The sequence below is a fragment of the Salarias fasciatus genome, assembly GCF_902148845.1.
Source record: "Salarias fasciatus chromosome 23 unlocalized genomic scaffold, fSalaFa1.1 super_scaffold_20, whole genome shotgun sequence".
Classification (NCBI taxonomy): Eukaryota; Metazoa; Chordata; class Actinopteri; order Blenniiformes; family Blenniidae; genus Salarias; species Salarias fasciatus.
In genome coordinates, this window is record NW_021941230.1 from 11,574,748 (window position 1) to 11,625,857 (window position 51,110).

Here is a 51,110-nt window from a genome sequence, read left to right on the forward strand (position 1 = left end):
CTGGGACACCTGGTCCGGATCCGCTGGTGATCTGCGTTGTTTACGCAGGATCCCTGTCCACGAACCCGGTGTGGACGCGGCCCTCGCGCCACCGGCATCTTGCTCCCCGCTTCTGTGGCTGCAGACTAATCGTACCTTTCCAGCTCAACCCGCCCGGCACCCGCTCCTGCACCGGTGTGAGCGAGTCCTGCGGGCAGTCACTGTGGAGGATACCGCCCGGGTTGCCTCAAAGAGCCGTGCGGGTCTGCGCACATCTCCAGCTAAGCGCGAGCAGCCGATACGCTTTGCTCTCCTAAACGCACGCTCCATTGCGAACAAGACGCACTTTCTGAGTGATTTATTCTCAGACAAAGACCTGGATTTCATGGCCCTGACTGAGACTTGGCAGAAAGAGCGGGAATTTGCCTATTTGAATGAAGTTTGTCCTCCAAACTGCTCCGTGTTTGGGACTCCGCGGATTGCTCGGCGAGGAGGCGGTCTTGCGCTGATCCACAAGGATTACTTTCCGTGCAGGCAAATGAAGCCGGGGATTTACAATTCGTTCGAGCTTCAGTTGACAAAGGTTGGTCATTTAAATTGTTTTTATTGTGTTGTAATTTACAGACCCCCTGGTCCTGCACATGAGTTTCTAAATGAATTTTCAGATTTTTTATCCTCGTTAATCAAATTTGACAGAGTGCTGATTCTGGGGGATTTTAATCTCCATGTAAATGACTCCTGCTGTCCTGTTGCATCGGAGTTCTTAGCACTCACTGACTCTTTTCATTTTAAGCAACATGTTCTTGGTCAAACGCATAACAAAGGCCACACGTTGGATCTAGTGTTCTCCTTTGGTTTGGACATTGACTGTCTGAATGTGGTGGATGTTCTTGTGTCTGACCATTTTTGTGTCTATTTCAATCTTTCCATTAATGTGGAGTTGTGCACCCGAGAGAGGGTTTGTCAAAAGCGCTGCATAAACCAATCTGTTGTTAATCGATTTTCTGAAATGTTTCAGCCTTGTTTTGATGATGTGTGTAATGATGCAGAATCTTACATGAATTGTTTTAATGTCCACTGTGAATCAGTGCTGGACATGGTTGCGCCGGTAAAGCGCAAAATTGTGTCTTCAAAAAATTCCCAGCCATGGCTAAATGAGGAGATAGCTTGATTCAGGAGATCTTGTCGAAAGGCAGAACGGCTGTTTAAAGCCACAAATCTTGAGGTTCACAGATTACACTTAAAAGAGATGATTTTATCACTAAATGAAATGATTAAACAAGCTAGGTCTACCTATTTCGCTAACCTTGTGAATTCGAATAAGAGAAACCCCAAGGTTGTTTTTGATACAATTCAGAAAATTGTATCACCTTCATCTCCAACTGTGCCTATTTCCACCACTGATGACTGCAACAAGTTTCTGAAATACTTTGTGGCAAAAGTGAAAGACATCAGACAAAATGTGAGTCCGTCAAATGTGAACATGACTTCTATGTCTTCTATCACTTGCTCCTGGTCCTTGTTTCCCGGTGTGTCAATGGAAGATTTCATGGAAATTCTGAGGAAAATGAAGCCCTCCTCCTGCCCTTTTGATGTGTTACCGACATCTTTGCTTTACAAAGTTATTGACGTTGTTGCTCCACATGTTGTGAACCTCATAAATGTCTCCCTTTCTACTGGTTTGGTTCCAAACTTTTTAAAACAGGCTGCGATAAGTCCTACTTTAAAGAAACCAAATTTGGATCCAGTAGAGCCTGGAAATTACCGGCCTATATCAAAATTGCCCTTTCTCTCCAAAGTTTTAGAGAAAGTTGTTGCAGAGCAACTCATTGCTTATCTGGATCTAAATGAAATGTTGGACAAATTTCAGTCTGGTTTTCGCAAGATGCACTCCACTGAGACTGCTCTGCTAAAAGTGTCCAGTGATATTCAGATGGCTGCAGACTCTGGTCAGTATTCAGTTCTGGTTCTACTGGATTTATCTGCAGCTTTTGACACAGTGGACCATAAACTCCTGTTACAAAGGCTGAACACTGACTTTGGAATCTCTGGAATGGTTCTCGAGTGGTTCTCTTCGTACCTGACCAATCGGACATTCTCAGTGTGTGCCAATAACATTTTGTCTGAAGCCACTCCTTTGGTGTATGGTGTTCCTCAGGGGTCAGTCTTGGGTCCAATTCTGTTTTTATTGTACATCAGCCCCATTGGCAAAATCATTCGCCATTTTAAACATGTGTCTTATCATCTCTATCAATCAATCAATCAATCAATTTATTTTTGTATAGCCCAGTATCACAACAACAGTTGCCTCAGAGGGCTTCAGGATGTTACATTTGTCGGTAAAAGTAAAAACAGTGAATAAGCATAATGGTAATATGTCAATATTTACAGTAACGAGACAGAACGAAGCAACCACCGCCTTCGACCCTCACATCCGGCAAGAAAAAACTCCAAAAACCCAGTGGGAAAAGAAGAAATCTTGGGGAGAACCACAGTATGGAGGGATCCCTCTCCCAGGGACGGACAGCTTTGGCAACAGCTAGCATGAGACAATAAGAAGTAAAGCCTAGGACTATGTTGAGGACAGTCCGTTGGACGGTCCAGCACAAGAACCACGGATCCCAGCAGTAGAACCGAAGCCAGTCCACGGGCAGGACCGACAGGGGTGTCCTCCCGGTCCGGACGGAGCTTGTTCATAGGCCTTCGTAATAGTGGAGTCAGCAACTGAAACTGGAGAAGACTCCCCCTCGAAGGGGGGGACAACAGGTGAAAAGCAATGAACGGACTAAAGGGAAGAACATTCAGACATTAGAGGAGGACAGGGCTCAGTGCACCGTACTTCCCACAGCATTCTAGCTCCTGGGGCAGCTTTGTGGATACTTAACTGTTTAAACTAGTATTTAGTTAGTATAGTTTAGTTTAGTTTAATTTAGTTTGGTTTAGTTTAATTTTGTTTAGTGTAATTTGGTTTGGTTTGGTTTAGTTTAATTTAATTTAATTTAATTTAGTTTAGTTTAGTTTAGTTTAGTTTAGTTTAGTTTGGTTTACTGTAGTTTGGTTTGGTTTACTTTAGTTTGGTTTGGTTTGTTTTAGTTTAGTTTAGTTTAGTTTAGTTTAGTTTAGTTTAGTTTAGTTTACTGTAGTTTGGTTTGGTTTGTTTTAGTTTAGTTTAGTTTAGTTTGGTTTACTTTAGTTTGGTTTGGTTTGTTTTAGTTTAGTTTAGTTTAGTTTAGTTTAGTTTAGTTTAGAATCCCTAGCTGACCTGATCATAGGCTGCATCGAAGAGAAACGTCTTGAGCCTAACCTTAAATGTGGAGACTGTGTCTGCCTCTTTGACACCACTTGGAAGCTGGTTCCATAAAAATGGTGCCTGATAGCTAAAGGCTCTTCCACCTAGTGTCCATTTAGAGACTCTCGGAGTCACCAGTAACCCTCTATGCTGATGACATTCAATTGTACATTTCTTTTAAAGAGAGTGAGTTGCACAAATTGTCTGAGTTAATGGACTGTATCTCAAGTATAAAGACTTGGCTTTCTGAAAACTGTCTCCAGTTAAACTCGGAAAAGACTGAATCTTTGATAATTGCCCCTGAGCAGAAAATCCCTTTTATTAAGAGTCACCTTGGTTCTCTGGGCCCCTCTGTCCAGTCGAGCATCAGAAACCTCGGTGTCTGGTTTGACCAGTCCCTGTCTCTGGACAACCATTCAAGACTTTTGGTCAAAAATTGCTTCTATCATTTGAGAAATATTGCAAAGCTGAAGCCAGTTTTATCCGGCACCGATCTGGAGTTGGTGATTCATGCTTTTATTTCTTCTCGTTTAGATTATTGCAACTCTCTCTTCTCATGTTTTAACAAAAATGTTCTTAACCGTCTTCAGCTGGTTCAAAATGCCGCAGCAAGACTTTTAACGGGGTCCAGCAGATGGTCACACATTACGCCAGTCCTGTCTTCTCTTCACTGGCTCCCTATTAAATTTCGGATCGATTTTAAAATCCTAGTATTGACTTTCAGAGCCTTGCATGATCAGGCTCCTAAGTATCTTTGTGATCTGCTTCAAACGTACTCACCTGGCCGCTCGCTCCGCTCCTCAGACCAGAACCTCCTCATGGTACCAAAAACGCGTTTTAAAACTAGAGGAGATGTGTCCTTTCAGGCCGTGGCTCCAAAACTATGGAACGCCCTGCCTCTGTCCCTCCGTGTGGCTGATACAATTGACTCCTTTAAAAAGCAGCTGAAGACGCTTTTATTTAATCGGGCTTTTAGTTGACTGGACGTTTCTGATGCGATTGATTGGCTGTCTGTTCTTATCACGTTTATTTTGATATTGTTTTTATTTTTGTTTTTTGCACTGTGAAGCACTTTGTGATTTTATCTGCGAAAGGTGCTATACAAATAAAGTTTATTATTATTATTATTATTATTATTATTATTATTGTCTAGATTGGGGTTTGGGATTGTTCTTGGTTGCGTGTGGTGCGTCGACAACACTGTTTTGTATTGTGAATTTGTACATAAGTTGTGCCCCCACCCCCCTTCCCCTTCTCTTTATCTTTCTCTCTTTCTGTATCTCGCTCTCTGAGCGTTTCCGTCCCGGTCCTGTCTGGCAGCCATGCCGGATGCCAATTTTAAATAAAGGCAGCAGCAGGAGGAGATTCAGTCTCGTCCTGCTGCTAACATTAAAATCTGTTCCGATGGTAAAAGGCTACAATCATACAACATTTCACGCCCCAGCTGCTGAACAGGACAAGGGAGATTTAAAAAAAAAAAAAAGTGATTACCTGCTGAGATCGGTGCTCAGCCTCAGTTGCTACCAGCAGCGGTTGTTGCTGTGGTCACTGTGGAAAAGTGTCAAGGAGGCAGTCCCTGAAGGAGGAGCTGTGCTCCATACAGGTGAACTGTACAGGAGCTTGATCAGCTGGAAGCAGGCTGCTCTTCATACATTCACGACTGGGCTTCTTTGGTTTCCTGCGCCACATGGTGGGCACAAGGAAGAACAGTCAGTTCAAATGCAGGATGGACCAAGAGTCCACTCTTCATCAGTGTTGGGCAAAAGACTTTTAAAAAGTAATTATTTATAGTTACTAGTTCCTCATTCAACAAAGTAACTGAGTTATAATATTTCTAATTACTAGGCAAAATCACTGTTCTGTTACTGTCGCAAGAAAAAAATCGTTGAAATACTTCAAAGAATCTGAATCCCTCTGAATGGAACTTTAAAGGTGCATTAAGGAGTTAAAGAGTTTTACAACCTTACAAATACTGATTTTCCACCATAAACATGTTACACATTTTTAATGATGTGTACAATGTGCCCTGACATATTCATTACAAGTACCTCTAACAGCGCTAAATTGTCACTTGAAAGTTGCATTGCCGGTCCGGCACCAGCATTTTTTTTGGGGAGAATTTGAAAGGAATGACGTAATGCGCGCTCCCACTGACCTGATTTCCTTAAGTTTCGTTTTGTCCGCCATTACTCCGCCAGATGCTTAGTGAGCAACAACTGAGCAGGATCTTCCAGAAAGTAAGAAAAGACCGGCTTCTAGCACTGCCACAGCTCCAGCACAGACTCCACCAGGTAAAAGAAACTTAAATTTTACTTGAGCGCTTCTAAACGAGCGAGGAAGGAGTTCCCTTCTTCCGTGCATGGGAGCCACAGGGACGAGTTTTTCACTAAGCTGCATTACGCCCAAGGCCTGCAGGGGGCGCTGTTTCACATAAAACGTGCAAACTCCTTAAGGCACCTTTAAGATGCATGTTCAGTTGTTTATCATAAAACTGAACATTTGATTAATGAAACAAACGGACACTTGACTGACTGAATTACAAACAGGAAGAACTGCATTAATCTAAATGATTCAAATGTTATTGTGTGATGATATGAGACACCAGTCAAATCTGATTTGTCACTGGAGATCGCATTTTAATGGCTACTGACATGGATATATGTCAGTAGAGGTCTGTACTTCCATTGAGTTTTAAAGCTGTTTTTTGAATGATCAGCGCTGTCCCTAGATCGTTAATATAATGGATAGAGCTTACGTGACGTCACCCATAGCGTTCCCAAATGCCATTCTGCAGACTTCAGCGAGTCCAGCAGGACGTCTCCATATTGAACATTTCAAACCGAATGTAAATGTGATTTGTCCAGCCCGTCACGTGACCGCATCACAGGGACAGAGAAGACACTGTGAAAGGGCGATTTATGCAAAACTTTAACTCGTAATATAAAATCAACAGATGATTTATCTGAAAATCAGAATCTGGTGAAGCAGCACGGTTGTAGAAACTAGTGATAAAGACCAAAACATGCTCTGAAACCGGGTGCTTTATATGTTTATTTTCACTCTGAAAATCGGCATTTTTGAATGGGTTCCAATGAGACCGGGGCTCTTTTTGAAACCAGCATCATCGCCCCCTGCTGAAATTTCCCCAGAATTACAGCTTTTTTGCACTTATGCATTATCTTCATGTTTTATGAGCGGAGGTTGGCGCTTGGTGCTCTCTGTGGCTGTATCTCTGTTACGTCACGTGACGCACTTTGGACCAATCAAGTTCCTTCTTTCTGTGAGCACTGAGGAGCACTTCTCCTCCACTGGACTGTGGAGGAGGAAAAACCAGCTGAAAGGGTGAATTATAGGAACAGAAACACTGAGTTTCATTGTCCGTAATGTCCGGTGTAACGCTGGGAAAATTCATTAGTTAGATTGCTTGTGACTAAAAATAGTAATCAGGTTTATTTTAATGCAGCTCCTCCCATCACTGCTCTTTATATATCTATGGTAGTGTCATGGTTTGTGCTGTAAAGTTTGGACAGCTCATATGTGTGGAATATTCAATCTGATTTTCAAATGTAATCCCACTCAATAATCCATGTTTTTTTTTTTAATCAGATATACCTGTAATGAGATTACAAATGTTTTATGTACAGTAAAGGATTACAGTTACACTTCTTTTGTATCCTATTAACGTAACTGTGTCACATGTACTCCGTTCCTCCCCAACCCTGGTGTTCAGACTCGGTGCGGCTGCTGAATGGGTCCAGTCATTGTTCAGGCAGACTGCAGGTGAAGACTGACCCGTCTGACCAGACCTGGTCCTCAGTGTGTGAAGCAGACCTGGACCTGCAGGATGCACAGGTGGTGTGTCGGGAGCTGGGCTGTGGGGCTCCTTCAGTCCTGCAGGGGGCGCTGTATGGAGACGTGCAGACTCCCAGGTGGAGCCCAGAGTTCCAGTGTGGAGGCCATGAGTCTGCTCTGCTGGACTGTAGAAGCTCAGGCTCAGCGGGAAGCAGCTGCTCACCTGGTAAAGCTGCTGGACTCACCTGCTCAGGTAGAAGAGGAGCTGCAGCTTCCACTCCTCTTCTCTTCACACTCACTCCATCCTCTCCCTCTTCTCTTCATTCAGGGTTTCCTGAAACCAGGTTGGTGGGAGAAAACAGTCGCTGTGCAGGTTCTCTGCAGATCAGAAGTTTTGGAGTTTGGAGACCAGCATTTATCTATCCGTGGTCTTTGGAGGAAGCAGCTGTTTTTTGTTCACTTCTTCACTGTGGCTCTGCCGTGTCTGCAGATGATACACATTCAGTCAACTCCACACTTACAGTGATGATCGTGGACGGCTGCTTTCATTCTGGATCTGATTTCATGAAGTGTTCATATTTCTATGAATATTACACCAGCAATAATCTCTCCTGCTCAGGTAAGCTCATCAGTGTTGTGTTCCTCAGTCGGCACAGTCAGAATTAAAGTTCTGTGAATGACCTGTGTACCTGTGTGTGTGTGTGTGTGTGTGTGTGTGTGTGTGTGTGTGTGTGTGTGTTCTCCAGACCTGCTGCTTCATCCAGTCATCTCCGTGTCCTCCTCCTCCTCCATCCTCGGGGTCTCTGAGGCCCAGCAGCAGGGGCTCCAGGTGATCTGGGGCTCCACCTTCACCATCAGCTGTTCCATCCAGCCACAGTACCCAGGAGGCTCCTTCCAGCTCGCCTTCACCTCCTCCAACACCTCCTACAACTCCACCCAGCCGGCTGTCAATCACTCTGCACACTTCCTGTTTCCTGCCGCAGAGCCCGCCCACCGGGGAAACTACAGCTGTGTTTATCACCTCCATGTTTTTGGACACAACTTCTCCTCAGAGAGCCGCCCAGTGTCTCTGTCTGTGTCCGGTAAGAAGAAGCTGATTCCTTCTTTACTCCACCCTTCAAGAGAACATGTGTCGGTTTTCCCACCTTTAGAGGTTCAGCAGGCAGGTCCCACTGGGAGGAGGCCCCGAGGGGGGTCCAGGACTCTCTGGTTTGGTCTGGGAGAGACTTGGAGTCCAACCAGAAGAGCTGGAGGAAGATGAAAGGGGCAGTCATGTCTGGAGGGGTTTGGTCTCTGTAGCGCCACCCAGAACTGATCCAGACCAAGAGGGATCCCAGATGGATGGACTCTGATGGTCTCACTACCAGCAGTCCTCAGACAGATGGCTGATTGTTCTCTGTGTGTTCAGATCCAACAGGTGTGATCGTCAGATGGGTGGTGGTGCCGCTGTCTCTCCTGCTGCTGCAGGGGGCGCTGTGGCTTTACTGTAAGGTACTGTTCACCTCTCTGCTGATGCTCTGAAGCTCTGGGTGGAGCCAGACTCTCCATCACTCCTGTGTGTCGTCATGTCTCTGCAGGCCAGCAGGGGGCAGACCAGCAGACCGGGCGGACGCTGAGCGGAGTGCAGTGGAAGGATGAAGTCGGTCCTCTGAACCTTCCTACTGTGGAAGACAAGATGGTTTTTATGAGCTTTTTCCAAAAATGCTGAATCTCATCTCATTCCCACAGACAGTGGAGCAAGGTTCCTTTTCCTTTTGTGGACCATGGTGAAAAAAAGAGCTTTGTTTTGCCGTATACTGGACCACGATGGATGTCCTTTTTTTAATCTCCATTTTTATCCTTTTTTACTTGTTTTTCATTGATGTTTTTAAGTCATATCATGTCTGAGAGAATAAACTATATCGCCCTTAAAATTTGGTGTTTTTCATTTAAATTCTCTTTGCCAGTCCTTGTAAACTTCCAAAATTGTATTGACAGTATTGTCACAAAGGAATCTCAATACATTGATCCTGACATGCATGAAATGTTCGCAGTTCATCATTATTGTACTAAAAACCGTTATTTGACAAATTCATGGAAAATTCAGTTAAATTGACAGTGTGAAATTAAGAAAATTTTTGGAGGATTTGTCGAGGTGAAAATCTTCTGCCCGTCTCGATGGGCGATTTAATTTATACCGTGATCGGAATTTTAGTTCATACTGCCAGCCTTATGTGAAATGTGCGCACACACACACACACACACACACACAACGATACACTTCGACTGTGTGAAAGACACACACACACACACGAACAAACATGCACATGCACAGAGTTTGCATGGTGCTGTCCATGGTGCTGACTGGTCAACTGAATACAGTTACAAGGTACATTCAGGGCCGGCGATTAGGCTGGGCATCCGGGGCACTTGCCCAGGGCGCCGAGCCGACCATAGGGGGGCGTGCCGACCACGGTGAGCCGCTGTGATGGCCCGTTTGAGCAGCGCACTGCTCGGCTTTGCTTGCTCGCATTCCCCCCCCCCCGCTCAACAACTTTAGGTGATACTCGGCGGACACGCCTTCCATGACCAAATGCAGGGCGTTAAAAGGAGCCCAATTTAGCAATCAAAACTAATAAACACACAAAACAATACAAAATATAATCATATACCTTTTAACAAAATCCTATATTTTTCTCAACAACGTAATTCTTCTAATCAAATGTGCATTTGTAAATGACTCCAACACTGAGAGAGCACCCAGCCACCCTACGGAGGAAGCTCATTTCAGCCACTTGTACCCAGGATCTTGTCCTTTCCAAAGCTCATGACCATAGGTGAGGGTGGGGATGTAGATTGACCGGTAAATCGAGAGCTTCGCCTTTCGGCTCAGCTACCTTCTTCACCACAACGAATCAATACGACTGCATCACTGCAGACGCTGCACCGATCCACCTGTCAAGCTCACGCTCATCCGTCCCCGACTAGTGAACAAGACCCCAAGATACTTAAACTCCTCCACTTGATCCAGAGTCTCTCCACCGACCTGGAGATGACAGGTCACCTTCTTCCGGTCGAGAACCATGGCCTCGGACTTAGAGGTGCTGATCCTCATCCCTATTGCTTCACACTCAGCTGCGAACCGCCCCAGTGCATACTGCAGGTCCAGGTTCAATGAAGCCAACAGGACAACATCATCTGCAAAAAGCAGAGATGAAATCCTGTGGTCCCTAAACTGGACCCCCTCTGGCCCCTGGCTGCACCTAGAAATTCTGTCCATAAAGGATTTTGAACAGAACCAGTTCACCCATTAATAGGGAACGTGAGGTGGGATTAGACCATCATGAGACAGGTTAGTTTTACCTTACTGATGATGTGTTGTTGCAATAGTAATCCTGCTTTTATGTGCCAATAAATTATATGAAAAATACATTTTTCTTTCATGATAAAACCTATTAAATGTGACTGAAAATATATATTTATTTTGTCATTTTCACCTCAGTCCACTTATTTATTTTGTGATTTTTTTAAAATTTCTTTCCTCCTTAATTTTGATGCTTGTATTTATTTCTGTATTGTTTTACTTCAACACTTTTTTTCCAAATTATATGTCTATTTTATTTTTATCAGACATTTAATTTATTTATTGACACATTTTTATTCACGGTCACATTTATTTTTGTCATTTTTTCCAATCTTGGATTTTCCTACTCAGTTTTTTTTTTTCTACACGTATTTATTTCTGTATTTCTGAGTCAATATTTAATGAGGGGGCAGGGTGCCTTGGGGTCAGCTCTTCACCTATTGGTAGAGGAGGGTAGGGAGGTGGAAACAGGCCAGTTGTCTCTCATTTCAGGCTGTCTGATTGCTGTTCTCCGTCCTGATGCGCTTCACCTGTGTCTCATTAGTCATTGTAGTCACCTGGTGCTCTGGGTTTATAAGGCGCTTTTGTCTGTGTTCAGGTTGTGGGATCGTCTTGTTTTCTTGCTCTGTGAGTTGATGTGTTCAATTTTGTTCTAATCATGATAATAATAAAAAAATCTTAGGATAGTTTCTGCATTTCTCTGTAAATTCTGTAAATTAAATTTTTAAGGGTGAATCCAAACTGAATGGAGTTTCAGCTAAGATCAGTCTGATTTATATTTGGAGGTTCATCAATCTGGACTGTTGTTGTAATTTTGACATCTGTCTACAAGAGGGCGTAAAGACAGGAGGAGCTCTCTCTGTCTCTCTGTCTCTCTCTCTCTCTCTCTCTCTCTCTCTCCCTGATTGTTGTCTGTGAAAATGTATCCTCTTTTTGAAAACTTCAAAACGAATCCTCCTGATTTGATCTTTTCAAAGTGTTTTAATCCTGTTTTTAATCCTGGGACTGAAAGACTGTTGACTCTGTCTCCATCTTGAGGCAGGATTGTGTCACTGCATTTATTGACCCTTTTCCAGAACATCCTGATGACAGAAATGTACTAATAGTTTCCTTTGTTTCCTCCAGAGCAGCAGGTGGAAGAGGCGGAGGAGCGGAGACAGAAGACGACGGTCCAGAGACTCTTTTCGCTCCACGTCTCTCAACTTGCTCTTTCTCAGGCAGCAGCTGGTCACAACATCCGCCTCAACTCATTTCCAGTTCAAATGCTGCAACAAGAGAAAGTCCAGGTTGAGAGACGTGGAATGAGTTCAGTTTTGTTTTTAAAGGTCATTTTCAAGGTCAGATGTCATTTTCAAGGTAATGTGGGACAAAAAATTGGCTGTAACATGCACTTGTATAGAGATGTTATTTATTGATGATGTTTTAGATACCAGTCCAGTTCTTGCGCATCCTGCTGTCCCTGTTCACCAAGAATAATGTGAAATTGGCCTTACAAAATATACAAGATGTAGCTGTTCATAAGTTAGGATACCAGGTTATATGTACTCTTGGAGACTTTGTAACAATTATAACAATTATAATATTTTTACAATACAAAATGACAGATTTACTGAAGTTTGAAATTTTATTTCTGCAATACAAAACTGATTATCTGGCAATTAATATTGTGAACTTAAACTGAAATGATCCAAATTATATGTTTCATACTAACACATGTGCCTTAATATTCAGAGAGTAAAATATACATTGATTAAAAGAGGAATATGATTCAGCTATACATATGTCATCTTTAGAACTAATCAGGTTGCCACATCATTGTTTTTGCAGCCTCCTTCACACTTGCACAGTGGCCTACAGCGAATTTAAGCTTGATTGCACTTTCAGTTGCCCTTGCATGCAACCAAGCACCCACAGTGGAGTAGCAGTGTACATCCATGGCTGGCATCTGGTAGACTGGTCCAATATGGCATCCATGTCTTGGTTCGAGCATTCCATTCCCAACCCCATTCACTTGCCTTTGGGATGTGGGGAGCTTTGTACAGAGACTGCTTCCAGATGAAAGCTGCAACAAGCAGTGCATGTTTTGTATGCTGGAATAAGGCATGCTGGGTAGGCGGGATACATTCAAGTGCTCTGAAGCCATGAGTGAACATCAGCTTCCTTGCTTCATTGACAGAGTTTGCATTGCACATTTTACTGTGCATCAACACGGTCAATTGCTCCAGACGGCGCATGTGCAGTGAGTCAAGTTTGAGGCTGGTTGGGTCCTGTGTGATGGCTACGAAGGTTTCTGTGACCTCAGGCAAATTGGCCCATGCATTCCAAGCTGTTTTTTTGCCTATTCCAAACATTGCCGATGTTACATCACATCCTGTGTATGCATGGAAGAAGAGCAGTGCCTGGCAGCGTTGAGATCCCAGTTGTTGACAGATGTGGTGGATTGGGATTTCTTTAAATGTTTTGCCAGATCCAAATCCGACCCATACCTCAGTCAGACCTAGCTCACCGAAGTGGTAGACAGCTGACCACATCAGTGTCCACTGTCCTGAGTTATGCCTTAGTATGTCCCTGCTCCGCAGCATGGCACAAATGAAGCATCATTCGTGTGTCAGCTTCTTCTTGGTGCCATGGAGACAGAGCTGTTAGATTAGTTGGTTGGTTGCTGAGTACAAGTTCAGCCTTTGTGGTGAGGAGATGATAGCTTGCACCAGTGGTTTCTTGAGCCAGTTGGTCACTGAGGAACTGAAACAGCTCATCTTTGTTGTTAGATTCTTTTAAGAAGTTTTGCCAGTTGATACAGAGATCTTGGCTGAGACTCTAGTTCGGTGACCTAGAGTTTCTCCTTATCTGGCGCGAGTCTGTGATTTGAGACTTGCATCCTGAGAGACAGCATCTACTTGCGTAGTGTTTTTGGTCAGCTGGCTCTGCAGGAATGGTATCAAGTGCTTCTGCGTGTACTGTCCAAAAACATTGGCACGATGGGGTTTGACCATATGAATGACGGCTGACATATCAAACACAACAACAGAGGCCTCTTTGGCTGCTGGATCAGGTCCAGGATCAGCACGCCAGGTAGACAGCTAAGAAGGGATGACTTCTTACCAGACATCAGTTTTCCCTGATCAGATAAGGCAGGGGGCTCGCGCATATTTTCATGTCTGAAGAAGTCATCTATGTCAGCATCTGACCGTACTTGAAGGGATAGGAAAAGCTTGGTGATGAGTGCTGTATTTGCCTTTGCTGATCGGAATTTGTTTGCACCCTTCTTCAAATCAGGCAGTGAACTGTGCACAATCCAAATTTCAGCTCAAATCGTGAAAAATTTACTGAGATATGGCCACTTCTGTGTTTTTGTCTCAAATGACCTTGTGACCATATTGGATTTTGTAAAAGCAGCCTCTAGGGGGCGATCTCAACTTGCTTGTGATGGTTTTTGAAAACCTTGTGTCCATACCTATCACCATGCAAAATTTCATAAACCATCATGAAATCCATCTGAACTTTCCCTCTGAGGTAACTCAATGTCACACCAGTCAATCAACAGCTCTGACTTTATTCACACATTGGTCAATATTTCTGAGGGAAAGTTCAGATTTTAAGAAGTGAATTTCTGGAGGAGGTGTCTGGGGACAGGGAAGTCTGGGCATCCCTGCTTCTGAGACCCAGTCCTGGATATAAACCGGGTGGATGGATGGACGGACGGACGGACGGACGGACGGACAACACCCATCCTCCAAGGACTGGCTCCCCATCTCTGCACGAATTGACTACAAGGTCTGATTCTTCACTCATCAGTGAGTTTATGGAAAGGCCCCCTCCTACCTGCAGGAAGGGGGGGTTGATGCCCAGGATCTCGGGGTGCGTGGCCGGAGCGCTGGGGGGGGTGCTGGCCTGGGGTGGGTAGCCGCCCGTGTGGGCCGGTTCTCCCGGGTGGGTCATGGCCCTCCACCTGTGTGGAGGGTCGGCTCTTGGGCTCTTGGGCCTTGGGCTCTCGGCTCTGCCCACCTCGGGCGTCTGGCGCCCGGGGTGGACCGGCTCCTGCCGGTCATGGCTCCGCGGGGCACGGGCCCTGGGACCACCGGGGTCCCCGGCCGGGGCTTTCCTCTACCCCATTTCTGAACCGGAGCACTGAACCACCAGAGCATTTACTTTGCGGGGGCCTTACAGGGGCCTTGCCCTGCTGACATGTAGAGCATTTACTTTGCATAACAGTCTTGAATGTTGTGGAGTCGATTGTATTTTTGAAAATACATGATGCTTGTGAATGTTTCTGACTTGTGACTCTTCCTCTTTCTAGGTGGCCTGTGACGACAACAACATGTCCAAGGGTTACGGCTACGTGCATTTTGAGAGCAAGGAGGCTGCTGAGTGTGCCACGAAGAGGCTGAATGGCATGCTTTTCAATGACCAACAAGTGTAAGTGTGATTTCTGTTCCTCAAACTGCTCCCTCCTGCTATTACAAGTTATGAAGTCAGGTTTTGACACAATTGACTTTATGTTTCATGATGTTTTCTTCAACAGAACGATTGAACCATTCCAGCCTTATGAGGACAGGGAGGCTGAGCTCACTGCTCATTCTGAGGAGTTTACCAATGTTTATGTCAAGAACTTTGGAGAGGACATGGATGATGGGAAGCTTAAAGAGCTCTTTCGCAAATACGGTAAGAGAGTCAGATTTAATATCCACTCAGCATTCACAGCTGAGGATGTGAACCGATACTGATCAGCTGCTGTTTATGACAGGACCCACATCCAGCGTTCGTGTGATGACGGACGAGAACGGAGAGTCAAAGGGATTTGGATTCGCCCGGTTCGAGACACACGAGAACGCACAGAAGGTAAGAACCAGTTCTGAGGAAGACTGATGGATAGATCAAACGTTCTGCTTCAAATCACAGTAACCATGTCTATTTCCTCCCAGGCGGTGGACGACTTGAACGGAAAAGACTTGAACGGCCGGCAGTTGTCCGTATGCCGAGCCCAGAAGAAGGCAGAGCAGCAGATCGAGCTCAGGCGCAGGTTTGAGCCCGAGACTCTGGATCGCGGGGCCAGGTATCAGGTCAGTAGGTCACTGAGCTCATGTGTCCGATCACTTTTTGAGGAGCAGATCTTTCACCCTCAGAATGAAAGTGGCAGAGGACCTTTGAGTCCAGGTTGTACTGTTTACAGAAAATGAATGACTATTATTCGGGGTGGCACTAACTTCTCTTTTGTCCTTGAATAAACAGGGGGTCAATCTATACATCCATAACCTGGATGCTGACATGGATGAGGAACGCCTATACAGAGCTTTCAGCCCCTTTGGACAAATCATCAGTATCAAGGTGAGCAGTCAAGTAGCAGTGAATTACAAAGTTTAATGGATTTCTAAGTCCTAATGGTAATTCCTGTCATATGTCCATAAGTCTTGTGTAAACTAAGGTGACAGGCATTTTGAATAAGTAGGAACTCTGAGAAAGACGATGTTTAATTGAATTTTTTCATACCTGAACTGAATGAGTTTAAATTGTGTCTCTTCCACAGGTGATGAGGGAGGGGGAACGCTGCAAAGGATTTGGATTTGTGTGCTTTTCGTCCCCCGAGGAGGCCACCAAGGCCACAAAGGAGATGAACGGCCGCGTGTTGGGCACCCAGCCACTCTACGTGGTGCTGGCCTGGGCTCGTCCTGGTGTCCGTCTTCAGCAGGGGCCCTGCGTGTGACCCCAAACTGAGACCTACATGGGACCCTGGCGGGAGCCACAGGTACACCCCCAGCAGCAGCCTCACCCACACCCCCAGTGTGAGGTCCTCCCACACTCCCAGAATGAGGACCACCCACACCCCCAGAATGAGGTCCTCCCACACCCTCAAAATGAGGACCACCCACACCCCCAGTGTACGGTCCTCCCACGCCCCCAGGATCAGGACTACCCACACTTCCAGCAGCAGCCTCACCTGCACCAACCGCGGGGCCCCCATGCACGTGCCCGACATGAATCCCACCTGCATCCGCAACATGAGCCCTACGTGCGCCCTCGGCGGGAGTGTAACGCGCGCTTCCGACGTGGGCCCCCAGCAGGAGGCGCACTTACAGCCCCAGTGGGAACCTCAGGCGCCCCCATTGTGGGCACCACATTGGACCCCATTATGAGCCCTGTGGGCAGCCCCAGCACGATCCTCAGGTCATTATGAACATAGGGAAGGAAGGAAAGAAAGAAAAAAGAAATTCAGCACTGAAGAAGCAAAACCTCTGATAACATAGATGAAATCATTGATATCTTAATTACAAACAAAGAGTGAAGGAAAGAAACAAGAAAAATTATCATCATTGTGAACGCAGAGGGAAGGAAGAAAAGCAAGAAAAAAAGAAATTAAGCATTGAAAATGCAAAACCTCTGAAAACATTGGTGAAATGAATGATATCTTCATTACAAACAGAGGGAAGGAAAAAAAGAAGCATTGAAAAGGAAAATGGAAAAAAATGACTCTCTCTTAAAAACATTAAAGAAAATAAACATTTTAAAGCATCAAACAAATATTGAAGAATCTGTCTTTGATAGATGTAGTTTACATGATGGAACAGGAGGAAAACAAACTTCAGTCTGACTCCTTCAGTACTTTTGCATCATTCCTGATTGGAACTTTAAGTTTTGGCTCATTTAAAATCAACCAACTTCTGACACATGAAGCAGTGATTGAATTATGGACAACAGTGTTTTCATGTGTCACAACAGTCATGCAGACATCAATTGTTCTACCATCTTCTACACTCGTTACCAATTCACCATTATCCACAAAAGAAACAAAACTCATTGTCATTATTAAACACAATAATCACCATTCTTGATGTCTCTTTTTAAACTGAATTATGTTTGATATTTGCTTGATCTCCACACATAATTTGTACCACAGTTTTACTCCATAGATTGTAATGTAGAAACTAGTCCGTCCATCTCTATCTGAATAGTTTTGAGCTCCAAAAGGTCAATGAATTTTAAAGTTTTACGTTGTAAAAGTAGTTGATTATTCTGTGTTTAGGTTTCCTCTGTTCTGACTCATCTGTTGTGATGTCCATGGTCTATCTTAATATTTCTGTAGTTGCAAATATTAAAAACTGAGAGGCATCAGATATCAATTCTTAACAGTCCACTCACTGTGATATTGTCAGTGACATTCGCTCAGACTGAAGTTAAACATGGAGTTCAACAGCAACCTTTGTTTGTTACCTCCAGAGTAAATTGTTGTGATTCCCTGTGATCAGGGTGTCCAAACAACTGCCTGAAAAGTCTTCAGTTGATTCAGAATGGGCATGTTTACATGGGCCCAAAAATCCCCTATCATCAAATTGTAAGGTGAAGCGGATTGTAAATGTGTCGTATAAACACCTGAGTGAGTCCGGTGAAGCGGACTGGCGATGGTGGCAAAGTCTTTCACGAAGTGTTGGTAATACGACGCGAGCTGCAGGAAGCTTCGTAGTTCGCTGACATTAGTCGGCCTCCGCCAGCACCGGGCGGCATCCACCTTGTCGGGGTTGGCAGCCACACCCTTAGCTCTGACGACGTGCCCCAGGAACTCTGTCTCTCGGCTCAGCAGATGGCACTTCCCCGGGTGCAGTCTCAGCCCCGCCTGGCAGATGTGCTCGAAGACCTCTTTTAGGTTGGCGAGGGCCCCATTGAAGCTGTCAGCGTGCACCAGCAGGTCGTCCAGGTACACCACGCAGCGCTCCCGGGGGACGGTGGCCAGCACACTCTCTATGAGCCGCTCGAACGGCGCTGGTGCGTTGCAGAGCCCGAATGGCATGACCCGGAACTGCCACAGCCCCTGGCTGAACGTGAATGCGGTCTTGGGCCTCGCTTCCGGGGTTAGCTCCACTTGCCAGTAGCTGCTGCGCAGATCGAGGGAACTGAACCAGCTGGAGCCGGAGATGTAGTCAAAGGCGTCATTGATGCGGGGCAGCGGGTACTAGTCTTTGTCACGCTGTTCAGACACCGGTAGTCCACACAGAACCTGAATCTTGTTTTCTGATGACACAGCTATTTTCTGTCCAGGGGAAATTTAGAGCAGCTCTCAGAGGAAATCAACTCAGAACTGAACACATTCAAGAAGAGCTTTGATTCAAACAAACTCTCAGTAAATGTATGTTGTTTGGAAGTCATGAGGGGAACATAGAGACTCTAAAGTTCTGACAGAAGGTGTAGAAGAAGACAGAGTTCCAGAAATCAAGTATCTGAGGGTGAAAATCAACAAGAAGATCTGCTGGAAACCTCACATCAAACATGATGTTTCCAAAATATCCACAAGTCTTTCAGTCCTCAGCAAAGCAGAATCCTTCCTAAACAGCAAAGCTCTCCAGATGAGATATTGATCACTGATACTGTCGTACTGGAACGACTGCCTGAAGGTTTGGAGCAGCAGCTCCAAATCCTCACTGCAGAAAAGAGGCATCAGGATGATCCATGAAGCAGCTTTCAGGACCACACTAATGTCTTCCTTCTAGTTTGTGGAGCTCTGAAACTCCCAGATGGAGGAGAATTCCCAGCAGAGAGAGAAGCAGCAGTCAGCAGCAGAGTCCTACCTGAGCTCCACAGCAGCAGCAGCTTCAGCTCCATGTTCCAGGTCGACCACGTCTCTCTGAGTGTCTCATCATCAACTGTCCCAAACATTTATCAGCCATTAGGTGGAGGTCGAGCTTCCACATACGCCCACGTCAACATGTCTTTACTGCATTTTTACATCTGCTTTTTGGCTTCCATCACTTTCTGGAGGCTTTACATCTACTTGTTGTCATTTGCATCAGTTTGTTGGACTTTTCTATGTTTGTTGGAGTTTTAACTCTGGATTTTTGTCCAGGTTGAACAACTTTTGTAACCATGTTGAGCAAGAAGTGATTTCCTGAGAAACGGACTTGTATAATTATATCTGATAGGAGGAAGCTGTCATGTGTCATGAGGTGGTTGTGTTTCCATGACAGAATTAGAGATATCCTCTCAGATTAAAGATTTGACTCCATGTATATTCTGCAGGCTGAAAACTGATTTTCACAACACCTCAACACGCTTGTATTTCTTCATTCTTTATGTTCTCAAACAGGATTTCAATCACCTGATATGAGAAGCCAGTCACACCTTCATGAGATCACCACTTCAACACATGACAGTTAAACACAAACATTCTTGATTTATCGTCTTTTAGCCATCTTTCAAGGAGGGCCTGCACTTCATATTTGAAGAATGTTTCCTGCTGGCTGAGAATGACCTTCTCTACATCCTTGGAAATAAAAGGCCGTTCAGAAATTGTCCAGAAAATTTGGGTTTTGGGGGGGGGGGTGTGTGTGATCTGGGATCTCGGGGTTCGTGGCTGGAGCGCTGGGGGGTACTGGCCTGGGGCGGGTAGCTGCACCTCTGATCTTCATTTACTCTTCACATTCTACCTGTGGACTCAGTTACCTTGTTTTCTTGTGGTGAGTTAGACTAATGGTGATCTGTAGTAGGCCTCTCCTGATGCTCTGGTGTGATTTGACACCTGGATCCTCACCTTCACGCCCCAGTTCACTACCAGTACCTATCATGTATCAGTTCTCAAAATACAAGAAATAAATTAAGAAAGCATATTAACAAGAGGAGCTTGATACTTACATGAGTGGACAAAATTGTTGGTACCCTTCATTTATGAAAAGAAAAATTCACAGTGGTCAGAGAAACAACTTGAATCTGACCAAAGTAATAATAAAAAAAAAATTCCATGAAATTTAGCTAATGAAAGTCAGACATTGCTTTTCAACCACGCTTCAACAGAATTATTTAAAAAAATAACCTCAAGAAACAGGCCTGGACAAAAGTGATGGTACCCCTAGAAAAGACAGACAATGATGTGACCAAAGGGACATGTCAGTCCCAGGTGTGTCCACTAACTGGCATCACAGGTGTCTACAGTCTTGTAATGAGTCAGTGTCTCATATAGAGGGCGACAGGGAGTCACATGAAGTGGACCACACTTAAACGATAAGTTCGGTTTAAACAGTTTTCATGTTGTTTATAGAATGAAGTACATCAACATACTCACCCAGAAGGCTTTTCTGATCCGAACAGTGCTTCGGTGTGAAGCTGCAGAAGTCTCACTGACAGTTACAAGAATCGTTTGATTGCAGTGATTGCCTCAAAAGGTTGTGCAACTAAATATTAAGTTAAGGGTACCATCATTTTTGTCCAGGAATGTTTCATGAGTTTTTTGTTTTTTTTTAATAGTTCTGTTGAAGCCTGGTTGAAAAGCAATGCCTGACTTTCATTGGTTAAATTTCATAGAATTTTTATTTATTGCTACTTTTGTCAGATTCAAGTTGTTTCTCTGACCACTGTGGATTTTTCTTTTATTAGACGAAGGGTACCAACAATTCTGTCCACGCGTGTGTGAGCTCCTCTTGGAAGAGCAAATGTGTCTGGCATATAACAGCAGCCAGGCGTCCTTTGAAATGAGACAGAACCAAAAGTGTTAAAGTAGAAAGAAGCACATCCTTCACTGAAAAAAAAACATTCAGATCCTTTTTAAATGTCTCATATTTTAATCAATTAGATTTGAACATAAATTTAATTAATTCCATCTGTAATTAAAACAAACTTATTTTTATCATTTAGATGTAGCTTAAGCTTGGTTTGCTCGTGCTCGTGTATGAGAATCCGCTTTGCAAATGCTCAGTAAAGACCCGTCTGAATGAGATGCTGCTTGCTGCAAGCTGTTTTCCTCCACTGCACTTCTTCTATCTCTGTATCTTTCTACTTCCTCATGAAGCGGTCCAGGTCTGTTGGATTTAGTTGGTAAGCTCTTCACAAACTGTGGTGAACAATGTCTAGTTTGTCAGCATCTGCATGTTTAAGTCTTGTGGAGGTTGCCAATCTGGTCTGAGCCCAACTGGTTCATCCTTGCCTCTGGCTCAGCAGACTCCCCTCTGGAGCTTGTATTTGTGCTATGTGTCTGTTTTGCTTTGTTTGGTCTTGTTTTATGGTACTATAAAGCATATTGGCTAGCCACAGGCCATACTGGTTTTAAATCTGCTCTAGAAACAAACCTGTGGAGACATTTTATCAGTAAAACTAAATTAAACTTTGAATTTGATGACGGAGAGATGCAGTCAAATGAAACTGACACAAACATGTTTTTTCCTGCATTTTTTTGAACTGTCAGGTTCAAACTGCTGATCACACGAAGGTGTGAAAGGCTTCTCTTATCAGGTGAAGAAAGGAAGGAAGCTGAAGGCAGAACCACAGCTTACTGACTGAAATCCTGTTTGAGAACACAACTGTTTGTGAACATCAGTTTTCAGCCCACAGAAGAACATTGAGTCAAATCAGACTTTAATCTGAGAGGATATCTGTAATTCTGTCATGGAAACACAACCGCCTCCTGACATATGACAGCAGCCTCCAACCAGATCTAATTATACAAGTCCGTTTCTGAGGAAATCACTTCTTGCTGAACATGGTGACAAAAGTTTCTCAACCTGGACAAAAATCGAAAGTTAAAACTCCAACATATAAAAGTCCAACAAACTGATGCAAATACAACAAATACAATAATATAATAATGCAATAATTGTAATGTTTACAATTTATTTTAATCAGTGGATGACATTAGATTTATCCAACATGAGGAAAACCTTTTGACCGAAAATGACAAAAATTACAGTTTTTCTCCATTGGTTTGGCTCATTTCTTGACGCCAAAATTACATTTTCAAAACAACATGGACAAATCTCCAAACTACCCTGTAACCGCTCACAACAGAATGGCATTTTTCATTCCTGTCATCACATTTAAAATGTCTTAGTACCTGTCTCAATGTCTCAGAAAATCTTTGCAAATGATTAAGCACAGTAAGGATAGATTTAGCACAATTCCCAAGTGAATAGGTCATGTCGATCTAAACTGATTGATCGATTCTCAGTCTAATGGTTGTTCTCTCCAAAACATATCGGCATGATTTCATTGTATCAGTCACCACCTGCAAAATCATCTGTTCAGCTGTCAAAATTAGTCAAAAACACACTTCAATACCATAAATATCAGACATGGATGTGTTTGCATGAAGGTGAGGAGGACAGTCAGGAGGGTGAGGAGGGAGACCAGTGAAGAAGTGAGCTGTGAAACTCCAGCTTCATTTACAGTACATTGGGCTTCATACAATTTTCCTTTTTGTTTTGTTACCTCCACCAAGGAGGTTATGTAATCACATTGGTTTGTTGGTTGCTTGGTTGGTTTGTGAGCAACATTACGGAAAAAGTTATAGAGGGATTGCAATGAAACTTTGTGGAAAGGAGGGTCTTGGGCTAACTTAGAATCCATTAAATTTTGGTGACGATCCGGATCACTGTCTGGATCTAGGAATTTTTTTAAAGGATTCTTTATCATTGAGAGACAGGGCAGTCTTTCACATAGTTGGGCATAACTCAACAATAAATGAAAAGGCGGCTCAGCAAAAAACTACAGTAAGTTTCTTCAAGGACTCTAAGAGATATCAGCTGCTGATCCAGATCACGGAAGTATTCCGGATACCAGGATCCAGAACAGACAAAAATAGGGGGATTCTGGAGTGTCAGTCACTGTGAGGAAACACACTGATATATGAACGAGCAACAAACAGCTTTCTCCCACGCATTGTTTGTGTTGGGGAGAAATAAAATGGTTTGCAAGGTACATGCAAAATAAATAATAAATCAAGCTAAATAAACTTTATATGCAATAATACTCATGAAAACAAATTAAGAAATATTCAGAAAATATGCAAAGACTAATAAATAGCTCCAGCACAAAGCTGTAGTATTTGGATGAACTCAATCTGCCTGCCAACATGAAAACAATCACACAAAAGCTCTGAGAAAAATGGAGGGCAAGATCATGTGACATTTTTGAAATCTATGGTCGCCGGGCTGGCTTTAAGGAAATTGTCAACTTCATTGAGAACCAGGTCAAGATCGTTTCTGATCCAACTTTTGATGGTATTCAAGACACTCCCGTCGGTGCAAAAGGAGGCAACAAGGCACAGTTACAGCAAAGATCACAACAGAAAAAAGGTTTTGCAACTGCTGACTTCGTGTCAAATGAGCCAGCTGTGAGTGTAAATAAAAGAAGCATCCAGACACAGACATAAAGCCAATATGTGCCTCCTACAACCCCAAACTTCTCCTGTATGTGCTGTTCACGTGGACACACACTGGGTCAATGTTCAAGGTTGAAAAAGATGTCTCATCATCAATGTTTATCTCATCATCATCCTGGCTTGATGAATCCACATGTTCTCATCCTCGCTTGGTGCTTTGTGCGTCCAGTTAAGCCTGAATCCTCTTGTTCTGGACTTGACCTGACTGAGACATCTACCATTTACACTATTTTGGTCGTGTAAATTGGTCTTTTAGGGATTAAAAATGCATTTAAATGAAATAAGTAAGTTCAGCCTTTCAGCACTGTATTTAAAAGGTCAAAGTTGTGCTATTCGGCCTCTTGAGTCTCATGAATGATGTGCAGATGTACTGCAAATCTAAAGTTTTTGTCCTCTGCTATGTCAGGATATTACATTAGTCCTCGGGTCCCGGGCGTCATGGTGAATCGCTACAGCAGAACAGGAAGGATCTACTAACTTGGCGACGTGACGTCAAACTGCGAGCGCTCACAGGTGAGCTGTCCGTCACAGGAAGTGGCGCTATCAGTCAAAATCTACACATTAATGGCTCGAATGCAGCTTTAAGAAGCAGGACAATGTTCCTTACAGCCCGAAAACCTCATCTAACAGTCATGTAAATACACAATCCCGTTGCCTTATATGGAGCAAAACTATTATTGATTCACCTTGATCTGAAAATACAAAATCACCTCACTGTTACTTTGAATCACCTTGTGTTTGTTGTTTTTGAGGGGCCGAGCCCTGTAGAGCGAGGACCCTATTGTATTTCTAGATGTTCTTATCATTCGACAGACAATGACAGAGTAATCATTCAGCTGAGAGCAGCTGTCCATCAAACTCTGAGCAGTCAATGGCTGAAGCAGAGTTTCTTCCTCGTCTTCCTCCTTCAGCTTCAACACTAAACCTCTGATGTCTCAATAATGGTTAGTTTATAGGTTTCATCACTTTTTCTGTTTTAATTGAATAAATGAGTAGGGGGTGAACTGGCTGTCAAAATAAGAGCCTGGAACCTCTTTAAAATAGCTTAATCAAACCAGGACCGACAGCATGCACTGGGGCGGATTGCAGGAGAGTGTAAAGCAACGGGAATGAGGATCAGCACCTCATGGTCCGCGTCTGTAGGATCATCCATATAGCAAGAGTGAGTTTGTGAAAATACGTAAACTTTGGGATTTCAGCCAGAAAATCTCTCTCCAGAATGCATTGGAGCAGATGGGAGAAAATTCTGCAGTCTCCTAAAACGCATTTGGCGAGAGAAACATTTGAGATACTGAAAAAAAGAAAGCATCGTGAGAATTACAAGGACTGCAGCTACGTTTTGATGGATAATATGTTCAGATTGAGCCAGAAATGGGCCTGTGGAAACTCTACTGCATTAATACTGTACATCACCACCTGAAGTACATGGCAACTTTGAATCAAACTGTGATGTTGTCACCAGAGTTGATAGCCTGTATCTTCAGCCTGCAGTTCACCATTCTGAACTATTCAGACGTCCGGATCAGTCGTAGCTTTGTGTTGTGGAGAATTATCACCCGCCCATTGCTGACTGAGCTTCTGGTTGCTGGATCTTTCTGGATTTGTTTATTAGGGCGCATTTGGACAGAGGAGAATCTCCTGACAGTATTTTATGAGAACGTTGGACCAGAAGAGGAAACCTCGAGAGCAGCGTTCATTGAGAAATGTAAGAACACTTGTTTTTAAGTGAGAGACTCCATAAGTTTCCATTGGTGTGATAATGGACAATTATGAAAATAATGACGTTCTGAACCCATGAATTTTCAGTTGTCAGGTTGCAGCAAGATGAAGCCAATGATTATGGACCAGTTTGCGCCCATCAACCCATCGGCTTCTCTGTATGTGGGAGATCTGCATCCCAGCACCACAGAGATGATGCTTTATGAGGCCTTCAGCCAGGTGGGGCCCGTCATCTCCACCCGTGTGTTTAGACACCGCCTCACCCGCCACTCCCTCGGTTATGGTTTTATTAACTACCAAAACCGTGAAGATGGTAAGTTTTATCCATGCAAGCGCTAAAGGAGGCGCTGTGCCTCCAGAGTGTCTATCTTCATGTTTTCAATCTTAGTCATGTGTGATGCTGCATCTTGAGGGATGACCCTGTTAACAAGCTGTTTTTTTTTTGTCTTTTCTTGCTGTCTGTGTGTAGCTGAGCGAGCCCTAGAGGAGTTGGCCTTCACTAAGATCAACGGCCGGCCTGCGCGGTTAATGTGGTGCCACCATGACCCCTCCCTGAGAACTAGCGGAGCAGGAAATATCCTCATAAAAAATCTGGACAAGTCCATCGACAGCCTGGCCTTACTGGACACTTTCTAAGCATTTGGGACGGTGTTGTCCTGCAAAGTGAGTACGGGGGCCTTGCCCTGTTGACATGTAGAGCATTTACTTTGCATAACAGTCTTGAATGTTGTGGAGTCGATTGTATTTTTGAAAATGCATGATGCTTGTGAATGTTCCTGACTTGTGACTCTTCCTCTTTCTAGGTGGCCTGTGACGACAACAACATGTCCAAGGGTTACGGCTACGTGCATATTGAGAGCAAGGAGGCTGCTGAGAGTGCCACGAAGAGGCTGAACGGCATGCTTTTCAATGACCAACAAGTGTAAGTGTGATTTCTGTTCCTCAAACTGCTCCCTCCTGCTATTACAAGTTATGAAGTCAGGTTTTGACACAATTGACTTTATGTTTCATGATGTTTTATTTAGGGATGTGCGATACCACTTTTTTTCAGACCGATACCAAGTACGAGTACTTCATCTTCAGTACTCACCGATACCGATACTTGCATACCGATACTTTATATATATAAAATTTAAAATAATGCAATGACAGATTATTTTTGAAAATGAATTTTATTTCTAATAAAAAGGCAGCCCAGCCACTATGTCAAATGAAACTGACACAAACATGTTTTTTCCTGCATTTTTTTGAACTGTCAGGTTCAAACTGCTGATCACACGAAGGTGTGAAAGGCTTCTCTTATCAGGTGAAGAAAGGAAGGAAGCTGAAGGCAGAACCACAGCTTACTGACTGAAATCCTGTTTGAGAACACAACTGTTTGTGAACATCAGTTTTCAGCCCACAGAAGAACATTGAGTCAAATCAGACTTTAATCTGAGAGGATATCTGTAATTCTGTCATGGAAACACAACCGCCTCCTGACATATGACAGCAGCCTCCAACCAGATCTAATTATACAAGTCCGTTTCTGAGGAAATCACTTCTTGCTGAACATGGTGACAAAAGTTTCTCAACCTGGACAAAAATCGAAAGTTAAAACTCCAACATATAAAAGTCCAACAAACTGATGCAAATACAACAAATACAATAATATAATAATGCAATAATTGTAATGTTTACAATTTATTTTAATCAGTGGATGACATTAGATTTATCCAACATGAGGAAAACCTTTTGACCGAAAATGACAGAAATTACAGTTTTTCTCCATTGGTTTGGCTCATTTCTTGAAAACCAAAATTACATTTTCAAAACAACATGGACAAATCTCCAAACTACCCTGTAACCGCTCACAACAGAATGGCATTTTTCATTCCTGTCATCACATTTAAAATGTCTTAGTACCTGTCTCAATGTCTCAGAAAATCTTTGCAAATGATTAAGCACAGTAAGGATAGATTTAGCACAATTCCCAAGTGAATAGGTCATGTCGATCTAAACTGATTGATCGATTCTCAGTCTAATGGTTGTTCTCTCCAAAACATATTGGCATGATTTCATTCTATCAGTCACCACCTGCAAAATCATCTGTTCAGCTGTCAAAATTAGTCAAAAACACACTTCAATACCATGAATATCAGACATGGATGTGTTTGCATGAGGGTGAGGAGGACAGTCAGGAGGGTGAGGAGGGAGACCAGTGAAGAAGTGAGCTGTGAAACTCCAGCTTCATTTACAGTACATTGGGCTTCATACAATTTTCCTTTTTGTTTTGTTACCTCCACCAAGGAGGTTATGTAATCACATTGGTTTGTTGGTTGCTTGGTTGGTTTGTGAGCAACATTACGGAAAAAGTTATAGAGGGATTGCAATGAAACTTTGTGGAAAGGAGGGTCTTGGGCTAACTTAGAATCCATTAAATTTTGGTGACGATCCAGATCACTGTCTGGATCTAGGAATTTTTTTAAAGGATTCTTTATCATTGAGAGACAGGGCAGTCTTTCACATAGTTGGGCATAACTCAACAATAAATGAGAAGGGGGCTTAGCAAAAAACTACAGTAAGTTTCTTCAAGGACTCTAAGAGAGATCAGCTGCTGATCCAGATCACGGAAGTATTCCGGATACCAGGATCCACAACTGACAAAAATAGGGGGATTCTGGAGTGTCAGTCACTGTGAGGAAACACACTGAGATATGAACGTGCAACAAACAGCTTTCTCCCACACATTGTTTGTGTTGGGGAGAAATAAAATGGTTTGCAAGGTACATGCAAAATAAATAATAAATCAAGCTAAATAAACTTTATATGCAATAATACTCATGAAAACAAATTAAGAAATATTCAGAAAATATGCAAAGACTAATAAATAGCTCCAGCACACAGCTGCAGTATTTGGATGAACTCAATCTGCCTGCCAACATGAAAACAATCACACAAAAGCTCTGAGAAAAATGGAGGGCAAGATCATGTGACATTTTTGAAATCTATGGTCGCCGGGCTGGCTTTAAGGAAATTGTCAACTTCATTGAGAACCAGGTCAAGATCGTTTCTGATCCAACTTTTGATGGTATTCAAGACACTCCCGTCGGTGCAAAAGGAGGCAACAAGGCACAGTTACAGCAAAGATCACAACAGAAAAAAGGTTTTGCAACTGCTGACTTCGTGTCAAATGAGCCAGCTGTGAGTGTAAATAAAAGAAGCATCCAGACACAGACATAAAGCCAATATGTGCCTCCTACAACCCCAAACTTCTCCTGTATGTGCTGTTCACGTGGACACACACTGGGTCAATGTTCAAGGTTGAAAAAGATGTCTCATCATCAATGTTTATCTCATCATCATCCTGGCTTGATGAATCCACATGTTCTCATCCTCGCTTGGTGCTTTGTGCGTCCAGTTAAGCCTGAATCCTCTTGTTCTGGACTTGACCTGACTGAGACATCTACCATTTACACTATTTTGGTCGTGTAAATTGGTCTTTTAGGGATTAAAAATGCATTTAAATGAAATAAGTAAGTTCAGCCTTTCAGCACTGTATTTAAAAGGTCAAAGTTGTGCTATTCGGCCTCTTGAGTCTCATGAATGATGTGCAGATGTACTGCAAATCTAAAGTTTTTGTCCTCTGCTATGTCAGGATATTACATTAGTCCTCGGGTCCCGGGCGTCATGGTGAATCGCTACAGCAGAACAGGAAGGATCTACTAACTTGGCGACGTGACGTCAAACTGCGAGCGCTCACAGGTGAGCTGTCCGTCACAGGAAGTGGCGCTATCAGTCAAAATCTACACATTAATGGCTCGAATGCAGCTTTAAGAAGCAGGACAATGTTCCTTACAGCCCGAAAACCTCATCTAACAGTCATGTAAATACACAATCCCGTTGCCTTATATGGAGCAAAACTATTATTGATTCACCTTGATCTGAAAATACAAAATCACCTCACTGTTACTTTGAATCACCTTGTGTTTGTTGTTTTTGAGGGGCCGAGCCCTGTAGAGCGAGGACCCTATTGTATTTCTAGATGTTCTTATCATTCGACAGACAATGACAGAGTAATCATTCAGCTGAGAGCAGCTGTCCATCAAACTCTGAGCAGTCAATGGCTGAAGCAGAGTTTCTTCCTCGTCTTCCTCCTTCAGCTTCAACACTAAACCTCTGATGTCTCAATAATGGTTAGTTTATAGGTTTCATCACTTTTTCTGTTTTAATTGAATAAATGAGTAGGGGGTGAACTGGCTGTCAAAATAAGAGCCTGGAACCTCTTTAAAATAGCTTAATCAAACCAGGACCGACAGCATGCACTGGGGCGGATTGCAGGAGAGTGTAAAGCAACGGGAATGAGGATCAGCACCTCATGGTCCGCGTCTGTAGGATCATCCATATAGCAAGAGTGAGTTTGTGAAAATACGTAAACTTTGGGATTTCAGCCAGAAAATCTCTCTCCAGAATGCATTGGAGCAGATGGGAGAAAATTCTGCAGTCTCCTAAAACGCATTTGGCGAGAGAAACATTTGAGATACTGAAAAAAAGAAAGCATCGTGAGAATTACAAGGACTGCAGCTACGTTTTGATGGATAATATGTTCAGATTGAGCCAGAAATGGGCCTGTGGAAACTCTACTGCATTAATACTGTACATCACCACCTGAAGTACATGGCAACTTTGAATCAAACTGTGATGTTGTCACCAGAGTTGATAGCCTGTATCTTCAGCCTGCAGTTCACCATTCTGAACTATTCAGACGTCCGGATCAGTCGTAGCTTTGTGTTGTGGAGAATTATCACCCGCCCATTGCTGACTGAGCTTCTGGTTGCTGGATCTTTCTGGATTTGTTTATTAGGGCGCATTTGGACAGAGGAGAATCTCCTGACAGTATTTTATGAGAACGTTGGACCAGAAGAGGAAACCTCGAGAGCAGCGTTCATTGAGAAATGTAAGAACACTTGTTTTTAAGTGAGAGACTCCATAAGTTTCCATTGGTGTGATAATGGACAATTATGAAAATAATGACGTTCTGAACCCATGAATTTTCAGTTGTCAGGTTGCAGCAAGATGAAGCCAATGATTATGGACCAGTTTGCGCCCATCAACCCATCGGCTTCTCTGTATGTGGGAGATCTGCATCCCAGCACCACAGAGATGATGCTTTATGAGGCCTTCAGCCAGGTGGGGCCCGTCATCTCCACCCGTGTGTTTAGACACCGCCTCACCCGCCACTCCCTCGGTTATGGTTTTATTAACTACCAAAACCGTGAAGATGGTAAGTTTTATCCATGCAAGCGCTAAAGGAGGCGCTGTGCCTCCAGAGTGTCTATCTTCATGTTTTCAATCTTAGTCATGTGTGATGCTGCATCTTGAGGGATGACCCTGTTAACAAGCTGTTTTTTTTTTGTCTTTTCTTGCTGTCTGTGTGTAGCTGAGCGAGCCCTAGAGGAGTTGGCCTTCACTAAGATCAACGGCCGGCCTGCGCGGTTAATGTGGTGCCACCATGACCCCTCCCTGAGAACTAGCGGAGCAGGAAATATCCTCATAAAAAATCTGGACAAGTCCATCGACAGCCTGGCCTTACTGGACACTTTCTAAGCATTTGGGACGGTGTTGTCCTGCAAAGTGAGTACGGGGGCCTTGCCCTGTTGACATGTAGAGCATTTACTTTGCATAACAGTCTTGAATGTTGTGGAGTCGATTGTATTTTTGAAAATGCATGATGCTTGTGAATGTTCCTGACTTGTGACTCTTCCTCTTTCTAGGTGGCCTGTGACGACAACAACATGTCCAAGGGTTACGGCTACGTGCATATTGAGAGCAAGGAGGCTGCTGAGAGTGCCACGAAGAGGCTGAACGGCATGCTTTTCAATGACCAACAAGTGTAAGTGTGATTTCTGTTCCTCAAACTGCTCCCTCCTGCTATTACAAGTTATGAAGTCAGGTTTTGACACAATTGACTTTATGTTTCATGATGTTTTATTTAGGGATGTGCGATACCACTTTTTTTCAGACCGATACCAAGTACGAGTACTTCATCTTCAGTACTCACCGATACCGATACTTGCATACCGATACTTTATATATATAAAATTTAAAATAATGCAATGACAGATTATTTTTGAAAATGAATTTTATTTCTAATAAAAAGGCAGCCCAGCCACTATGTCAAATGAAACTGACACAAACATGTTTTTTCCTGCATTTTTTTGAACTGTCAGGTTCAAACTGCTGATCACACGAAGGTGTGAAAGGCTTCTCTTATCAGGTGAAGAAAGGAAGGAAGCTGAAGGCAGAACCACAGCTTACTGACTGAAATCCTGTTTGAGAACACAACTGTTTGTGAACATCAGTTTTCAGCCCACAGAAGAACATTGAGTCAAATCAGACTTTAATCTGAGAGGATATCTGTAATTCTGTCATGGAAACACAACCGCCTCCTGACATATGACAGCAGCCTCCAACCAGATCTAATTATACAAGTCCGTTTCTGAGGAAATCACTTCTTGCTGAACATGGTGACAAAAGTTTCTCAACCTGGACAAAAATCGAAAGTTAAAACTCCAACATATAAAAGTCCAACAAACTGATGCAAATACAACAAATACAATAATATAATAATGCAATAATTGTAATGTTTACAATTTATTTTAATCAGTGGATGACATTAGATTTATCCAACATGAGGAAAACCTTTTGACCGAAAATGACAAAAATTACAGTTTTTCTCCATTGGTTTGGCTCATTTCTTGACGCCAAAATTACATTTTCAAAACAACATGGACAAATCTCCAAACTACCCTGTAACCGCTCACAACAGAATGGCATTTTTCATTCCTGTCATCACATTTAAAGCGACACTAAGGAACTTTTCAACCTTAATAAAACATTTTAATATCTTTTGTGATGATACATCGACTTACAACTAGTTAAATGACCCCTCTGTCACGGGCTGAGGGCGTCAGTATTGCTTTCACTTGGACTAAGCAACTGTGAGGAGGGTGGTAGGAACCCTGCACACTAAAAAAACTCCAAATGGGCGGACTGCTTTACGGCATGCGTCACATCATGATAAAACATTGTTTAGCCACCATTAGATTCATTACCTCGTCGTTATCCATCCTTCACACAGGCACTGGAAACAAATGTAGGCGAGTTCAGTCCGACAGCATGCCGCCGGCAGCAGCATTTTACGACGCCACGCGCTAGACCTAATGGGAACTGTAGTATTCGGTCAGGCAAAACACTACCGCTTTTGTCCACTGGCACCGCCAAAATCAACGAAAACTGAAAGTTCCTTAGTGTTGCTTTAAAATGTCTTAGTACCTGTCTCAATGTCTCAGAAAATCTTTGCAAATGATTAAGCACAGTAAGGATAGATTTAGCACAATTCCCAAGTGAATAGGTCATGTCGATCTAAACTGATTGATCGATTCTCAGTCTAATGGTTGTTCTCTCCAAAACATATTGGCATGATTTCATTGTATCAGTCACCACCTGCAAAATCATCTGTTCAGCTGTCAAAATTAGTCAAAAAAACACCTTCAATACCATGAATATCAGACATGGATGTGTTTGCATGAAGGTGAGGAGGACAGTCAGGAGGGTGAGGAGGGAGACCAGTGAAGAAGTGAGCTGTGAAACTCCAGCTTCATTTACAGTACATTGGGCTTCATACAATTTTCCTTTTTGTTTTGTTACCTCCACCAAGGAGGTTATGTAATCACATTGGTTTGTTGGTTGCTTGGTTGGTTTGTGAGCAACATTACGGAAAAAGTTATAGAGGGATTGCAATGAAACTTTGTGGAAAGGAGGGTCTTGGGCTAACTTAGAATCCATTAAATTTTGGTGACGATCCAGATCACTGTCTGGATCTAGGAATTTTTTTAAAGGATTCTTTATCATTGAGAGACAGGGCAGTCTTTCACATAGTTGGGCATAACTCAACAATAAATGAGAAGGGGGCTTAGCAAAAAACTACAGTAAGTTTCTTCAAGGACTCTAAGAGAGATCAGCTGCTGATCCAGATCACGGAAGTATTCCGGATACCAGGATCCAGAACAGACAAAAATAGGGGGATTCTGGAGTGTCAGTCACTGTGAGGAAACACACTGAGATATGAACGTGCAACAAACAGCTTTCTCCCACACATTGTTTGTGTTGGGGAGAAATAAAATGTTTTTTTTGTTTTTTTTTTAATCACATATGGTGTTCTTATTGTTGTTGGTGACTGATTTGAGCTGTGGCGGAGGTCTGCACCTGTGCCTCTCTGAGTGTAAAATTCTAGTTTTTTTGTTTTTGTTTCTTTGTTTTTATTTTACAGCATATTGAACTCCGATGGATGGAAGTTGCTTTGTGTGTAAATAAAAATTATAACAGTTTCCTTGGAGGTATGAGAGCGATGTGTGAATCAGAACTTGAAGGTTCTTCTTACTGTAAAATGCTTTTTGTCTTCATTTTCTTATACACATTTTCTGTTAGCTAAAAAACCCAAAGAAGAAAATAAAAACTATCACAGTCACCATGATGACTGAAGGACTGGGCCCAGACAGAAAGGTAGATGAGGAATATTTCAATGGTCCTTTGCCCTTAAAGACAAAACATCTAAACATTTTGACTGTCAGTGCTCACACAATGTCAAAAGGACAAAGCATTTTGAGGGCATTGACCATTTGTTTGAGAAAGAAATTTAGTTTTTCCACCTGAGTGAGCTGTTTTGGCAGAGATCTGATCTCTGACAGGTGAACTGTGGTTCTGCTGAACTGTCCAGGTTGTTTTTGGCAAGAGAACCAAGAGAACTGAGAACGTCCGGTCTGTTTTGAGAAATGAGGCAAAGCTGTTGAGAAGGATCTTTACATTTTGGAGGCTCTGACTGTTTATATGGGAAAGAAATGTAGCTTTGAAACATGTGTGAACAGTTTTGAGAGAGAGATGAGCTTTTGCAAGTGAACTATGGTGTTGAGCTGAACTTAGGGCTGGGCGATATGGCAAAAAAAAAATGATCACGATTTTTTGTTTCATATCATTCAATCTCGATTATAATCACGATATGTTATATTGTTTTTAAACCAGTTTTAAAGCATCTGCACTGAAAACTAGAACTATAGAACAGTTTCACATTTTATTAACAAACCAAGTAAATAGCAATGCAAATTAAATAATATGAATGTAGCAGCATAGAGGTGTCTGCTCTATGTGCTGCATGCAGGCCAGGGCTGATTGGCTACCGATGAGCTGGCCCAGTATAAAGCCGAGCTCCTCCCTCCAATCTTTTTTTGCGCCCCTGCGGCTGACGTGTCATTTCTGGGTCAGAGGTCGCTGACTGACAGGGTGCTGCCTGTGTGCTGCTGCAGGTGTGGCTTTGGGTACTGCTCCATTGTTTGGCCGTGGTGAGGTGCTGCTGGCTGGAGTCCTCACGCCCTACCTTAGTGTTTGTGTTCTCCCCGCTGTGAAAGGTGCTCCGGTGATCTGTTCTGAGGCCATTCCTGCCTTGTCTCCAGTGTGCCTTGTCTCCAGTGTGCCTTGTTTCCAGTGTGCCTTGTCTCCAGTGTGCCTCGTCTCCGAGCCTGCTGGTTGGGAGCCCTTCATCCCAAGCTCCTCTGTATCACGGCAGCAGCCGTGAGGCTACTGTGGGCCAGCGGCTCCTTTATTTACTGGGTGGAACGAACCTCCAGTTTGGAGCGTTGGCTGGGACAGCTGGCTGGGCACGCTCTTCATTTGGGGGTTGTCCCCCCCCCCCCAGCATGAACGAATGAGTGAATGTGTGTGCGTGTGTGTGTGTGCGTAAAGGTGCGGGTTGCATTTTATTGTGTCAGCAGCGTGTTTATTTCTATTTTTTTTGTTGTTAATTGGGTTTGTTTCACTTGTTAGCCCGTAAGTGTTTTTATTTTCCTTCCCCCTTCAGCGGCTGGAGGTCGGTGGTGGCGAGCGGGTGCCTGGAAGGTGGCATCCTTTGTCGTTTGCTGTGTGCGGTGGTGGTTTGCTTCACTGGGTGTGGTTTGATTTGCTTTATTTTTGTTTAATGGATTGCTCCTCTCGGCATTCATTAGCTTATGCCCATCCACTAGGCCTCAGCCGAGAGTAAATCCCCCCCCCCTTCTCCCCTGGGTTTGGTGTGAGTTTTAAAGTGTTGTGCGATGTACTTTTAACATTTATGTTTGAATAAAAATTGTTTTTTTGAGTTGGAACCACGTCTCTGTTGTCAGTGGGCAACGAACCTGTGTGCCTTCAGTATTCAATTCCCTGGGTGAAAGTCCCAGGGTGGCGTTGTCGGGTCGTAACCATTGATACTTCTCCTTCCATCCTAACTGAACTAGTATTATTCCTCGCCGCGCCACATAAACATAGAAAAATATAAGAACAATCTCACTTAACAGTGCAGTAAATGGAAAAAAAAATCTAGGACCAAGATAATAAAATCTTGCGATGCACCGTTTTTTCAGTAAAAGAGAAGAACTGAACAATCGTTAGTTAAAGTGTGACAGTTTAGAGCCCTGAGGATTTTTGTTGCTATGAAAGATTAAAAAACTACAGAAACCCTCTGGGGATATTGAAGGTGATTTAGAATGTAAACATTATTTTGAAGTTATGATGCTAAATATGCTGCTGCCATTATTAATGCTTGAGTCAAATGTACAACATTTAAATAATCTAGATTGGACAGATTAGATTTAAAATGTAACAGTACAAAACTACAATAATAAAAAAAAATAGACCAAATTAATCGTTTTTCTCCTCTCAGAATGTTGCTCGTATTGTGCAGTGGCCTGAAAAGACGACACTGGCTACATTTACGTGCAGTCAATATTCGTGTTAAGATAAATATTCTGGTTTCTGAAACATTTGGAATAAACTCAGGGAGATCCTCATTCAGACCACAGCCACAGACGACGCCATGACTGCATTTGCACTTCCTGCCACTAGGTGTGCTGTTTGCATGTTCAACCTTATTTTACACAGACACCACAGAGGAAGAAGTTCGATGCAGGCGCTGCAGGCTCTCTGCATGTTGTTAGAAGAAGAGTGTCACGGCCCGAACGCACTGGACGCGGAAGCGCCGCGCGCGGTAGCGCCGCGCATGGCGCTTCTGATCGGCTCCCATGTTAACCTATCTGACCGGCCGCACCGAACGCGCAGTGGAGCGCCGCGCGCGCCGCGGCTCGCGCTCTGCAGCGCGCCCGCTCCGCTTCGTTCTATTTTTCACGCGAGTCGCGAGCGCCGGGAGCGCCATATGTCAAGCTGGATCAAGCAGATCGGACCAGACAGGAAGTCGGAAACAGAAAAGGCAAGAGAATCCGGTCAATTTTCAAAATATAACAAATTAAATGACGATTAGTTACGGACGGTGTTGCTCGTCCGTCTATAATTTGTCACTTGGGTCTAATCACAAGACAGATCATGGACACACAAACAGACATGTCCGCACCCAAACACACACACACACACACACACACACACACACACACACAGCGACAGACATTCACGTGATGCAGAAAAAAAGAGGACAGGAGGAGATAGAAAATGTCTCTCCACAGGTCACCAAAACACACACATCCATACTGGCAGAGCGAGACAGGGGGAACAGGGAACAAACGTGAAAACCGAGAGCTGACGGAGCCAGCCGAGTGCAGCCGATGTGTGACCAGCGCGGAGAGCGCAGGCAGCAGATACGCCTCCAGTGCGAACAGCCGCGCCGGCGCCTCCGCTACGCTTCCGCGTCCAGTGCGTTCCCGGCGTTAGCGGCAAGACGTGGTGATCTGTTCAATGATGCGAGGCATCGTTTTTTCAGTAAAAGAGAAGAACTGAACGATCGTTAGGCAAACTGTATCACCAGTAGTTCCTGGACTCAAAAGACCAGATTCCTTGCGGATCGCTGTGTTAGCAGCGGTGTGCTAGCAGCGGTGCGGGTGGAGCAGCCTTTCCTGTCACCAGCAGCCTCATCTTCAGAGGATAACTCCGACGCTGACTTCATCTGCTTCGCTGCCCTCGGCTCCACGTTCAGCTCCATCTCTGTTTACTTCTCAGACAACTTACAGGCGGATGTTCAGCAGGAAAAAGTCGACTGTGATTGGCTGTGGTCACGCACATTTCTGCCATGTCTGATCGAGTAAATGTGGTCACAGCTGATCACCGTGATCGACGGGAAATTAATCGTGATCACCAATCACGATCATACAATCGCCCAGGCCTAGCTGAACTATAAGACTATTTTGCCAAATGATCTTCGAGTTTTGAAAATGTAATTTCAGTTTCAAGAAATGAGCCAAACCAATGGAGAAAAACTGTAAACAAAACAGAACTGATAATTCGATTTGATCCAGATTCACTACAGTTGTTTTGCTTCCCTCTTGTGGTCAAACCTGGTCATTACATATTTACTTTACGGGAGCGTAACGCGCGCTTCCGACGTGGGCCCCCAGCAGGAGGTCCACTTGCACCCCCAGTGGGAACCTCAGGCGCCCGCATTGTGGGCACCACATTGGGCCCCATTATGAGCCCTGTGGGCAGCCCCAGCACGATCCTCAGGTCATTATGAACATAGGGAAGGAAGGAAAGAAAGAAAAAAGAAATTCAGCACTGAAGAAGCAAAACTTCTGATAACATTGATAAAATCATTGACATCTGAATTACAAACAAAGAGTGAAGGAAAGAAACAAGAAAAATTATTATCATTGTGAACGCAGAGGGAAGGAAGAAAAACAAGAAAAAAAAAATGAAGCATTGAAAACGCAAAACCTCTGAAAACATTGGTGAAATGAATGATATCTTCATTACAAACAGAGGGAAGGAAAAAAAGAAGCATTGAAAAGGAAAATGGAAAAAAATGACTCTCTTAAAAACATTAAAGAAAATAAACATTTTAAAGCATCAAACAAATGTTGAAGAATCTGTCTTTGATAGATGTAGTTTACATGATGGAACAGGAGGAAAATGAACTTCAGTCTGACTCCTTCAGTACTTTTGCATCATTCCTGATTGGAACTTTAAGTTTTGGCTCATTTAAAATCAACCAACTTCTGACACATGAAGCAGTGATTGAATTATGGACAACAGTGTTTTCATGTGTCACAACAGTCATGCAGACATCAATTGTTCTACCATCTTCTACACTCGTTACCAATTCACCATTATCCACAAAAGAAACAAAACTCATTGTCATTATTAAACGCAATAATCACCATTCCTGATGTCTCTTTTTAAACTGAATTATGTTTGATATTTGCTTGATCTCCACACATAATTTGTTCCACAGTTTTACTCCATAGATTGTAATGTGGAAACTAGTCCGTCCATCTCTATCTGAATAGTTTTGAGCTCCAAAAGGTCAACGAATTTTAAAGTTTTACTTTGTAAAAGTAGTTGATTATTCTGTGTTTAGGTTTCCTCTGTTCTGACTCATCTGTTGTGATGTCCATGGTCTATCTTAATGTTTCTGTTGTTGCAAATATTAAAAACTGAGAGGCATCAGATATCAATTCTTAACAGTCCACTCACTGTGATATTGTCAGTGACATTCGCTCAGACTGAAGTTAAACATGGAGTTCAACAGCAACCTTTGTTTGTTACCTCCAGAGTAAACTGTTGTGATTCCCTGTGATCAGGGTGTCCAAACAACTGCCTGAAAAGTCTTCAGTTGATTCAGAATGGGCATGTTTACATGGGCCCAAAAATCCCCTATCATCAAATTGTCAGGTGAAGCGGATTGTAAATGTGTCGTATAAACACCTGAGTGAGTCCGGTGAAGCGGACTGGCGATGGTGGCAAAGTCTTTCACGAAGCGTTGGTAATACGACGCCAGCCGCAGGAAGCTTCGTAGTTCACTGATATTAGTCTTCCTCGGCCAGCGCCGGGCGGCATCCACCTTGTCGGGGCTGGTAACCATGCCCTTAGCGCTGACGATGTGCCCCAGGAACTCTGTCTCTCGGCTCAGCAGATGGCACTTCCCCGGGTGCAGTCTCAGCCCCACCCGGCGGATGTGCTCGAAGACCTCTTTTAGGTTGGCGAGGGCCCCGTTGAAGCTGTCGGTGTGCACCAGCAGGTCGTCCAGGTACACCATGCAGCGCTCCCGGGGGACGGCAGCCAGCACACTCTCTATGAGCCGCTCGAACGGCGCTGGTGCATTGCAGAGCCCGAATGGCATGACCCGGAACTGCCACAGCCCCTGGCCGAATGTGAATGCAGTCTTGGGCCTCGCTTCCGGGGCTAGCTCCACTTGCCAGTAGCCGCTGCGCACATCAAGGGAACTGAACCAGCTGGAGCCAGAGATGTAGTCAAAGGCGTCATCGATGTGGGGCAGCGAGTACGAGTCTTTGTCACGCTGTTCAGACACCGGTAGTCCACACAGAACCGCCATCCCCCGCCTTTTCTCTTTACCAACTTGACTGGCGCGGCCCAGGGGCTGTCGGAGGGCTCGATTATTCCGGCATCCAGCATCTCGCTTGTCATTTCTTCGGCTGCCTGCCGCTTGGTGAGCGCGAGCCAGTGGGGACGCAGACGGATGGGTGTGGCGTCTCCGGTCTGGATGTGGTGTTGGACGAGGGAGGTCTGCCGGCAGTCTTTGACTGGCCGCGAAGATGCCTTTATGCCCCTCCAGGAGCCTTCAGCTGCTGCTGTTGGAGAGGAGTCAGCCCGGCACTGCTACGCTGCCACAGATCTTTAATCACTTCGGTGGTCTCAGTGGAAGCATCGGCCAGCGGCAGTGAAGAAGCTGCCGGCATGGTGGAACTCGTCACAGATAGGCTGCAGGGGGGCGTGGCTTTGGCGGGATGCTGCCTCTGGTCTGCAGACGTTATTGAAAACAGCTTCTGCTCTTTAGAGTGGGCGGAGCTCTGCTCTAGCTCTGTAAAGGTAATTGGTGCCTGCTCTTTAGAATGGGCGAAGTTGTCGTCTCGCCCAGCGGCAGCAGCTAAGGATTGTGTCTGCTTTTTAGCAGCGGAATGCCAGTCTCCCTCCACGGCGGTGGAGTCATCTCTCTGCCCTCTCATGCTGTGCTTTTCTTGGCCTGGCTGAAGCTGGAAGATGTGGGACCCCAGGAGCATGTTACCTCTCTCGACATTGATCCACACCCTCCAGCGGCTCAGCAGGTCCAAGCCGATGATGCAGGGGGCCTGGATATTAGCGAGCTAGCATTCGTGTTTCACCTCACGGTCACCGGCACGGAAGGTCAGCTGCTTCTTCCCATCCATACCGATCTTTTCGCTGGAGACAGTCATCAGCTTAATGTCGGTGGCGGCCCAGTCTGCGGAGGGCCGGCCTGTTGTGCCGGGGAGGGGGCCGGGGCGTACCAACAAGATGGTTGACCCAGTGTCTACCAGGGCGTAGGAGTTTTGGTTATCGATGTGGCAGGACAGGTACAGCTCCTTGGCATGGCCGCACTGTCCCATCAGCGTGCACTGTCCTTGGCGAGGGAGTCGAGTTTGGAGCGGCGGTTCCCTCACAGCGCCGCCCCTTTCTCGTTTCTGGGAGCTCGGTCTCTCGGAGCGAGCGCCGGGCAGTTTCGTGCGACGTGGCCAGGCTCATGGCACCTGTAGCATCGGTCGGGGGAGCGGCTTGGGCTGCGGCGCGGCAGACTGAGCGGCTTGGTCTCCCGCTCCTCTTCTCAATCCGGCCTGCACTCAGCCATCCTGACGTGCGGCTTGAGAGCAGGGGTCTTTGGGGGAGCTCGCTGGCCAGAACGTGAGCGTGCGTTCCGCTCTCTCGGCTTCTCGCAGTGCTTCGCTGAGTGTCTGTGGCGAAGCGAGGCAGACATGTTGCCGGAGTCTTTCTGGCGTAAGACCCCGCATAAAGGCGTGGAGGGCCAGCTCTGCTTGAATAGTTGCTTCGAAGTGGGGGTAACCCTGCTGTGTGTGTAGCTGCACATCAGCGGCGAATGTCCCCAGCCTCCTTCCTTCTCAGTGGCGGCGACCCATCAGCTGCTCTTGGTTGTCATCAGCGGATAGTCTCTCCCCGAATCTTCTTCCCAGGGCGACGGTTTGGGCCCGTAGATCTTGCCGCTGTGCCGGGTTGAGATCCAGCAGCACCCAAGCCGCCTTCTAAGGCAAGGATGAAGTTCATCGGTGCTTCTGTCGTGTTCCAGCCATTTTGTTGTGCCGCTAGCTCTGTCTGAGCTAAGTTCAGGGCGAGCTCCCTCTCTCCGTCATACTTCGGCAGCTTGACAGGTGTTCTTTGCTTGACGGCCGCTTCAGGATCGATTTTAAAGGTCTCTTATTAGTTTTAGAATGTCCTCACGGACCGCAGAGACTGTTGATATTTTTTAAGGGAGGTTAAAAAGACATCTTTTTAATCAGGCTTTTAATTGACCCTGTGTAGTCCTCTTATTTCCATCATTATTTATGTGATTTTATTCCACTCTATCATGTACTTCTAAATTATTTTATTTTTTTAACTTTCAATCTTAACTTACTTGTATCATATCCTCTTAAGCTTTTAGCTATTTTACTCCAGTGTTTCCTGAGGGGGGCCTTCACACTGGGAGTTGGTTCCGGTCCTCTGCGGGGGTTACTGTGCTCGGGTCCTCTGGTCCCGTCTGGCATTGGGGTCTCCACACCACGGTGTGCAGGTTTCCTTGGTTTGACGGGGTTGGGGGTCGGGCGCTGGAGCCCCAGTATTAATGACCTTTGACTTCTCTTGGTGTGGGCGGCGCCACTGATGGTGTTTCCCATGACGCTGGGTGCCATGTCTCTTCTGCTGAGTGAAAATCAAGAATGAAGAAACGCAAACATGTTGAGGCGTTGTGAATAACAGTTTTCAGCCTGCAGAAGATACATTGAGTCAAATCAGACTGCTTTAATCTGAGAGGAGATCTCTAATTCTGTCATGGAAACACAACCACATCCTGACACGTGACAGCTTCCTCCTATCAGATCTAATCAAACAATTCCATTTCTCAGGAAATCACTTCTTGCTCAACATGGTTAAAAAAGATTTGCAAGCTGGACAAATATCCAGAGACAGAGACGATCAGACACACAGAGAGACGTGGTCGACCTGGAACATGGAGCTGAAGCTGCTGCTGCTGCTGCTGTGGAGCTCAGGTAGGACTCTGCTGCTCACTGCTGCTTCTCTCTCTGCTGGGAATTCTCCTCCATCTGGGAGTTTCAGAGCTTCACAAACTAGAAAAAAGTGTGGTACTGAAAGCTGCTTCATGGATCACCCTGATGGCTCTTTTCTGCAGTGAGGATTTGAAGCTGTTGCTCCAAACCTCCAGGCAGTCGTTCCAGTACGACAGCATCAGGGAACAATATCTCATCTGGAGAGCTTTGCTGTTCAGGAAGGATTCTGCTTTGCTGAGGACTGAAGACTTGTGGATGTTTTGGGTTCAACATGTTTGGTGTGAGGTTTCCAAGAAACTTGATTTCTGGAACTCTGTCTTCTTCTACACCTTCTGTCAGAACTTTAGAGTCTCTAAGTTCCCTTCATGACTTCCAAACAACATACATTTACTGAGAGTTTGTTTGAATCAAAGCTCTTTTTGAAAGTGCTCAGTTCTGAGTTGATTTCCTCTGAGAGCTAAATATTTGTGTCATCAGAAAACAAGATAAATTGTCGTATTTTACAGATTTTACATCCTTCGTGACAGTTTTTCTCACTGGCTTTGGTGCATTTCTCTCATGACTTTTTCCTTTTGCTCAGCAGTCAGTTCAGCCTCCTCAACATTCAGTCATTTGTTCTCATCACAGCAGCAGTTTCTCTTCCTTCTAACAAGTGTCAAATGATGTGGACAGTCCTCAGCTGCTGTCCTCCAGCTCTGTGCTGTTTGATAACATGATCATTTGCTCATGTCCCGTCAGTCCAGATGAACTCTCCTTGTGATGCTGAATCGTCCTTCTCTTGTTGTTGGAGCTTTGAGCCAGGAGAGCATGGCAGTGTTCTCCTTATATTTTCTGAACTGCAGAGCTCCGGTTCCACACGCTGTGGCTGGACTGGCATGTTTACTGCAGGCGGCTTGAATGAGGCATGTGCACTTTTGTGGTGAAGCCCAGGGCAGTATGGGTAATGAAGTCTCTGAAGGATGAAGGAGGAAACGTGCGCTGGGCCCTGTGAAGGCTGACGTGCTCTGATAAGCAGCAATTTGAAGGAGTCAAAGATACGCGCTGGTGAGCGTAGTGCTACATTGTTGGAGCTTGGAGAAGTGCCAGGACGCTCAGTTGACGTCACTGGCACTTTCCCTGACAGGGAAAACTTGCTTTTGAGGAATAAACTTTCCATTTTGAGCAAGTGACACGTTTTTGTAGGTTTTCTACTCGGTTTTCTCCACAGGATCAGTCACTATGATCACACCTCACACCACAGGAACATTAGACACCATGTCCTTTTCACACATCCGTCAATATGGCCTTTGCTGACTTTGATCATCAGGAAAAAAATTCATCCTGTAGTGTGTTTTTGCTTTAAGCTGTGAGCTTTTGGATCTTCCAGCTGTATGAAGGTATTACTTCTTGATCCAGCCTGATTGGAATTTACTGATTGAAACACTGTATGAGAACATCAAGAATGAAGAAATACACGCATGTTTAGGTGTTCTGAATAACAGCTTTCAGCCTGCAGAATATATATTGAGACAAATCAGACTGCTTTAATCTGAGAGGAGATCTCTAATTCTGTTATGGAAACAAAACCACATCCTGACATGTGACAGCTTCCTCCTGTCAGATCTAATTAAACACGTCCTTTTCTCAGGAAATCACTTATTGCTCAACATGGTTACAAAAGTTTCTCAACCTGGACAAACGCCCAGAGTTAAAACTCCAACAAACTGATGCAAACAACAATAAATAGATGTAAAGCCTCCAGAAAGTGATGGAAGCCAAAAAACAGAAATAAAAGTGCATTAAAGACATGTAAAGTCCAGTCCTCAGGTGTGTAAATCCACCAATATGAGAGATGATGTTAGACTGAACACCAGGATGAAAACTGCTTCATTTGAATCCAGACAGAAAAAGTTTCCCACGTGAGTCTGTGACAACAAGACTCGTTAGCATCTGGTGAAAAACATTAGACAGGACGTGGGTGTGTGTGGAAGCTCCACCTCCAGCTCCACCTGATGGCTGATAAAAAAGTTGGGGACAGTTGGTGATGATCAGACAAACAGAGAGACTAATTAGTTTTTGTACTAATTGTTTTGAGAAATGCATTAACAAAAGTAAAGAGTGACGTGAGGAAAGGTCCAAAGTGGTTGAGAACAACTGTCATGTCTGGATTAAAGAGTTTTAGTCCCAATACTGACCCCTGGTAAACACCACAAACAATGTCCAAGCATGAAGCCTGAAAATCTCCCGTTTTGACAAACTGTTGTCTGTTGCTTCAGTAACTTTTCCTCCAGCGTGAAGCCACGTCCCTGATACCATAACTCCAGTTTATTGATTAATATTTCATGATTTATTGTGTCAAATGCTTTTTTTTTTTCAGATCAGTGAAGTCTGGAACTGCTTCATTCTTTTTGCCTGTGGAGATGCTGATTTTCAAACATCAAACATATTTCACTGGAATGTTGACTCTGAACTCAAGCTACATGATCAGAAGTGAGAATCATTCAAAACTGATGAATCCTGAACTCTGTCTCTGTTTCCCCTCAGGAGTCCATCTGGAAGACAGAAACCGTCCAGCTGGTAAAGAAAGTCCTCACAGATGAAGAAAGAAAGTGAATCTTTGTTCTTGCTGACTTTGTGCTCTTTGCTCAGAGGCTGATTATGAGTTCAGGTTGGTGGGAGGAAGCTCTGGCTGTTCAGGTGAAGTGGAGCTGAAACACCTCGGAGAATGGAGACCAGTGGACGACTTTTACTGGAACCTGAAGTTATTAACTGCAGTCTGTGAACGTCTGGACTGTGGCCCTGTTGTTTCCATCAATACAACATCTGAGTCATCATTAAGATCTGTGTGGAGGGTCAACTCTCAATGTTCCCAGCCTCTGTCAGATTTGAAGAACTGCTTCTGGCTCTCACATTCTTCCTCTTTCATAAATCTCAGGTGCTCAGGTAAGACCAGTGAGGTTTCATTAACTACATGTTCTTAACATGGTGAGTTCAGACAGAAAGCTTTTACTGTAACATGACTTTAGAATTGATCAATCATTAAAGATTCAAGGTTTTTATTTTCCATTTGTTCACATAAATAAACGGCTCAGGCACACAGGCTTTCATGTGAGGAGTTTCTGTGGAAGTCAACTTAAAAAAACAGATTCATATCAGAAATAGAATAAAAGACACTGAACAGGAGTGAAATAAAGAATAGATACAAAAGAGAAAGAGGACCACATGCTGCAGCTGAGGAATGAAAATGATTCAACTGTCCGTGTGTGTGTGTGTGTGTGTGTGTGTGTGTGTGTGTGTGTGTGTGTGTGTGTGTGTGTGTGTGTGTGTGTGTGTGTGTGTGTGTGTGTGTGTGTGTGTGTGTGTGTGTGTGTGTGTGTGTGTGTGTGTGTGTGTGTGTGTGTGTGTGTGTGTGTGTGTGTGTGTGTGTGTGTGTGTGTGTGTGTGTGTGTGTGTGTGTGTGTGTGTGCGCGCGCGCGTTCTTGTATTTCTATCCTTGTCGGGGCCAAATGTACCCACAAGGATAGCAAAACGTGGAACGACGTGCCTTGTGGGGACCTTTTTCCGGTCCTAAGTAGGAGAAACAGTGTTTTCTTGACCATGTTGTTGTTACTGAAAAAAGTAAAAGTGCAAAAACATTTCTTTAGGGTTAGGCTTTGTTGTGGTGTGGGTTAGGGTTAGGGTAAGGGTCAGGGTTAGGGGCTAGACATGAATGGGAGTCAATGGACGGTCCCCACAAAGATAGAAATACAAGACTGTGCGCGTGTGTGTGTGTGTGTGTGTGTGTGTGTTGTTTCCATCTCAGTTGTCATCAGTTTCACTGTCACAGGGAAAAATTGTTGTAAAAACACGTTTTGAGTGTTCTGATCCTGTCTTCTCTCCTGTGCTTCAGAGTGTAGGTACAGTGTTTCAGTTTGTAGGTACAATGTTCCTTTGAGGTTGTACCTGCAGTGTTTGTGATGGAGTTGTAGGTTCAATGACCTCCTGTCCTGTGTTCAGACTCGGTGCGGCTGCTGAATGGATCCACTCGTTGTTCAGGCAGACTGCAGGTGAAGACTAACCCGTCTGACAAGACCTGGTCCTCAGTGTGTGAAGCAGACCTGGACCTGCAGGATGCACAGGTGGTGTGTCGGGAGATGGGCTGCGGGGCTCCTTCAGTCCTGCAGGGGGCGCTCTATGGAGACGTGCAGACTCCCAGGTGGAGCCCAGAGTTCCAGTGTGGAGGCCATGAGTCTGCTCTGCTGGACTGTAGAAGCTCAGGCTCAGCTAGAAGCAGCTGCTCACCTGGTAAAGCTGCTGGACTCACCTGCTCAGGTAGAATAGGAACTGCAGCTTTCACTCCTCTTCACACTCACTCCATCCTCTCACTCTTCTCTCTCTGCTCTGGGTTCAGGGGGTGATGAGTTCAGGTTGGTGGGAGGAGCCAGTCGCTGTGCAGGAAGTCTGGAGCTGAAATATCTTGGTGAACAGAGACCTGTGAAGATCTATCTCTTCACCCTGAAGACAGCAGCTCTCTTCTGTAAACATCTGAACTGTGGCTCTGCTGTTTCTATACAACCAACTGATGTGTCAGATCAATCTGTGTGGAGCATCAACCAAGAATGTGTTCAATCTCGATCTGATCTGTGGAACTGCGTGTCACCATGGAGATCCTCTGACACCCTGAAACTCACCTGCTCAGGTATGTTTAGTTGACTAAATAAATGAATATTTCCTTCCTGGTTTTAGAGCAGATTTAATTTTTGCTGCTCATAAATTACTTGGTAAAGTAACTTTTGCTTCACTTTTGGAAAAAAAAAAGTATTCAAACATGTCAAAGAATCTGGATCCCCTTATAATGGAATTTTAAGATGTAACTTCACTTGTAACTTCTTCAGGAACAAAGTGACTGAGTTATAATATTTTAAGAATTAGTACTTACTAGGCAAAATCACTGTCAGAATCGGTGTTGTTGGCCAAGTACAGTTGCCCACACAAGCAATCGGAATTTGATGCTGTGAAGAGACACCCAGGCAGTCATTTGCTGCACCTAATCTTGAAAAGGTAAAGGGGGGGTTCAATCAACCCCCCCTCCACTTGTCCCGGGCGTCGATCCCATACTCAGCATGCTGGGTCCCTTCCGGGCAGCCATGATCCCCCGCTCCTGTGCTCTTTGTTGAAATGATTGTGTCAGTTGCGTTGAGAAACCAGCTGATCAATTCCATGGTTGATATTTTGGTTTGTTTGAAAAAACCAAGTCAAGTGATTACTCCAGTCAAACAGAGGAGACAAAGTGCAGCAGCAAGCAAAAAAAAAAAAAAAAAAAAAACTGTTTAAAGGTGCATTAAGGAGTTTTACAACCTTAAAAATACTTATTTTCCACCATAAATATGTTACACATTTTTAGTGATGTGTACAATGTGCCCTGACATATTCATTACAAGTACCTCTAACAACGCTAAATTGTCACTTGAAAGTTGCAGTGCCGGTCCGGCACCAGAATTGTTTTGGGGAGAATTTGAAAGGAATGATGTAATGCACGCTCCGGCTGGTTAGGTTTCGATTTGTCTGCCATTACTCCGCCAGATGCTTAGTGAGCAACAACTGAGCAGGATCTTCCAGAAAGTAAGAAAAGACTTACTTCTGGCACTGCCACAACTCCAGCACAGACTCCACCAGGTAAAAGAAACTTAAAGCGATACTTCAACATTTTGGCAAATTGGCCCATTTAGCGCAATTCATTAGTCATTTCGAACAGTATATTTACTTTTTTTGTGAGGGCGAGCTGTTGTTTATTCAGAGGTGAGTCGGGGAAGGTTTTCGGGACGGACACAATGGAAGTGGACGGCATTTTGGTTCCCCCTCGTCAAACTCATCAAATACACAATCCAACAACCCCAAAACACTTTGGTGGGCAAATTATAATCCGCACATTCACTTCGCTGTGAAATATTAATGCAAAATTACCAGATTGAGTTGTTTATGCGAAGATTGCTAAGACGGAACTACTTGTCTGGGCGTAGTGATTTCAAAAGAAAAAGCAGTTCCCAGTATTTGCTCTAGTGTCGTAACGCTACAATATTATTTGTTGGTGTTCCAGAGCGTAGTGAATGTGCGGATTATAATTTGCCCACCAAAGTGTTTTGGGGTTGTTGGATTGTGTATTTGATAAGTTTGACGAGGGGGAACCAAAATACCGTCCACTTCCATTGTGTCCGTCCCGAAAACCTTCCCCGACTCACCTCTGAATAAACAACAGCTCGCCCTCACAAAAAAAGTAAGTATACTGTTCGAAATTACTAATGAATTGCGCTAAATGGGCCAATTTGCCAAAATGTTGAAGTATCGCTTTAAATCTTACTTGAGCGCTACTAAACGAGCGAAGAAGGAGTTCCCCTCTTCCGTGCACGCGAGCCACAGGGACGAGTTTTTCACTAAGCTGCATTACGCCCAAGGCCTGCAGGGGGCGCTGTTTCGCATAAAACGTGCAAACTCCTTAAGGCACCTTTAAATACTTCAAAGAATCCTCAATGGAACTTTAATATGCATATTCATTTATTTGTTATAAAACTGAACATATGATTAATGAAATAAATTAAACACCTGACAGATCAAGTTACAAACAGGACACACTCCATTAATCTATTCAAATGTTGTGTGATAATATGAAAAAAGACACCAGTCGAATTTGGTATATAACTGTAGACAGCATTTCAATAGAGGTCTGTACTCAAGCTTTTTAAAGATCAATAAACACAATAAGCACAGTCAGGCTGGATTTAGCTCGAAGTGAATCGATCATGTTGATCTAAACTGATTGATCGATTGATTGTCTCAGTCATCAGATTAACTGATTAACTGTCAAAATCAGTGAAGTTCAAACTGCAAAACCATGAATACCAGACATGACTGTTCGCACGAGGATGAGGAGGGTGAGCAGGAGCCCGATCAGGAGGGTGAGAAGGGGGATCAGTGATGAAGCAAACTGTGAAACTCCGGTTTTAATCACAGCACTATAGACTACATACAATTTGCTTTGTTTGTGTTTATTTTACAGTATGTTGAACTCTGATGGATGGAAGTTTTAGATTTGAAAGGTTTATTTCCATCCAATTGATAATATGAAAGAGTCATCACCATACGAGGCTTTCTCATGAACAAAAAGGAGGACAAAGAAAACTTATTTAATCCTACCCCTTCACATTTCCCGGTAGGGCTACGGCGTCGGGGAAAATAGGATGCTTGTGGAAAGTTTCTGGAGCTCTGCAAAGGTTCCATAGTCAGACCGCAGCCGGGCCGTGGCCGGTGTGAGCCACAGCACTGATTTTAATAACGACTGATTAGTTGTGTTGTCCGTTCTGCAGCCGGAACGCATCCAGTGTGAGCCCGGCGTTAGAAGATTGATGTTAAAATCACCAGACAAACATAAATAACCTTCTGATTTGCTTTTGAGATGTGTTCCTCCAACCAATTATGAAGAAGTCTCTGTTTAAGCCCAGTGCTCTATAAATGCAGCTCACTGTGACGTTTTTCCTCTTCACCATAAATATTTTGACAGTGATAAACTCTCATATATTGTCAACAACTGCTGACATGTTTTCCACCACCTTAAAGTCCAGATTCCTGTCAATGAACAAAGCCACACCACCTCCACTCTTCTTCTGTCTGTTTGTATGAATCATATCATGCCTTCAATCACAAAATCACCCCCCTGTTCATTGTTTAACCATGTTTGACATTGCAATACTGTTAAAATGACATTTTAACTGACCTTAAAAGAGTTTTATGTTTTCAAAGTTGGCATTAAGGCTTCTGTTGTTGAGGTGAATTATTGATGATGGGCAAATCAGTCAGATTTTCAAGTGTAATCCCATTCAGTAATCCCTGTTTTTATAAGAGACATACCTGAAACCAGATTACACTTTTTTTTTAATACACTGTAAAGGATTACAGTCACATTTCTTTTGTATCCTATTCACGTAACTCTGTTACATGTAATCTGTTCCTCCCCAACCCTGGTGTTCAGACTCGGTGCGGCTGCTGAATGGATCCAGTCGTTGTTCAGGCAGACTGCAGGTGAAGACTAACCCGTCTAACCAGACCTGGTCCTCAGTGTGTGAAGCAGACCTGGACCTGCAGGATGCACAGGTGGTGTGTCGGGAGCTGGGCTGTGGGGCTCCTTCAGTCCTGCAGGGGGCGCTCTATGGAGATGTGCAGACTCCCAGGTGGAGCCCAGAGTTCCAGTGTGGAGGCCATGAGTCTGCTCTGCTGGACTGTAGAAGCTCAGGCTCAGCTAGAAGCAGCTGCTCACCTGGTAAAGCTGCTGGACTCACCTGCTCAGGTAGAAGAGGAGCTGCAGCTTTCACTCCTCTTCTCTTCACGCTCACTCCATCCTCTCACTCCTGTCTCTGCTCTGGGTTCAGGGGGAGATGAGTTCAGGTTGGTGGGAGGAGCCAGTCGCTGTGCAGGAAGTCTGGAGCTGAAATATCTTGGTGAACAGAGACCTGTGGAGATCTATCTCTTCACCCTGAAGACAGCAGCTCTCTTCTGTGAACATCTGAACTGCGGCTCTGCTGTTTCTATACAACCAACTGGTGTGTCACGTCAATCTGTGTGGAGCATCAACCCAGAATGTGTTCAAACTCGATCTGATCTGTGGAACTGCGTGTCATCACGGAGCTCCTCTCACACCCTGAAACTCACCTGCTCAGGTATGTTTAGTTGACTTTAAAAAAATGAATCTTCCCTTCCTGGTTTAACAGCAGATTAATTTCCTGCTGCTCATTAATTGCTTGGCCCGAATATAGGACGACTCTGGTTATAAGACGACACCCATATTTTTCAAAAATCTTTTGTGAAAATAAA

General features: G+C 44.2%; 3 protein-coding genes and 3 long non-coding RNA genes across 6 annotated transcripts; all 6 read left to right on the top strand.

Moving 5' to 3' along the window:
- Window positions 1-7,261: 7,261 nt before the first annotated feature.
- Window positions 7,262-7,859, top strand: LOC115384257 (uncharacterized). The gene is made up of 3 exons (XR_003930865.1): window positions 7,262-7,313; window positions 7,389-7,679; window positions 7,807-7,859. It is a non-coding gene; the product is annotated as an uncharacterized LOC115384257 (long non-coding RNA).
- Window positions 7,860-8,077: 218 nt separating this feature from the next.
- Window positions 8,078-8,958, top strand: LOC115384252 (uncharacterized). The gene is made up of 3 exons (XR_003930864.1): window positions 8,078-8,142; window positions 8,469-8,551; window positions 8,638-8,958. It is a non-coding gene; the product is annotated as an uncharacterized LOC115384252 (long non-coding RNA).
- A 5,132-nt stretch (window positions 8,959-14,090) lies between these two features.
- On the top strand, window positions 14,091-16,104 carry LOC115383633 (polyadenylate-binding protein 1-like). The gene is made up of 7 exons (XM_030085766.1): window positions 14,091-14,177; window positions 14,701-14,819; window positions 14,926-15,065; window positions 15,148-15,242; window positions 15,326-15,463; window positions 15,633-15,728; window positions 15,928-16,104. The coding sequence occupies exons 1-7, from the start codon at window positions 14,091-14,093 to the stop codon at window positions 16,102-16,104; spliced, it is 852 nt and encodes a 283-aa protein (XP_029941626.1).
- Window positions 16,105-25,371: 9,267 nt separating this feature from the next.
- Window positions 25,372-26,177, top strand: LOC115383634 (polyadenylate-binding protein 1-like). The gene is given in 3 exon segments (XM_030085767.1): window positions 25,372-25,564; window positions 25,721-25,914; window positions 26,055-26,177. Coding segments are annotated over 3 exon segments (510 nt in total).
- A 4,144-nt stretch (window positions 26,178-30,321) lies between these two features.
- On the top strand, window positions 30,322-31,127 carry LOC115383635 (polyadenylate-binding protein 1-like). Its single transcript, XM_030085768.1, is given in 3 exon segments — window positions 30,322-30,514; window positions 30,671-30,864; window positions 31,005-31,127. Coding segments are annotated over 3 exon segments (510 nt in total).
- Window positions 31,128-42,248: 11,121 nt separating this feature from the next.
- Window positions 42,249-45,091, top strand: LOC115383668 (uncharacterized). Its single transcript, XR_003930727.1, has 3 exons — window positions 42,249-42,272; window positions 44,814-44,846; window positions 44,919-45,091. It is a non-coding gene; the product is annotated as an uncharacterized LOC115383668 (long non-coding RNA).
- The last annotated feature ends 6,019 nt before the right edge of the window (window positions 45,092-51,110 follow it).

Coding starts and splice junctions, on each gene's coding strand:
- LOC115383633 (XM_030085766.1), top strand. CDS start 14,091: ATGGATGGACGGACGGACGGACGGACGGACGGACAACACCCATCCTCC. Junction 14,820..14,925: donor CTTTTCAATGACCAACAAGT/GTAAGTGTGATT, acceptor TTTCTTCAACAG/AACGATTGAACCATTCCAGC. Junction 15,066..15,147: donor AGAGCTCTTTCGCAAATACG/GTAAGAGAGTCA, acceptor TGTTTATGACAG/GACCCACATCCAGCGTTCGT.